We start from the raw sequence: 72,089 nt of genomic DNA, 5'->3' as shown, positions 1-72,089 counted from the left end.
ACAACACTACCACACCTGGTTCCCAAATCCCGGCCACCCCAACAGGGGCGTGTCTAGGGGGAGGCTGGGGGAGGCAGTGCCTCCCCTAGGACAAGCTCTGCATCCCCTGAGAATTTGAGAAATAATCTGTCCATCTGATGATAAATTACAATTTAAAAGTGGATTGTTTTGTGCATATTTTTCCATCGCTAGCAGATGAGTGAGGTCTGACACAACAAAAATCCAGTTTGGCGCTGTTTCACAGTGCGCGCGAGCTCGGCGTACGTGCTCAGAAAAAGTGCATTATGTCAGAACAGAATGCCAATGAAATGTTTACCTGGCAGAGCTTTAAAGCACGAGCAAACAATGAACTTTTGTGATTGCGAATAAGTGCAGTGTCCTGTGAGTGTAACTCTACCGCTGCATTAACATATGATGTGAATGTACGTCGAGTTTTCGGGGACTGATCGAGGTGCCAGAACTGCAGCTGATAGAATGTGCGGCGATGAGAAAGCAGTGTGCAGTGCACTGTATGCGGTGCACGAGCAGCACGAGATGCTTTCACATATGCTGCGTTACTTTGTAGGCTAACTGATCCGCGGCTGTACTGTACCAGAAACACATAGGCATACTCACAATTTTGTTTATTTCAAATCCAGAAGTTATCAGCAACTTTTATTTAAAAAAAAAAGTTTTGTCAGCATTGCGATTCTCTTTGTACACATAGGCCTACTCTATACACTCTTTAATAGACATATTTACGTTAAAACCCAATTTAATCAACGTATTCAATGCATTACTTCTATACAGATGTATATATTAATTTGCTCGAACAATTACGTGGAAAAATATTTAACCATGTATTTATATTAAAATCGCAAACATTTTAAATTAAAACTTAAAATTGACAAAAACAGCAGACTCATACCTTTTCTTTTGCATTTAAATTTTAATACAATAAATCTTGCATTTCACAAAGAACTTGTTTTTCCACCTCCACAAATGAGACTAGAGTCGTTCATTATCCCGCCTTGTTGAGATAAATTTTAGTTTTCCTTGCTTTACCCTGGTCTTAAAGTAAAAATGAGACTGTGAAAAATAGTAGTATTTAATTAAATACATTTATCTAAGTCTATTTTGACTATAGATCTCAAAACTCAAAAAAAAAGTAGCCCCTTAAATAAAAAACGATCAGTCCTAACTAGAACGTTCATTAAAAAAAATGTAGCCTATTGCTATTGCTATAGTTCTTTTTCTACCTTGAGCCGCATTCTCACCCCTCTCCGAAGATCAATGCTGCATTCAAGGAAGAGAGATTTGGTAATTTTGGCACACGAAAAGAAAATCACAAAATGTCTGGACATGAATCAGTTTGTTTCTGAATTTGCCAAGACTAGCCGCAGACTGGTCCTGTAGATAGGATACACTGGATGTACTACAATAGTTCACAAAAAGGGTAAAATAATAATAAAAAAATAAATAAAAAAAGTTATGTTGCCTCTGCTAATCATATCATAATTTCAATTCTAATAGTTTAACAAAAATAGCTTTTATTTCAACTCTCTAGGTCTCCTGACCCCCTGTAGCCTAATATGTTATGTTTTCTTTTATATAGGCCTACTGTTTACATTTACATTTATTCATTTAGCAGACACTTTTATCCAAAGCCACTTACAACCAGAGAATAACATTAAAATACTGTTCTCATATCGTTCAAATGAGCATATCAAAATGTTTTACCTGGGGCCGCATTCACAAAGAATCTTATAAGAGGCTACAAGTAGCTTCATAACTTTAGACTCCTAATGTGTTTTACTAAGAGTAATTCACGAAGCATTTTAGCCCTAAAAGTAGCACCTAAGTCTGGAACAGCTTAGAAGAAACAAATTAATTTACCTCTTGTCTATACAAACGTGACTTCAGATTCATTTAAAAAAACTCTCTCGTCTCGGTTGCCTACTCGTGTAGCACGTCTTCTCACAAGCAAACACCTGTCACTCATCACCAGGCAATCACCGTGATCTGATATATGAATCTGTCAATAATAATAATAAATAATAATAATATCATCATCATCATATTATTAATGTTGACCTGGTTTAACTAACTTTTATGTGATAGCCCTATAGTCTAATAGGGGCCCTGCTTAGAAAAAGATATGCACTAAAACAGATTGTGTGTAGTATAGCTTAATTTTGCGCCGATTTTTTCAATTGTTTATGTTGCCCCCCCCCCCAAACAAGCCAAATGCCCGCCCAAACATGATATCCTGGTAACCCCTCTGCACCCCAAATTCCCTCTTCTATCTGTCACCTTGAGCTTTACTGTCATGCTTCTGTGATCACTCTATAAAGGTCAGCGCGTGTAGCCACTGTCATTACCTGTCACTCTCACTGCTGCGCTCGTTCTCTCTCTCCTCTGTCATGCATTTATTTCCTAAGCTCTGGAAGACAGATCAAAGTGCCATCCTTAGTTGGGCTTTGAAGGTTACAAGCGGATTGGGGTGATCTCCCAGCAGAGTCGCATGAGAGACAGAGAAACACTGGGTGGAACAGGCGGTGGCTAAATGTTCTAGTGTAAGTGACAGTCATTCTGTGGCTACGAATTAACAGGGCTATCCATCAGTGTGTCATTAAGCGTTAGGCTCCTATTTGCATCCAGGACACTATTTTAGTGTGAGCTGACAGGTTAGTAACAGTAGGGGAACCAGCTGGAGTTAACCAGTGGGGTAGATGTACTTGTCCATTTAAATCTGAATAATAAGCACTAACTGTGATAGAAATCATATGTTGCTTAGTTGGAACCTAATTGTGATCAACTGGAATTAAATTTTCTTTAATATCATGGGTTTTGTTTTTGTTTTTTTTCCCCATTAAAAAAGTTTTACTCCTACAGAAATTAATTGTAATTTTGAAACATTTGTTAAAATCATGAGCACTTACCAGTTGAGAACTCTTATCATATCAATAACCTTATAAAAGCTGTTTTATTCAACATGGGAGAGGGCTCTCATGGGGGCTGCCATTTTAGAATCACATGACCAGCTGAATACTACTCACATTGTTTAATCTCAGTAACCATCTTTTTATTGGATAATTTCACTTTTGGATTAAATGAATCATGGCTGACTGTGAATAGTACTGTACATTTCTACAATGGCATCTGTAACTGAAAATTATTGATTTTGAATGATGCTGCATCCACTGCACAAGGTGTCATTGTAAGTTCAAGATGACACAAACAAAAAGTTACTGAGTGCACCTTTAAAGGGATAGTATACCCAAAATTGAGATTTCTGTCATAATTTTCTGGGGAAATAAACTGAATGGTTTAGTTGAAGTTGTCTATCCAAATAAATTGGACAGTTCACCCAAAAATGAAAATTCTGTCATTATTTACTTATCCTAATGTTGTTCCAAACCTGTTTGACTTTCTTTCTTCAGTGGAATGCAAAACGATATTTGTGTCTGAAGTGAAAGGATGCAATGAAAGTGAATGGCAACATTCTGCCTAATATCTTCTTTTGTGTTCCATGGAAGAAAGAGAACAATATTTTTGCAACATTATTGAGGACACATCTGCAAAAGTATGGCTCAAATAAAAGTCTGCAGACCTTGAATGGGAAACCTTCATCTCTCTTGGTGTCTTCATTCAGACAGGGGTACTCAGAGTTTAGGAAAAGATAGATAGCATATATTTTTAGTTCAGATTAGATATACATTATTCTTGTATTTTCTTGTTTTATATACACAGTGTAGGCATTGGTTAATCATGGGTACACTGAGATCTGCATTTGAGACTAAAATGAAAGCAAAATAAATCCAATAATGATTTGTAATTCAATAATTCATTTCAAGTTCTCTGCTTTTTCAATTAGCTGAAGTCGTGCTCTTACTGTAATACCTGTTCTCTTGATTTTTAAGCTATTTTAATATTTTTATTTTATTTTTATATAATTTTTTCTCAATGTGTGTATTACATTTTATTTCATTTCATGTTCTTAATTGTTTTTGTTTTTTTTTATCTTGTATTTTCTTAAAAATGTATATGTAAAGCACTTTGAATTGCCATTTTGTGTGAAAGGTGCTATGCCTTTTAAATTCCGTTTGGTGAAATTTCGCACAACTTTTTCCTGATTGGGTCACATAAAGAAAGGTGTGAACAGGACTATATGTAGTAGTGGCATGGACATATATTTTTTTTTGTGATGCTTTACAAATTCATTAACAAATGTTGTATGCTAATGGAAGATTTAATCAATTTGATAACAGCAGAAAATGTCAAAATTCCTTGCTGTTTTCAAATTGCAAGGTGATGGCGGAAAAGAGTCGCTAAAGCAAAAGGAAAGCAAACACAGGTGTGTCTTTATCAACTCGAAGGTAAGGACTAATCAATGGCAAACTTTAATCAGATATGATCAATTATTCATGGCCTGAGGCCTAGCCATCCCATCTCTCAACCATTCTCACAGTGACGGCACAGGATGAATAATTCAGACACCATTTACACAAAACCAAGCACTATTCTGATGCCAGATTACTGATCTAGAAATATTATGCAACAAGGAATGTTAATTAGACCAGAGCAATTCACCATCCCTACACTGAAAACACTGATGAACTAACACATTGTACCATTCAACAAGTGTTTTTAGGTCTGCTGCGCTAATCAATTTGCCGTTACAATTTTTGGGATATATCATTCTGAAAAACATGAACACGCAAACTTGCAACCATTCTGAATAATTTTTCCGACCACATATAAGAGTTTAGATTCATCATTCCTTTCCTTTGCATGTTTTTGGATCTACACGCCTGGATAATTGGATTATATCTTTGTATACTTGGACTGGTGTTTGCCGAAACTTTGTTTGCCACATTGCTCTTACCACATCTAACATCTAGGATTATTATGTGAATAGAATAATGGTGGGATTTTCTTCACATAAATCTCTAAAAATAAGAGGTCACTAGAGACAAGCAAACTTAAACAAATCAACAGACAAATACACCAAGATATTCACGACACTGTGGTTTGAAAGCGGCCATGAATTAAAAGTGAATCACAAGCTAGTGAATCATATAACTTTGCAAGAGCAGACAGGGAAAGAGAGAGAGAGAGAGAGAGAGAGAGAGAGAGAGAGAGAGAGAGAGAGAGAGAGAGAGAGAGAGAGAGAGAGAGAGAGAGAGAGAGAGAGAGAGAGAGAGAGAGAGAGAGAGAGAGAGTGTGTGTGTGTGTGTGTGTGAGAGAGAGAGAGAGAGAGAGAAGGAGGGGTAGATGGATGAAGGGTAAGGGAGAAAGTGTAATTCTTGTTTGCTTCAATTTATCCTCAAATCTCTGACAGCAAGCAACCATAAGTCACCAAATAATCTCTCTCCGTAATTTAAAAAGATCACTCATGTCTCCTTCACCTTCCTTTGCCTTGTTCTCTTTATCTAACCGAGATATTAGCATAGGGAGGTCAGAATCCGCTTCATTCATAGTCCATTTTTATCCTTCTCCTAAAACCTTCTTTATAACTTGTTTCTTTCACTAAACCATGATGCATCCAGTTGCCAAATGTATACAGAATAAACAGTGGGGTCCAAAAGTCTGAGGCCACTAGTGACAGTCATTCTATTTGTATTCAGCCATGTTTTTTTTTTGTGTTTTTTTGCACAAAATGAATTATCAGGAAAACAAGAGAACATTTTTATTGAAATCTTATTTGCTTTAATGACAGCATGCACTCAAGCTGCCATGGATTCAACAAGTTTCAAAACCTGCTTATCCATATTAAACCAGCATGATTTGAGAACGTTCCAAAGAGCATCTTGTATGCTTCAAAGGAAATAAGGAAATCTGACCTTTTGTACAAAGGAGTTAACACGATCAATGTCACAAATTTGCTGATTTAGTGCCCTATAGCTATAGAGATAAAAGTGCAGAAACTAAAATAATGTTCCTCAAAATAAAAAAATAAAAAAATGCAACCAAGATCTTCAAAATTGTTTCAGACATTTGGGCCCCAGTGTAACATCTACGGACTAAAATAATGTCATTGAATTTGTGGCAGAATTAAGGGAAATTATCAGATTGTGAAAGTGAAAATCTCTGCTGTTAGGTGTTTATGTTTGTGTTATGTATTATGTCAAAATTTATGTAAAAAAAATTCACACTGTTAAAGCAGGTGTGAAGACTGCAGGGTTACGGTGAAGCTGCAGAATTGAGGGTATTGGTGTGAAAACGAAGAAAGGATTTTTCAGCCGGCAAAACGATGCATTTAAGGAAAGAGATCTAATGAGGCTGATTGTATTGATACCTCCATGGGAACATCCCGGGGCATAGCAAACAAACCATACTCTGGTATTTTGTTACATTTTCTTGAATAAACAAATGAACAAACACACTCTGACACACAAACACATACTATTATGGTGGAGAATATGAATGTAATGTGCATAATGATCAACAATGAAAAGGCAAAAATATAATCTGATCGTGTCTCAGGATAGAAGATAATAATTGGCATACATCTATTTATTCATCTAATGTTTAGATGGATACATAAGTAGACAGACAGATAGACAGACAGACAGACAGATATATATAGATAGATAGATAGATAGATAGATAGATAGATAGATAGATAGATAGATAGATAGATAGATAGATAGATAGATAGATAGATGATATGATATGATTTCAGCTGAGAGTGATCAATTTATCAATTTACATAAAATTTGCTCATCTTACAAAGTGATCATTTGCCTTCAGAAGACTTGGAATATGATGCACGAGTCGCATGGACTACATTTACAACACTTTTGGTGCTTTATTAAGTGTTCAAGTTAGTCCCTATTGTACATGTACATGTAACAACATGAGGGTTAGTAAATGATGACAGAGTTTTCTTATTTGTGTGCACTATTCCTTTAAGAAATACATTATTATTGTAAGGAAGGTTTATCAGGTGTCAGCATTTCACTGGAAGTGTGTGTAGTTGGGTTTGGGTGGTTTATGAGAACTTTTCTTTAGGGTTAGGTTTAGGGGTAGGGTTAGGGGATATAAACTATTTTTTGTACAGTATGAAAATCATTATGTCTAAGGAGAGTTCTCATAAGGATAGCTGCACCAACATGTGTGTGTGTGTGTGTGTGTGTGTGTGTGTCATGCACCCTTGTCATGTTGCTGTCACATCTGGAGTTGAGAAGAAAGATGAGTCCTCAAGCAGAATGACACAATGTCTCAATATGACTGATAGAAAGGTGAAGATAGAACGTGTTTGCTGCACTGGAGAATTCAATCCTTCCCTTCGTCTAATCCTCTACCTCTCTTTTCTCTATATGCCCTCTGCTCTTATTCTTCCTAAACCCTACCCACCAGGGTTGTATAAAACCTTTTTTATATGCTCTTTTTATTATTTTAAAGCAAAGATCCATTGCCAAAAAAATCTATTTTGTTCTGTGAAGAGGTGAGCTTGTGTCTCCGTCCAGTTACTGCGTGTTTATGTGTGTGTGTGTGTGTGTGTGAATCACAGACAGACATGCACTGGCCTCCAGAGGGGTTCTTTGTGAAAATGTTGTTGCGTATTTATTTTTTTTATGTTTTATGACACTGTTTGGACTGCACGGCTGATTTCCATCCCCCGTGAGGCTTTGTGGCTTTGTCTGTCTGGAATCAGGGGCGGTAAATAAGTGGTAATGGAAGTGAATGGGAGGAACTTGGGGAGCGCTCTCTGTCATCACTTTAGAAGGTTGTGACCCCTGAGCGCAGTGACACCGGGCTGCTAAATTATTCAGCTGCCGTTTCACGAGGCCTCTGGAGGAGTTGAAGCTGTGATTGCTGGGAGCTGACTGACTGACATTTGCACATGAAAATCGGCTTGGTTTTCCCCCTGAACACTGGTGCTGCTTAAGAAAAACAGTGCAGGCCCTCTGTGGGGAGACGAAGGGCGAGGCACTGTAATGACAGCACCCCCATCTGAATAACACAATGTGTGAGGCTTGCCAATGAGATTGGCCTCCCGAGATCAGTGGCAAAAATATTTCTTATGGATAGGACTCACCATAGGCAGTAACATCATGAACAGCTATTAAACATGCAAATAACGGCTTTTAATAATGATCATTCTGGTAAAACATGTTCATATGCATGCAGGTAATCTGTTGGTCCTGCCACACTCGGCTCAAAATTTGAGTATTAATATAATTTTTTAATATGACGTAGGTACAATATGATGAAAAATGCTGAAAAAATTGTCAAGGTAGTGAGTTAAGCATTTCTCATTTGACAGTATTACACGAAAAAAAAAACATTACAAACCTTCGTTTAGAACTACCTTAAATGTTTTTAATAAGGGATTAAACATATTAAAGTCAAGTTTTAACGGTGAACTAGCCTCACTAAACTAACAAAATAATAACTTTTTTCAAACAGGTTTCCTGAACACACCTCCATCTACCAAACAGATAGCCCCGCCTCAAGCACTTGCTATTGGTTGAGCCCATATTGTTTTTTTCAGGCTGGTTTTATGCTCAAACATTTTTGGATAGCACCACAGTTTTTACACTTTTCAGGGTATAAACCTATGAATGACTTATAGATGTATCTACAAATTTAGCTGTGATTGGCGAAAGTATTTTAAAGCGATAGTTCACCCAAAAATGAAAATTCTCTCATCATTTGCTCACCCTCATGCCATCTCAGATGTGTATGACTTTCTTCAGCAGAACACAAATAAAGATTTTTAGAAAAATATCTCAGCTCTGTAGGTCCATACAATGCAAGTGAATGGTGATCAGACCTTTGTAGCTCCAAACATCAAATAAAGCAATCATAAAAGTAATCCATATGACTGGACCTACAGGCCCGAAAATGGGAAAATGCCTGGTATGCCAGATAACCAGTCCAGCCCTCCATATGACACCAGTGTTTAAATCTATGTCTTTAGAAGCAATATAATAGATGTGGGTGAGAAAAAGAACAATATTAATGTCAATTTTTTCCTCTAAACCTCTACTTTAACTTTCACATGCAGATGTGAAAGTAAAACTAAACTAAATGGTTTTCAGATGTGAAAGTGAAAGTGGAGATTTATAGTAAAAAATAGGACAGAAATTTTGATCTGTTTCTCACACACATCTATTATATTGCTTCTAAAGATATTGATTTAAACACAGTAGTCTTATGAATTACTTATGTGTTTCCTACATAGAAACATAGAAGTGATCCATATCTGAGCTACAAATGTCTGATCACCATTCACTTGCATTGTATGGACAGAGCTGAAATATTCCTTCTAAAAATACAATTTGTGTTCAGCAGAAGAAAGAAAGTCATACACATCTGGGATGGTATGAGGGTGAGTAAATTATGGCCACGTACACAAGGCAACTAAATAGGGTTGTCAGTTCACCTTTTAGTGATTAATCCTGTTCTGTACACACACAGTTTGATCAAATACGAGTGACAACCGCATTCTACAACTGAATTAACTCCTGAAAAATTCAGGTAGTGACAACCATATTTAAAAAAAATGCCATGCAGTGTGTTCGGAACCGAACTGAACAACTAGTTGTTATTGACATGATTAATGGCATGTGTGAGATGTGTCTGTCTTTTCCTGGTCTAAATTACACTTGCAGATGTATGTCATTCATATATTCCAGTCTTTCTCTCTCATCTGTAGTTTCTCTCATTAGCCCTGCAGTCTCAGGATAACATTGAAGTCCACAGCATGTGCACAGTTAAACAACAGCCTTTTATATGCGCTTAAACAAAACACAGGGATTCTGTCAATGGCGGCTAACTAAACATTGTCAGATGATAAAACATCTGTAGTGGACAATCTATTTTCTCAAAAACAGCTAACAAAAAACAAGTTAAACTGGTGGCATTTGTGTTCCACAGGGGCGAGACACTGCAGCATTGTTATGGCTAGCTACACTTGTCAGTCATCGCAATTGCGGGATTCAGTCTTGTATTCTGTACACACATGGAACAATGATTTAGGGATTCATTTAAATGCGGTTGTCACTCACTAAACTTTGTAGTGTGTATGTGACCTATGGTGTACACATCACCTTTTACGTTATAGATATGCTGATATTTTACTACTCCTTCAGGGTTGGGTTAATACTGCCTGACAGATATTTGCCCATGTATGGATTGATTACCTTTGAGGAAGTTCTTTGAATCCAGGCTGTCAAAGTAATGAGACCAATGACGCTTGTTTGTTTGTTGACTATGTTGTATTTTGTATTTAAATTGTAACTGGTGTGCCGTCTTGGCCAGGTCTCCCTCGAAAAAGAGACTTCAGTCTCAAGGGACTTCCTGGTTAAATAAAGGTTAAATAAAAATAAAATAAAAGTCCAATTAGTTAATACTCTGAGCCAATAAAACCGATAGACCGGGTTATATGTAAGTAAAATGCTTGTTAATTGTGTTTCAGTTGCAGTTTAGTGTAGTAGAGGGACCGGACAAATGATGTAAAACTGCTTAAGGTAAATAGACCAATGACCATAGACGGATGCCAGCTAGAATCTTTCTACGCTACTGCAAAGATTTGGGAATATTCTTGCCCTTTAGACTAGAGATTCAAATGATGACTTTTGCAATTAAATAACAAGCGTGGCTAACATTTGAGTGAAATTGCTTTGGATTAATCTATAGAGTCATCAGAAAGATGAATGTGGACTTAAAGTGAGAGCAAGTTGTGGCGCTGTAGACTTTCAGCATGCCTGACCATGTCTCTCTGTTTGAGAGAAGGGATAAGTGGACAGAGAGAGGGAGAGAGAGAGAGGAAGAGAGAGAAGGGGAAAGAAAGACAGAAGGGGTGGAGCGCAAGGCAGATGACAAATTGTGATTAATAAAGGGACGGCAGTGTGGAACGATGCTTATTAATGGAGAGAATTAGAGTGGCTGTGCAACTCAATCTGCGCACTGTCACTCTGCATCATGCACAATGATCAGAGTCCAATGAAACAGCACAGCGGCAACACACACAAATACCTACTGTATATAGGCTCACCGGCCTTGACTTATGTTACACAACTTAAACACACCCTCACTCACCTCTAACCTCTCCTTCCTTATATTTTTCTCACACTCACAAAAAAGATAAATACCTGATATGTATTTGTCATCATCTTTCTTTGTACACTTGCATACACAAAACAAAATTTCAGGTGCACACAGTGTGCTATATGAATTCCAAATACACAGCAAAAAAGGTAAAGATATTCGGATTATTACATTATAAGTATTTTCGTCTGGTTTTCCAGTAAAAACATCTCAATTTCCTTTCCTGTGAAATGCTTTAAGTAATGACTTATTTTCAGAGAATATTCTGTATCTTGAATTTAGTTGCCCTTTGGCAAATTATAGATTTTTTCTTGTTTAACAACTAGAGCAATTTTGTTTAAGGTTTTGCTTGAAAAAAGAAAAATTATTTGCCAGTGGGTTAAAAAAAAAAAATTCATTCAAGGTGTTATTGTTTGTTTTTTCAAATAAATCTATCTTGTTTTAAGGATGTTTAGATATTTTACTGCAAATAAATACTGACTTAGAACTAATTAAAGGTATTTTTCCACACAAACTGGGAAACCATCACTGAGATGGTTGGCAGAATGACTACACTTTCATTGTATGGAGAAAAAATGGTGCAATGAAAATGAATGGTGACTGAGGCTAACAAATTGCCTTGCATTTGTCATAAATGTTTGTATATATGTGGGTAAGTAAATTATGAGAGATTTTTCATTTTTGGATGAACTATCCCTTTAAATACTTATTGAGAAAATATTTTTTTACAGAGCATAACCTTACAGTTGAAACACAGTAAACGTCCAAAAAAGCCTTGTAATATTTTAGTTCTGGACCCATTCTTTTCCTCCAGGGCAAAGATCAGATCAGCTCTCCTTTGATCAATTCTGAAACTCTGTCAATATTTTCAGTTTAACTGAGTGTTAATTTATGTCCTCATTTCTTTTTACTGCCCACTGGTAATCTAATTATCCAAACTTTTCCATATATTAATGGCTTTTAAATCATTCTGACACAGTGACAAAGGTAGATATACGCATAAACATGTTTCAGTAAGTGTCGCAGCAACTCTCGTGAGATCTTCTGTCTGGTAATGATTAGTGAGCCTGTATTATGCAACCCCAACTCCAAAAAAGAGTTTTAAAATGATGATAAAAACTAAATTTGATTTGTAAATTCGATTCACCTTGTGCTATACTGAAAGCACTACAACAGGACATTATTTTATGTTTTACCTTGTATATTTAATAGTTGTTGTTTTTTGAAAATATAAACTTATTTCAAATTAAACGATTGCAAAACAGGGCCTTGGTTGCCATATTTTCTGGTTCATAATAATAAGAACCACACATTCTCAATTGGAGACAGGTCAGGACCGCAGGCAGGCCAATCTAGCACCCGCAATCTCTGTTTACGCAGCTATGCACTTGTAATCCAGGCAGCATGTTGTTCGGTGTTGTCCTGCTGGAAAATGCAGGGATGCCCCATAAAGCTAAAATATGCTGATCTGGCTGCCGAGTGCAGGGAAAATTGATAGAGGGCTGCTACTTACCCTGTGGAGGTTGGTGTTGAGGATTTATTGGAACATCAATGCAGCAACTATTGTAAAACATTGGTATCTTTGGATCAGCATTGAAGAAGTCTCAAAAATGTCAGAGAAAGCAGAAAGAGGGAGCTTCTGGCTATGGTTAAGAAGGAAAGACGAAAAGTGGGGTTTGCAGAAGTAAGAATGTTGGATTATGAAACAGTTGCTATATGTGGTGAGGTTACAAGTAGAAGGGGAAAAGGTGGGGAGGAACTATTTTTGCTGACCCACTCGGTCCTTTTTCTGGCTTTGGAGGGGCAGCTGACGCATTCTTGCGGCTTGCCTCTCACGTCGCTCTCCTAATTAATCTTTTGGAGGATTGGTTTAAGGACAAGCACTGGATGGGTGGTAGGCAGAGTTTGATAGCTTGTGTTTTTTCTAACAGAAAAGAGGCCATGAACATATGGTATTATTTGTTGTATGGTATTATTGTTGTATGGTATTATTGTCGGGAAAAGAGGAATATCTTAAAGCAATATTTCTTCATCAAAAGAGAATTTAAGATTCTCCTCCTTTAGGTTGCCCAGTCAACCTTTATCCCTCAGAGGCTTGATTAGCCTAATACGGGACCGAGTGTGTAGGATCATGACCCGGCCCCGCCCTCCGCCCTGCCACATTCCTCCCTCGTTCTCTCAGGCTGGGGAGCCCCGTCTGCCGGCAGGTCATCCCCATCTACCTGGATGAGGGAGGGGACAAGGGGAGGGAAACAGAAATAATTAAACTGGGGGGATACTTCCTGTAACAGTGTAGTACCCCCCCCAAAAAACACTGTTTTTTAACATTTAAAAGAGGGAAAAGGCCACCGCAGAGTGGCAGTGAGAGAGAGAGAGAGGAGAGAGAGATGAAAAAAAAACTCTTACTCGCCGGTTCTCCGATACACCGTCGCATGGTCCTCGAGCGCTCCTCCACCCTCTCAGGCGGACGACAGCCGCTTCTCCCCGGGCGGACCGGAGTCAGGCTCATGACCCCCGGCGGTCAGAACACCCCACCGCATTCTCGGCGACTCGTGGGGACACTACTCCGCCCTAGCAGCAGCCCTACCGCTCCAGGCGGTCGGGGAACACTTCCCTCCTCCCCTCGCGGACGGTGGTCTTGCTCTGACCCCTCCACGTTTCTGGGGATGGCAGGGCTCTCCTCCGCCCCTGGCAGCGGCTCCATCAATCCAGGCGGTCGGGAAGTCCAGTCCCCACTCACCTCACAGACGGTGGCCGTTCACCGCGTACGGGCGGTCGGTCTACTCCCTCCCCCGGTGGATGGCAGCAGCGCTCCCCTGGGTGGACGGCAGTGTCGAGGACTCCGCGACGGGCACCCCTCCTCCTTCCCGGGCTTCGGCACCAGTGTAAAGGTGATCCATGGAAAGGAGGAGGCGAGAACCGGCTTGACAATATAAATAATGGTTTAATGATAAACTTAAAAGAAGACACAAACACACACGTGACGGACATGCCGTTAACGATCTTTCTCTCCCGCACGATCCTCTGCAGTCGACCTTTATCTCTCAGATGCTTGATTAGCCTAATACGGGACCGGGTGTGTAGGATCACAGCCCGGCCCCGCCCTCCGCCCTGCCACAGATGCCCTTACAGATGTGAATGTTATCCATGCCATAAGCACTGACACAACCCTATACCATGACAGACACTGGCATTTTGACCTGACGCTGATAACAGGATGGTCTTTTTCTTTTTAGCCCAGAGAATGTGACGGCTGTTTTTGTTTAAATTGTAGACTGCAAAACACAATTCCATTGTTTTACTTTTAATCTCTGATCAGACCAATTCCAAAGAAGTCAGCAGTGGTTCTGGACAGTGTTGATGTATGTATGGCTCCTGCTTTTTATAGTAAAGCCTTAACTTGCTCAACCCATCTTTGCTCTCATCTGTGTTGCAATCATCTGATTTGAAATGAGTGTATATTAAAAAAATATAATTTCACAAGGTAAAATATCAAATAATGTGTTGTTGTTGTGCTTTCAATATAGCAGAGGTTTAATGGAATTTACAAATCAGTCCTTTTTGTGTTGATAAACATTTTCCATACTCTCCCAACTTTTTCAGGATTGGGGTTGTACATGTGTAGCAGGCTTGTGTTTTTCTTATGTTTTCCTCAGTTTAGTGTTTGAGATCTAGTGCAAATTGTACTCACTACTCTACTACTAATACATACATAATACAAAAACATACTTCTCTTACTATTTCTACAGTATATAGTATGTACAGTAGAGTATGCTGTAAATTATTGTCTCTGTATGCATTAAATACCCAGATGACCTACTACATTTGCCAAAATATGCAGTATATATCGGAGTAAACTGTGTTGAAAACAGTATTATAAGTCAAAGCAATGCACATGACTTTATGATTTTATGATACCATTTTTAGTTTGACAACCAAAAGTAAATACAGCTGCAATTTTGACTTATTATTTGATCAGATTACAAAAAATTACAACTTTTTATGCAAAATTAAATAAAAATGTAAAATAATTGTATTTATATCCTAGATGATAACTGAGCACATTCTGATGTCATGTGACAGCAATCTAGCATACTTGTGCTAAATGTATATCGTTGCATAACCTCTACATTTTTATTGACTACTTTTAAAAATAGTAAGAAATATACATTGTATACTGTGCAGTAGTAAGCAAGTAGTAAGTTGTAAGCTAGAAAGCTAGTAAACTGTGAAGTAATCAGCTAATATTTGATTCAGAGTGTAGCCTCCATTTCAAAAACATATTTGTGTGCAAAAAAAAGTCATGGATCTTGGTTTATTTCACTAGATGGTAGACTGATGATTACTTTGGTGTCAAATCAGAGACCCTTGGAGGAGAACAACCACTGTGTTCACTCTTCTCCTCCTCCTCATCCCAAAGCTCCATACTAGCCTGTATTCTGTGACACATACCCAAATAGCACAAAGTTTTTGTTCTAAGAAAACAGTGTGGATATTGGTTTACCAATGTCATTTATTCCAACTGTTGTCAGATGCATGTACAGTAAAACAACAGTAGTTGAGAACAAACAGAGGTCTATAGACACAATACCATGCAGCTAACGACAGTTTGCTTGAGTCATTATCAGTAGCAGAATAAGGGTATATCACCTAGAGGCTAAACATGAGTCAGTTTCAACAGTGCTCAAGCTTATAGCTCAGTACAATATATGACACAAAGAGGTCCCATAACTTAGACAGAGAAATATAAGGGTAGGCAGAAAATGTTATAAATTCACTAAGCATCAGTTACTGTAAAAATGTACACAATTCTTTAACAACATTATACATGGCTTAAATCGAATTGTAAGAATGTTGCATATGTGGATACGTTCCTGCACAAAGCCACCAAATTGGAAATATAATAAACAAAACCATGATGTGTCTTCTCGTTTTTGTGAGACATGTAGCTTCGATGAGACAAGCTCATCTTGTATATGGTTCTAAGAGTGACCCATTGACCTGTGCTGTTTGACACAAATATGCATGAAAACAGTTACTGTAAATAATCCAATTGTAATACAGTATATATAATAAAAATAATACAAAACACAATAATTGAAACACCCTTATTTATTGCATGAAATGCATTTGCATACTCAAACTAATCCCTTTTTTTTTTTGCAGTGACTAAAATAGGGTACAAGACAGATAAAGTGAACTATAAAAGAGGAAGACAGAACAGTGAAAGAGATATATGAAAAGAAGGAAAAAGAAGAGAGAGACAGCTCAGAGACATGGGCATTTTTCAATATTAATCATCTCAGTAATATTTTATCAGCCACTAAAAATCCAATTCTCAGCATATTGCCTATGACTCTTGGTGATGATTATACATCCATTGTGGCTAAAGCCACACTGGAACCGAGTGTGTGTGTGTGTGTGTTTCTAATGGAGTGGACTGACTGACACGCTAAAGTGGAGGTGACATAATGTTTAACTCAACCCTCTAACACACATACACTTCTCCAGTCATTATTTGGGGAGCATCCTCCACGACTTTGTCTCCTGTCCATTCTTCTGTTCGTCTCGCCCCTGATACTGGTCATATTGAGAGAGAGGTGTTGAGACGAACGGCTGGTATAAAAAAAAGCAGTCAATATGCCCCCCCCACTACTGCCTCCACCATTCAACTTAAAAATGCAGATGTGTGATTAAGCCTGACAGGGAGGAAAATAGCATGAGTTAGTCTGAATTCTCAATGGATCTGCTACCAGACCCAACATATAACACTAACTGCATTAGCCTTTAAACAGGCTGCAAGAGAATGCTGTGTAAAACAAAGTGTAAAGCTTCCCCCCTCTCTCCACAATTTATCCTTATTCAGAAACATGGGTTTTAATAAAACACCAGTTTTATAAATGTATTTACATTTATGACATGGTAAAATGACATATCTATCAAAAAGACAGATGGACGGACAGATAGATAGATAGATAGATAGATAGATAGATAGATAGATAGATAGATAGATAGATAGATAGATAGATAGATAGATAGATAGATAGATAGATGGGAAACAGAGGCAGAGAGAGAGAGAGAGACAGAGAGAAAGAGAGAGAGAGCACACAATGGTTTCTGTGTCCTTCACTAATGAGCTCTGAAAGCTAGAGAAACTGAGCCACACACACAGTGGCCTCGAAAAGTCACAGTACTCCATCCCTAACCCAAACAAACAGATACATGCCTAGTCATTTTTCTATGCCGCCCACATGACTTTTCTGTTAATAAAATGCTTATTTTTAAAGGCATAATTCAGGACAGGCTGCTGATATGATAAATGATTAACATTTACACCACTTTCCCCACTTAAATGATGATTAAGCTGGAAAGAAGGACGGCTGTGTCTCAAAACCCAGTGTGCTGCTTTGCCTGAGGGCATTTTTGGGCACCTGCAGGCGCGATCTAAGTAGGTAGTTCACTAGGGATTGAGACAGCGCCAGTTTTAGAGGAGAGAGGATGAGATGGGATGGGAGTGAGGGAGGAGTCGACCAGATAGAAAGAAGAATGAGTGAAGTGTGTGTGTAGTGTGGAAATCTCACAGGTGTCGGAGTCAGAAGTCCAGTCTTGTTGGTTGTCTTGGCGTTGTGAATTCTCGCGACAATATTAGAACGAAAACAAATCGGAGAAAATAAAATCGAAAATGTTATATGTACGCACACTTTAGTTCGCGGTCTAGAAAATTACCGTCTGTTTAGTTAACAAGGTTAGAAGTGATCATCGCAACTTAATTAAGTTAACTTACCTTAAATGACTGGTTTAAGAATTTAGGACTGGTATTTCTTGTGTCAGAGTGAAGAGAAGAGTTTTTTTATCTTTTGAGGATGCTCTCCTGATGAAATACACTGATATTCACATTTACCTCAGAACTCACAGACACCAGAGGAAGATTTGTATCCTCAAGCAAAAGGTTTTAAAATCACGCCGAAGTGCGGGTAAGTGTTTTTTTTTATGTATTTTTTTTAACGCTTTTTTGTGCTTGAATTGCGCAGTTGTCGCAATACTTTCACAGGTGTCATGCTGCCAACCTTTCCGTAGGCTATAACGCAATAACGGGGGTTTAAGTGTTATTGTTTGTGTATATTCATTTATTTAATTTAATTTTGTATATGTAGGCCTAATCATATTTTGCTTTTTCAAACTGGTCTTTTACGATTAGCCTCTCCAGACACTTTACTGACATGAAATTAAAGTTATGTTTGAATAATAGCATTTTTGACTGCATTCTTGTTCCTTTTATTACCCTGTTACTTTTATTATATGTTATTGTGTTAAAATGACATATAGTACAGCCTAAAGTCTAATTTCCATCATCATCTTTTCATCTCTTCCCTTGTTTAGTTCTGTTTCTGTGGAATTTTCCCAGTCTCACCAGAACAACTATAGACCTGGATAATACTGTTACTAAAACAAAAAATAATACTAATATTCTGAAGGATCAAAACACTGTGGCTCATCTGGTTTTGGGGCAGGACACTGGACAAACACAGGTGGTCAAATTTCATTCTGCAGAAACATTTTAGTGCATCAGTACTACAGGAAGATTGGATGGAAGAAATCTCACTCTTTAAATTGAGCTTCAGTGCTTTGTGTCATCATCAGACCTCATCATAATTTTCATTTTTAGTTGTTCAAGCAGATAACTGTGATTTCTCAAAACCCTTAACAAACTGATATTTGCTGTTGTTTATTTGCCAGCTTGCATGCTTAAGAAACTATTTTAGCTTTTAGGTGGAGGGAACTTGAAGTGGAAAAGAAAAGGGTAATTTGCTGATCACTTATGCAAACAAGCGCCTCAAAGAGTCTCCTGTGTATTGGAGAATTCCCTACACCTCAAGTGATAACAGACACCCGCACATAAACGGGGATGAATGAAAAAAATATTCTTGTTATTAACCAAAATATTATAACACTTTAAAAACACGTATTGTTCTACGACTAATACTGTTGTTTTTGGTCATATTATTATAACGTAGAAGGTGGCCAGGAGCCTCCTTGTGATCTCGCATCCACTGACTCCATCGTTAGTTTTCCCAGCCACACCTTTCTGTTGCAACCGCCACTTTTCCTTTCCACTCCCAGATCTTCCTACCACTAGTCCCTTTGCACCTTGTCCATTCTGTATGCTCCACACTCTTCTTGGTCTCCTTGTCTCATCCATAAATTCATCTGTTATCCTTCTCTCCACTGGCCTCATACTTCCGTAGACATTTGTGGTGTGTTTTTACTTTGTGTCGACAAACGCACAATCCCACACTCGTTTTTACATTTTAGCAAGTGTTTCTCAAACTTAACCATTCAAGCTGGCGGGCAGCATTCCCCCTAAAAGAGAGGAGGACTATTTAACGCTTGCCGCCTCCCGGCTCAGCCGCCGCAAGCGTGTCATAGGAGCGGCCGTGGGTGTGGCCATGGTTCTGATTCTCCTGGTCGCCATCCCTTTACTGGTCCACAGCACTAAAGGAGGAGGAGCCGGAAATACAGGAAGCCATTATGAAATGCTAGGAAGTTGCCGGATGGTTTGTGACCCCTACACCACTTCTCATGGCCAGGAGCTAACGGCGGTTTCACCACCAACTCCTGATTTCCCAAACCGGAGGGGGAAATCTGGTTATCGGGGACCTCCAGGGATCCCAGGACCACCTGGTCCTCGAGGACCACCAGGAGAGCCTGGAAAGCCAGGACCACAAGGGCCGCCAGGTCCGGGCCCTGGTGGCTACGTACCATCATTCTACAGCCCTAAGATTGCCTTTTATGCAGGCTTGCGCAAGCAACACGAAGGCACTGATGTGCTCAAGTTTGATGATGTGGTGACCAATGTTGGCAACTACTATGAGCCCAGCACTGGCAAGTTCACATGCCCTCTACCTGGTATCTACTTCTTCACATACCATGTCTTAATGAGAGGAGGAGATGGGACAAGCATGTGGGCAGACCTCAGGAAGAATGGACAGGTAAGAATTTATCATTCCTTGTGCTCCATAATGAGCTCCATTGCTCCACTTATTGAGTTGTTGTGTTCTTTAAGTATTTTTGGGGAGAAAACTTCAAGTTTTCCAACTGGAAGTTGAACTTAGTTAGTGCTCTTGTGTGAGTGCAGTCAAAAGTAGGTAGTAGTTTAAAGCCCGAAGTATACTTCGGTTTTGGCATCTGCATAGAGTGAGATTACTATAAAGCAGTGGCAGCCCGTGCATTTTAAGTCTTGGCCTTCAACGCGATTCATGGCATTGAGGAAACACTGTTTCACAATTAATAAGACACCCTATGCCTATGGACATCATTTTTAAAATACGTTCACGCACGAAAGCCAAAACCAAGAAGGTCTAATACCAGGAAAAATCTAATAATATTTGCGATCTAAATGTTGTTTGCAATAAAAACATTTTCGTAAAGGTACACGGTTACTTTTCAAAAGTTAAACTGATGCTGAATGCTCCAGCCAGCCTAATTTACACTTAGAAAACTCCTGATGTTGCTATAACAATGCAAAAAACAATTACCAATATACTTGAAGTGAAAATCAGCCCTCCTTTCCTGTTTACATCTCAGGTTTTTAAATCCATAAGGATCTCTTTCTCAATGACGATAGCGGCAGTGACAGCCAACTCATCAGCTAGATCTCGTGGTCTTCGCTTTCAAATTATGTACTTCACTTAAAGTGTGATTGTGTCACTCAAGGCCAGCTAGAAGGCGACTGGGACATATCCTAAAGACCACACCCACCAAGAACAAATAAAACAATCTGATTGGCTGATGAATCTGACAATCTGACTTTAGATGCCTGTTTACTCAAACTGTTGAGGGATTCTGCAGGAATTATGAAGGCTTAACAGGGTGGAGCTCAAACTCACATGCTGCTTCAGATGCGCTCGGCTTTGGGCATGCGATTTGTGAACCAGTCGTCGTTGTGAATGCTTCGTTTGTAAGGATCAAGGAATAAATTCTGATTGGATAAACTATTCATTGTTTGCTATTTGTTTTTTGACGAATTAGGTGTTGAAAGCAATTTAAAATAAATAGGCAAAAAGGTGAATGAGATTGAAATGATGACTCGAGTTATACAAATCCAGGTATGACCTCCTGACCTCCTCACAATTGCGCTGTTGATGTGCACACCCATCTTCTTCAAGCACTGCTTTGTGACCGCAAAGGCTCAATTGTGAGTGATTCCACCTTGTCGACTGCACGTGTTGAGTACTCGAGCACTGCTGATAACGAAATTTGTGTCAGGCATCCTGTACGTAGATGTCTAGTGTTCACGTCTGACTGAAGTATAGTTTGGGCTGAAGGTGAGGTTTGTCATTTTTGCACCAGTAGCAACAAACGGAATTACAAAATAATTACTGTTTTCAAAAAGGTTTCCTGAACATTCCCCTTGTCTTCAGTGGATTGACAAACAGATAGTCCCTCCCAAAACTCATGTGATTGGTTGAGCCAATGTTGCTGTGTTAGTCTGGTTGGTATGCTCACATATTCAGTGTAATACTTTTTTGGGAAATGCTGCATATTAAGCAGGAGAAAGTCCTTTTTCTTAAAACACACAATTCACCTTAATTAAAAAATAATTACCCTTTTTTTGTCACAAAACATGTTAGGGTTAAGGTCAACTTCACCTAATTGAGTCATCTAGTCATCTGAATATGGACCCACTATACTTTGTTTCCTATTAAAAGCTCATCACAATCAGATTATTTTAATTAATTTACATTATATTAAGTAACATCTATTTTAAGCTAATTTGCATTTGGAACTAAATGCAAATTGTTTGAGGTTGTATTGTTTTCACAAAAGCATGACTGATAAATGCAAAAGGTGACTAGGAAAATACAAAAGGGAAAATCATGACAATAAAGTTTGCATGCCCAAGCTACTGTATCACAGCTGATGCATCATGTTATGTTGTGACAATTTAATAACTAAAATAAACACCATATTTACATATCACTATTAACCTAAAGATGTATCATACGACTCAGCAGACAGAGCTGGCGTGGTGTGGTCTAGTGCCAGTTTGCACATCAAATAATTAATGAATGCATGAAAAATTGACAGTTTCTACATTCAGACATTCTCTCCCCCAACACTAATTAAATTCCGAAGGCAGGAAAGGGGCAAGACATGAAAAAATGAATCTTTAGTGGTTTTAACAGACTGAATGACCTTTGTAGATCAAACTCTTGCAGCGTTTTATTTGACAGTCGTATACTTTTATGAACAGTTTTTCACAAACACACTATAACATTTTTATTTGTATTTCACTGCACAATAGTGGGCGAGTGTTATGTTGTTATGTTTGAAAAAAAAAAAAATATCTGGCTTAATGCAAAGAACCACTTGTAAATGTAATTAGAATGAAAGCAGATTAAATTGGTCCTCTGATTGGTCCTGTCCGCCATGTACAGTTTTATATTGTCATGCAAGTCTGCTTCCTCTGTTAAATCATTCATAAGTCTTAGATTGAATCCCCCTGCACGCCTTACATGCCCCCCTCTATTGCATGCTCATTGATTGCTCATTAATTAACTTTCTGGTCCACTCAATTACGTCCATTTCGAGCACATCAGGTGGCCCTGCTTCACCGTTCTGCGGGGCCTGAAATGTAATAGAGAAATGTGCAGGTTAACTGCACTGGAGTGATGCACCATATAAGATGCAGAGGATTTAATACTTCCCCAAGCACCTGAAATACAATTTACGACAGTCTCCACTTGTGATACTAATCTATATTTGTGCATTTTGCAGATGCTTTTATCCAAATTGACTTGCAGTGCATTTATACATAATTTTTTTCAGTGTGCGTGTTCCCTGGGAATCTAACCCATGGGTTGTTCTTGCTCATAACTTTGGGTTTGCAGCAACATGTCCTACCAGTAACTGATACCTGATATAAATTGTTTACATACAGTATAAGATGTTATATATGTGCTCATATGATGTTGATATATACTGAAAATGAAAGAGCATGCAAAATTATGCAACTTTTTTTTGACAAACGCTGAGTGACTGGAATTCTCAGAAGTGTCATATAAAAGCAAACAATGGTCCATTGGGATTGGGGGTGGGTGGTTTATGTTAATTTGTTAAAGCTTATTTTTGAATCTTGACAAAATGATGCTCAAACAGCCATTTAGACATATTAGACAATATAAAATATTATAAGATGGTTTCCCAGGCATAGTGTTCCCAGTAATTAAAATGCTTTGGATTGGAGAATCACTATCGTGCAATTTAAGCCAAGGCTATTCTGCATACCTCAAGCTATCCACAGTTTTCCTGAATACCATTGGGTGTCACCATGATGATGCTGATTGAATGGTTTTCTGGTTCTGGTCTCAGTAAGTAGCAATGTAAATACTACCAGAACGAGTGATCCAAATGGAGAACAACAACCATTTTAAGTGTTATTCAGAGTAAAAATGTGTCAACCTCTGCAGGTTGTGGCTGTCCTTACAACTCAAAATAGTTAATGATATCAGCGTAACTAACCTCAGGCCTTCATGTCATCTACCCACTCCTTATATTTTGACGGCTGAGGCCAGATGGTCATTACGACTCTATTTATTTATTAACATTAAGACGTTAGGTTAAAAATGTTTAAAAATGCATAAGGGAAAGTACATTTTGTTACATGTCCGTAAACGATCTCTCTCTCCCGCACGACACCCTGCAGTCGACCTTTATACCTCGGAAGCTTGATTAGCCTAATACGGGACCGGGTCCGTAGGATCACGACCTGGCCCCGCCCTTCGCCCTGTCACAATTCCATCTTGTCTCTCACTTATGAGTTAATTAAAAAGCTGAATGCATAATAATTATAATAGAATTAGCAACATGCTGTTTAGAATAGTTTTAGATTTTAGAGTATATCAACTTTCTGAAAGTATAAACAGCTCAAAAGTTTTTCATTGAATCAAATGTAGTTTCACTGGGGAAACTGTAATGGAACAAACAAGAAAATACAAAATAAACACTCAAATGTATCATAATTCTATTTTTATCACCTCACTTCTTCTTGAAAATAAGTTTTGACAATCTCATCTTGTATCTTCATTGTAGAGGCCATGTTCAATATGGCACCCCTGTGGGCGGTGCAAAGGCTCAAGTGAATTGAGACTAAGAGAAGGACGCAGACGTGCAGTAGTAGCCATGACAGTTAAGAGGATGGCAGAATCGCCCAAGCTGGTTGACAGAAAGATCAGGGGAGGAAAGGAAGATAGATGGCTTAATAGAAAGCTGCAGACAGTGGGTAGAGAGAGACGAGGCTTCTGGGAGGCTTCCGCACAGTCCAGAGTGAATCGTGAATATAGAGCTATAGACAGATGGAGAGCCACCGAACATGTCATGTCTTGACAGGTTAACAAGGCATCTTAAAGATAAAAAAGACTGGATTCTGATATTAGAATTTGTTTGCTAATTATAACTGCCTGTGAATTTAGGGTGCTCATTAAGAAAAACTAAATGTATTTTAGGTATCTTCTTGAGTGTGGCATGCGTGGTGTCATACCTGATTCTGGGCTTGTGTGACCATCTGGTAGATTATTGTCTGTGCTGTGGTTTTGACAGCTAGTGAAAGCTGGTGTCTTGATACTGATTGGTACAGTTGTTATGGCCTGCTTATTCTCAGACCTCAGATAAGTCAGTGCCCCAAGAGTGTGGTGAGATGGTCACTGTTGTTGAATGCTCTGTGAATTAGTTCACTTTGGCTAAAATAACATAGAGGGAAAATAATAGAAAAGTCAAAATTAAGCATGACCTAAAATGAAAGAATCTGATGCCTTTTGAATCTTCCACATATCTCAATGTACATTTTAGTGCAGGATCTGTTTATTTGTCTTTAAACCTTGCTAAAAAAGACCAGCTTAGACCAGCATGAATGTCCTTATGGATTAGGCTGGGATTTGTTAGTTAGTGTTGGTTTGGTGCTGGCCAAGCTGGTAGACCAGCATAGTCATGCTGCTCACTAGCAGAGCTATGAATATTCTGTCATCATTTAAATTTGTATTGCTTTTTTTATTCTGTGGAACACAAAACAAGATGTTAACTTTATCCTAAGTCACTATTCTCTTTCACTGAATGGGACAAAGATGCAATCAAAGTGAATGGGGACTAAGGCTAACATTCTGCCTAACATCTTCTTTTGTGTTCCACGGAACACATGAGAGAAATTTCATTTTTAGATAAACTATCCCCTTAAAAGACTGGGATACCAGCACAACAGCATCCAAAACACAACTTAAGTTGGAGACCTGCACTCACTATTTTAAGGGGCACCAATATATTGCAGTAGATGGAATTTTGAGGAATGCTAGATCAAGTTACATCAATTTGTTCAGTTACAGAATGGATGGATTAGTGATGTGATCATAATAGTGCCCTCTTCAATATTTCATGTGGTCATCTTCAGATTTCTTGTAATTACTTTGGTATATTGCACATTCAGGGAGACTCACATTGAAATGTGATCACTGTGCATTTAGCCACTGCATCGCAGCACCTGCTACAACTGAAGTGAATTACTATGCAGCAAAAGCACACATTGGATAATGCCGTAATATGGTGTATTATGGCATTATCAACTCTGCACTTTTCACTTTTCAACTGTCCAATTTCGCCCTCAAAAAATGGCCAGGGTCATTAAGGTCAGAATTGCACATCATTTAATAGCAATTTCTAATTATTATGCTGTAGAAGTCAGGCAAGCTCTGGTGTCTAATAAGTCAACTGCATAAAGATCTATAAACATATGGAGAGATTTGTTAAAAGGATATGATGCTGATAACATTAATGGTGGAGCTTTTATTGTGGCTTTTGAATAATGTGTTGTTTGCCTTAATGCTAATGTGAGCTCGAGTCAAAATGTGCCACCAGGGTTGTGTGTCATCTCTGATTTAATGGCTGCATATCGTCTTACTCATCATTAACTTGCCATGTGCTGTTAATCTCTTAATTTATGGTCCCTTTGCTCCAATGTAGTTTTCCAAAACCCCAAGTCCTCTGTTCAAAGTAGACTAATCTACACTCCGTTCTCTCTGTTGGTTAATCGTTCCATTTTTTCCACCCGTTTTTTCACCTGTCACACTCTCTTTTAATAGACCTCCAAAAGGTCGAGCTCTTTCACACGGTAGTGTTAAAAATGCCATCGCCTCTCTGTTAATGACCAGTACCCGCTCTAATAAATGTCTCCCAGTGCACTGACATGTACATAGTCCAGTAGAACTATAATGAGTGTCTTTGGTAGTCCCTAATTGTATTAATCCCTAATTATAGCAGTCTCTAATAGCCAAATAGTCATAAGGGAAATTTTACAGACAGATTCAGAATGAGTGAAGTGGAAAATTTTGAGGTATCATCCTGTTCTCTTTAAAGCAGCCTGATCTCATGAAATTTACATGAACATGGCAACATTTTTACAACTAAAAATGTACATGCTGTATAACACGTTTGGCTGCAGTTTGCCAGTGAAATGTTCAGCTGGGGGTGCCAAAAGCGAGTAAAATGTTGTTTTCAGATGAGATTTTACAGCATTGTGGCAAGAGGGACGCAACGTCTTGTTAACCAAGATGTTCCCCTTCTGTCACTCACTCAACGTTGTGTCGATGTAGTGACACTAGGATTCCCTAAACGAAACGCCACAACAGCCTCCCCCAGTGCCCCCCAAAATTTATTTATTTATTTATTTATTTTTTTATGCATTTGGCAGACGCTTTTATCCAAAGCAACTTACAGTGCACTTATTACAGGGACAATCCCCCCGGAGCAACCTGGAGTTAAGGCTTGCTCAAGGGCCCAACAGTGTCATCTTGGTGGTGCTGGGGCTTGAACCCCCGACCTTCTGGTCAGTAACCCTGAGCCTCAACCACTGAGCCACCACTGCCTCCTAACATTTTGTGTTGTTCCCCACAACCCTGGGTGGGTGGGAGGGGGGTGGAAGAGATATATCTAGTATGGGAGCAGTCCGTGCCAGCTGCTGCCTTTTCTCTCTAAGTTTTTCTCTCTACAGAATATTAGATTCGGCTGGGGCCTTTTAATGCTCATTAAATGTGCCAGAGAAGGTATTCTTTTCCTTTCCTATTCTTTCAGGGGGAAAAGAGACCATGGAGAACACTTCCTGCCCCGAAGGGGGGGTTAACATGTGGTAAATACCTCACATGAGCTCAGGGACACACATGGAAGGGGGGTGCGGCGATAGGTCCTGCCATTCGAAGGGGAGGAGCTCTATAAACAAAGCGACTGGGGCCTAGAGGGCTCTGCCCAAGGGAGACGCGGGTCTACCGAAGGGAGACTGTGCCTCGGAAGATACATCAAAGGAGGTTACCGGGGTAACCGACACCTGTGGAGCACTTACCCCAGAACAGGGCACATTAGCACATGTACTGGCCTGACTATGAATTCCTCCACTCAATTTGCGAGCCAGAGGGCTAGGGAGGAATGACATCCAGGGTTCACGGTTTGTGAACTCACATGGGAGAGAAGAATGCACGGTTTCATCTCCTGGAGGAGAAATGCCATATACTCAAGCGGTACATCCGGCTAGCTTCCCCGCATTACGAAACTGACCTGTTTGTACATGAAAGAACACGGGACTAAACCGGCTCAACCTGGAGATTGTAAAATCTTGCGAAATTATTGGCTGTTGCCCAGAACGCTGCTCTGCAGATGTCCGCTAAAGAGGTGCCATTGGCCAGTGCCCACGAGGATGCCAGACTTCTTGTAGAGTGTGCTCGTATTACACAAAGGGGTGGGCATGGCCTGGGCCTGGTAAGCTAGCACGATGCCGTTCATGACCCTGTGGGCAAGCCTCTGTTTGGGGACAGTGTTCCCTTTCCACTGTCCGTCAAAGCAGGCAAAGAGCTGCTCAGAGCATCTAGAGCTCTGCGTGTGATCCAAATATATGTGCAAAGCACACACTGGACACAGCAACGATATGGCTAGGTCTGCCTCCTCCCAGGGCAGCTTAGCTTGCAGGCTCACCATGTTACCACTAAAGGGCAGATAACTCGGTCAAGGTCTCAAGATCACGTGAGAGTCTGCCAGACCGCAAGATTCCAGAGGTCTGGGTGTGGGTGACAGATGGTGCCCCATCCCTGAGAAAGAAGATCCTTCCTCAGGGGAATTTGCCAGGGAGGTGCTGTCACGAGGAGCATGAGGTCTGTGAACCAAGTATGGGTGAGCCAATACGGCGCTAAGAGAGAGAGACTTGTTCCTCGTTCTCCCAGACATTGCACAAGGTCTGTGCAATTAGGCTCACTGGGGGGAACGTGTATTTGCGCAGCCCCCGGGGCTGGCTGTGTGCCAGCATGTCTGTTCCAAGGGGAGCTCCCATCAGGGCATACCAGAGCGGGCAGTGGGAGGATTCTCGGGAAGCTAACAGGTCTACCAGTGCTTTGCCAAACTGACTCCAAATCAGTGGGACCACCTGGGGGTGGAGACTCCACTCTCCCCTGAGTGTCACCTATCGCGATAATGCGTCCACTGTGATGTTGAGGTTGCTGGGGATGTGATTGTCCGTCCAAACCAACACGTGCTTGCCCTGGATCTATGGCAATAGCCTCCGCAGGGCGAGCTGTACTGCCAGTAACTCAAGGCATTTGATGTGCAAACACAGGCGTGGGCCTGTCCAGGAACCTGCGGCTGCATGCCTGTTGCACACAGTGCCCCAGCCTGACTTGGAGGCGTCTGTCGTAACCACGACACACCTGGACACTTGCTGTAGAGGGAATACAGCCAGCAGAAACGCAAGGTCTGTCCAAGGGCTGAAGAGGCGGTAGCAGACCGGCGTGATAGCCACACGATGTGTGCCGCAGCGCCATGCGTACCTCAGGACTCGAATCTGAAGCCAGTGCTGTAGCAGTCTCATATGCATATGAAAGTATTTCAGTGGGACTGCCGTTCTCTGCCTGGATAATTTCAGGCAGTTCAACACTGACTGCGCGTGCTTGCTTGAGAGGCACGCTAACATTGAGACTAACTCCATGCCGAGAAAACAGATGCTCTGAACCAGGGGAAGCTTGCTCTTTTCCCAGTTGACCCGAAGCCCTAAACGGCTGAGGTGCGTGAGCACCAGGTCCCTGTGTGCAGACAGTAACTCTTGAGAGTGCGCTATAATCAGCAAGTCATTGAGGAAATTGAGTATGCAAATGCCCACTTCCCATAAAGGGGCAATGTTTGCCTCTGTGACCTTCGTGAAGACAGGAGCAGGGAATGCCGCATTGGGGAGTGATGCTCGGAATCGAGGCTGCCGTGCTGAGGGAACCCTCAAAGCACTTACCTTGCTCTGCATGCCAGGCATAAGGCGGGCCGGGGACTGAGGAGGAGGACCTCTTGGGTCTCTTGACTCGTCACCACCGGCTGGCCAGGGGTGTGGTTTATGTGGTGCAGTGGGGCACATAAAGGCAGGGAGCCATGTTTGTGAAGCCCCGGTGCTGGGCGAAGGCTGGGCGAAGTCCTCCACGGTGTCACCGAAAAGGCCGACCTGGGAGATGGCCACGTTTAGGAAGCCAGGTGCCGAGATCGCCTTTTCCACCTGAGGTATCATGGTATAACCCTTCTGCTGCTCTGCTTTCGAGGGTAGTGAGTGCGGACGAGCTGAATGATGGGGTTCGGGCAGTGAAAGGTGCCTTCCACGTACTCGTCAGCTCGTCATGCACCTCCAGGAAGAAGAAAACTGGAGAGGGGGTTTGGCTGCTAGCAGCAAGCTCAAGAACCAGTCGTCAAGCCACGAGTGCTCAGGGGTGGGTGGATGGTTCCACTCGCGGCAGCCCGGGAAAGCATGGCGGTCAGCTCCGCGTCGGCCTCAGACTGGGCCGGCACACCTGAAGGCGCCAGCCCGGTCGAGTAGAAGGACCAGAGGAGGAGACAGCTGAAGTGGCTTTTCCCCAGAAGAAGGAAAGCCGCGGCCGCAACTTGGTCTCGCAGTGAGAACATGAATCATTCACGAATGCTTCCTCAACGTGATTACGGCCCAGACATGTAAGGCAGTGATCGTGGCCATCAGAGGTGGAGAAGTAACGACTGCACCCAGTAACTACACAAAGACGAAAAGGCATCATGAAAAAGATACATCTTTAAAAAGACATTCACATCAATGTGTTTGCTCTAATAGCATAATTATACTCTTTATAATAATAATTGATCTATTGTCACACATTATACATACATTTCTGCATATGTACAGTGAAATATTTTTTTTCACATATCCCAGCTAAGCTGGGGTCAGAGTGCAGGATCAGCCATGATACAGCACCCCTGGAGCAGATAGGGTCAAGGGCCCAACAGTGGTGTCTTGGCAGTGTTGGAGCTTGAACCCCTAAGCCACCACTGCCCCTGTGTGTATTTAGAGGAGGAATACACACTAAGTGTGCAGATGGAGAGAAAGCCGCTGGAATGCGCCGTATATCCAACACCAAATGCTTCTTTAGATGTGAATTGGAACAGCAGTGGATTCAGCTCGCTGATACACAACCACTCGGCTCCAAAGAAAAAAGCTGAATGAATCCTGCATTCCAGCTCCATTTTATACCTCTATGTCCGAGGGAGTGGCATGCAAATTCCACTCGCCAATTTTCATTGGCCTTTTCTCAAAGATTTGAAGGTGTTTTGGGGCTCCCAAGAGTGACCCCTAGTATCACTACATCGACACAACGTCGAGTGAGTGAGTGACAGAAGGGGAACTAACCATTAATGTTTTAAAATATAAATGAGACATATAAAAATACTTATCAATGCCTCAACCTAACCATTAGTGTTTTAAAATGGAGAAGCAAAATTAAAAAGCAAATTTTCTGAACCAACCACATAATTTTAAACCACAGTCCTCTGACTCTAAGTTCAACACTCTATCAGGTGAGCTGCCACACAAGCTAATTATGTTGGAATAAGTGTATACATGTAGGTGGGTGTGTAATACAAGCATTAAAATGTATCGTTTTTCAAATGATGCGATAGAGCAAAAGTGTGTCGATATCATAAAATTGCAGAGTCTGAATAATATTGAGAAAACGTTTTTTATTAAGTCATAATAAGCCATTACAGTTATGATTTGAGTGAAAGTGACTAAAACATACAGTTGTTGTAGCTAATGTTAATTTAATCTGGAAACTGTAGGAAATTGTACCTGGAGACACGTATAACAAGTTTTGCAAAAATTTATATAGAGTCACGTTTTCACTATGAGACCAGGTTGCATTAAAGGGATAGTTCACCAATAATGGAAATTCTGTCATTAATCACTCACCCTTATGTCGTTCCAAACCTGTATGATTTTCTTTTCATCCATGGAAAAAAAAGAAGAAGTTAGGCATAATCTGTGCCCCAGTCACCATTCACTTTCATTGCATCATTTTCACATACAATGAAAGTGAATGGTGACTGAGACAAAAATTCTGCCTAACATTGCGTTAGGAAAAATTGTTGCATTTGGCAGACGCTTTTATCCAAAGCGACTTACAGAGCCCTTATTACAGGGACAATCCCCCTGGAGCAACCTGGAGTTAAGTGCCTTGCTCAAGGACACAATGGTGGTGGCTGTGGGGCTCGAACCAGCATCCTTCTGATTACCAGATTACCAGTTATGTGCTTAGACCACTACACCACCACCACTCATTCATGGAATAACATGAATGTGAGTAAATGATGCAGTTTTCATTTTTGGGTGTACTATTCCTTTAAAAACCTAAGCTTTTAAAGGATTTTTGTCATACAAGGGTCGAAGGCATGATCGTCATTACACGTATTACCGCCAAACACAGAGCTTGTAACAGGTGTCCCGGTGTGCTCTTGGGCTATTTGTATAAAAATGCCAAGCTCATCCAGTATGCCTATTATGCATAACTCTCAGAAGCATAGAAACTAATTTTATTCTCCCTTTGTGGAAGAACGGAGCTATTCAATAAATGTTCAAATTTCTTTCTTCGCCTTTCCCTCCCCTCCTATGCGCCAGGTCCCTTAGGTAAGTTTAAGTTCTAGTTTTCCATTGTCTCCACTCTAAGAGGCCTGTATATCACAGAGAATGAATCCTGTCAGTTTTATTACCACTGGAGCACAGCACCACTGATAAAAACAAGATTTCATATACCCCTTACATCTCCACGTTCTCATAAAATAGCCTTGCTTGATCAGTCTGTTATCCTAACCCCCCCTCCCCCCTCATTTCTCCATATACCCTTGTCTTTCTCCTAGTATGAGCCTCTGCTTACAGTATGTATAAAATGCTACTGCAGCTGTGTTCCCCCCCTCCATCCTTCCTCTCCATTTATTGGTGCCCCTATAATGAAAAGGCCTGGCAGAACAAGCCCCCGGCAGGCCCAAGGGTCCTTTCATGCAGCCAGCGCTGAGATCAAGCCAGCGTGCCGTTTCGCAAGTAGTCGACTCCCATGTCAATATCCATCTCAACTGCAGTTAACAGTAATCCTTAAATGTCTCTCCCTCCAAGAATTTCTTTCATATCACTTATATTTGATAAATGTCGGGAAACATTTAACAAGCACTCTTTGCGGGACATCAGCAAACCCTGGGTTTTCTTCAGGCTGTTTGGATACAATGTAACTGACATCCAAAATACAAGACCAGAATCGATGGTAGGGAGGAGAGGTCTTAAATGCTCAGTGCTGAATGTCTGCTAATTAAAGTGACTGCTCATATTTTCGTATTGAATCTAGGAGTATGCCTGAGGGATTGACTGCCCCTTTGACCAGTTAGCCAAAATAATGAGGAGAATGACATACGCTCTGCGTCAATAGGGAGAGGAGGCCAGATCATCAATGTCAGACAAGGACTGATGAACACTTTATATTGATCACCTCAGTTGAACTCATTGTATTTTGTTTAATTCGCTCGAATATGCTGAATATATAATATCTCATAAGTCATTGCAGTGAGAAAATGACTTGGCCTTCTGTAAATAATATTGTAATCATCATTACAAGGATTGGCGTTCAATAATGCATTACTAAATGGCAGTGCTCACCCACTCAATATACAGATTACTGACCGGGCCATTCTTGTGAATGACTGTATGTGATAACAGTGTGTGGCTATTATATCTGGAAGTGAGGGATAGTGTAGCTATTTGCAGAGTTGTTTTTTTGTGTGAGATAGCTGCGAAAGGGGTTTCTCAGGGGACTGGCAACCCAACACAATTTTTAACTCTTTGATTCTGACTGCACAGGGACAAGCTAAAATGCTTCTCACATCATGCCTAAAGACAACAAATATATATGTTCAGGTGCATTGATACAGTAGCTTTGTTTAGTCATTACCATTTTTTATACTCAATATAAGAGTTCCCATGCCATGGCTATGCATACACAGTACATACAAATGGATAAATATAATTTATTTTGATTGTTCATTTTACACATGAAAAATATATGGCAGAGCTGTGCTAAATCAGTTTAAAACGTATTTTTCCTCTGTATTAGCATATTGGAAACCTGTCAATGTTGATACAGATCGGTATTCAGTAATGCATAATGAACATGCAGTTCTACACAATATAGAGATAAATAACTGTGCCATTCTTCAGATGACTGTATCATAATAGAGTGTGGCGATTTAGATCTGGATGTGAAAGATTGTGTAGCTATTCAGGAGTCTGTTTTTTATGTTGCATGCTATATTTTAGGGTTTCTCAAGGACTGGTAACCTAACTTAATTTTTTGGAATAAGGTTAATTAGCACAAAAATCATTTGTACTCATCCCTCATTCATCAAAAAGAACAGTAAGACACATGCAAAGGAAGTGAATAGGGCAGTTTATAAATATTAATGTACACTCTGTTTCAAAGGATAGCCATGAGATGTAAACATTCACATACATCTTATCATGAATTTATTGTCATAAATTCAGGGATTTATAGTGATTTTTCATATTACCTACAGTATGACAAATATGTAACACTGCTAAGCAAAATAAATTTAGAACAGATATTTTTTCTTCAATACTACTGCATTTGAAACCTACCTAACATCATTATACAGAGCGATATTCAATAACTCATATCTCAATGACGGTATTCACCACTCAGGATGTTATGCGGATGTTGACAGTATCATGATGGTAATAGAGTGGGGTTATTAGATTATGGCTATGGGTGGCAGTCTGTCTTTGTCTGAGGTCAGTGTGTTTTATGTGGGCTGTGGCTGGGGTGTTTTTCAAGGGAATATCACGCCCAATAAAACATGAGGCATTTTAGGTAGTGCATAATAAGGAAGTTTACTATGCATATCCTTTTCCCCCTTTTTGATTGTAGAATAGACTGTGTTAGCATGAATTGCTCCATATGTCTAGCCAACCTGACAGAGATTGAGTGGCTATAACATGGCTGAGCAAAATGCCAGACAATCAATGTCTCTGTCACCTGACACCTGTCTGCCAGAAGACTACTTTCTTTTTTTTCTTTTTTTTATACTTGAGCATAGAACAGATAAAATACTTTATCATGATAATAAAATACAAAATAGCTAATGTATTACTCTGTCAAATCTGTGATGGTAAACTGCATACTATTTGAGAGGATGTATGAAACTAAAGTGCACTATAGGGATGATGGGGAACTTGTTTTCCCCAGTAACTGTTAGCTATTAGGTATTAAGTCAAATTTCCAACTACAAAAATGCTTGTTTTCTCAATAGCAGTGCTTTTGTAAATGGGTTTCAGATTTAAAAAAAATTTACATTTATAAATGTATTTTTTTGGCCAAAACAATTGATGAAACTTTTTCTAAATTGCATTTAAAATTTTTGCTGTTGTTTACTGTTAAAACTTGGCTGAAAGTCAATTGTTTAATGGCAGGGTCCATTGTGACGACTTACTCCATTTAGTGTCACAGTATGCCCCGCTGGTCAACGTACAGTATATTCAGATAAATAATGTTTTTTATTTTTTTATTTTGTTCTGGGCAGTAACAGTGAACATGTTCAATAGCTTTTGGTGCAAGACGTCAAGGTATGTTCATTTACAAATTGCCTAAAAAATAAACCTACCTAGAATAATACTCACTGGCACAAAATGTGTGACAACCATCCCCAGTCTGTTCTATTTGTTCATTAATTGCATCTCTATTCAGGAATGTTTGTCTGCATGACCACATGACTAAGCTCAATTTAAAATGTTAACAAACAAGTTTAAGATCCACTGCTGGGAGTCAATACTGCTGACCTCTTCGGCAGAATTTAAATGAGTTTGGTAAACAGTCTCATCGCAGTTTGCATGACATGTGCGCTTGTGATTAAACTCTACAGGTCAATATCGAGAAGGGATGTAGTGTAAACTGTTAGCATTCCCAATATCGAGCTTTTGAGTACAGGTTTGAGGAAAATAGTGGTACGGGAGAGAGTATGACTTTTTTCTCAATTGCGGTGGAGGTCATAGGTTAACTGCAGCATCATCTATTTAACCTGACCATTCTTTGTCAGAGCCTCACTCAATTATAACACTACTCAGTTGCTATAGAGATGATGTCTTTATACTCAAAAACATCAGGATGGTTTCTGATTCCAAATACATAAAAATGCAATTGTATTCTTTTGTATTTTCATATATGGTCATAGAAACGGCATAGAACCCAGTTTCTGTTATTTATAAAAAAAAAGGTTAATTTCTGAAGTCCAGTTTTGCCATGGTGTATTTTGGTTACTATAATTTTAACTTACTGCAATATATAATTGTTTAACATTTAAGTAACTATTTAAGAGCTTTGAGTATTGTAATTCATGTTAATGTTGTATTTGATTCATTTTTGCAATGTTGTCTAATGATTATTAGATTTAATTATTGTAAAAATAAAAAAACAGTACTAACAGTACTTCAAGTGTTATTTATAAAACCTGTCAAGAACATGTCCTGGTCATATTTCACCCTTAAATTATTGTCATGATAATATTATCACAATGTTAAAAAAATGCCTAATAAAATGTGTATATTCTTAATAAAATATATTCCTATTTTTGGACCAATACTTGAAACTTTTTTTTACATTGTAGTATTAAGTTGTCATGAAAATAATTACACAAATAAAATAAACCTCCAAATATTTTTTTTCTTTCTTATTTGGGTGCAAGTTTTTGTGAGACCCTAGTACTCCTTACAATATACCGTAATTTTGTGAACACACAGTGTTTCCCAATACAGCGTTGACCCTTGTGAGGGACAATTGAGGTGAAAGGCTCTCAGTCCTTCCTCTAACCGTGGCTTCATTTCTCTTTTGTGTGACAGGTGAGGGCCAGCGCCATCGCCCAGGATGCCGATCAGAATTATGATTATGCATCCAACAGTGTGATCCTGCATTTAGATGTGGGAGACGAGGTGTGTGTGCAGCTGGATGGAGGGAAAGTCCATGGAGGGAACACCAACAAATACAGCACATTCTCTGGCTTCCTCATCTATGCTGACTGACCTGCTCAGTTGCTACTTGATGCTGCTCTACACACACATACACTGAGATGTACTGTGTATAAACATACTCACACACACACACACACACACACACACACACACACACACACACACACACACACACACACACAGAGACTTACAAGTACATATGCACACTGAACAGGATTGAAAGAAATGGACATGGTTTAATACTGAGAAGAAGGGCTCCACTGACATGATGGCACCAAGACAACTATACCTTCATAAAGCAAGCGGATTTCTGAACTCATGTTCGTATGTGCGTAAATGATCTTCAACGTTATACCCTTATCCAAACTTAAATTAAAATGCATATACATATATGTCTGTATCTATTCTGGACAGTGAGAAGCTCATATTTTCACAAATTATGTGTACTTGTTAATGTATTTGTTGCATATTGTGTGCCATTCACAAAAAAAAAACAACAAACAAAAAAACGAATCACAATGAAATTGCATTTACACATGGCTGGGCTTGGGACAAAATCGTTTTTTTAAATAAAGACAGTCAAATAATGTAACGGACGTAGCTCATTACAGCTACATACTGTATATGTGTGCACACAGTGCATGGCTAGTGATTAATCTCTTAAGCCCTCTTGTTCAATTCATTTGACTTGAAGTGACTGTTTTGGCAGTCTGTGGAATTGGAAGTATGGCCTGTGCATTTGGATACACAGTAGTGTTATCGAATACACAATCGCTTGCCACAACAGCCACAAATTGATTTTCAATTGCGCTAAAGCACATGGACCAGACTGAAACATTAATATATTGATTTAGACTAATAAGACTCTTCAATTCAAACCAATGCAACTACTCAATAATGTGAGACTTCTGTTTAACGAACCAAATATATTTTCATCCACAAAATTAAATAGGACCTTTTAGTACTTTTTAAGTAGGAAAATGTAATACCTCTCTTTGGAGAAGTTATTGAGAAATGTATTAAAGCATATTTATGCTGCATTATTAATATATTAATTAATATACACTCATTAGAGTGTAAACAATCTCTCCCTTGGTTTGAAATCAAAATGTGTATTTTTAAAACTGAAATATGCATTTAACATTACAGTCTCAAAATAACATTAGTATATTGCACTTGTTGTAATATGCTAATATGTGTATGTTAATGCACCAATATAGTAATTTACAATAATGTACCTGCTCTATTTATTAATTCTAATGTCAGCATATTGCAGAATATCATTATATAAGTTGATCAATTTGCACTTTAATAGAAATAAGGTCAGTACTATCGAAATTGTAAGAAATGAATTGGCCTTTTAATTTAATTGAAAGAGAATATATTTTAAGTGTAGCATTAATACAGCAATCATTGCAATTTAAGAGAAGGAACATGGAGGTCAATATACTGACCTATCAAATATAAAATGTACAAATTATATCAAGATTAAATATCTATATTCTATAACTAGAGTCGGTTGCAATTTTTATAGAAATATGAAAATCCTTGTAAACATACATTATCACGGGGTTGTTGGCACAAGTAAAGCCATGTGCAAATACATTGAGAGACAGATAATATGTCAAACATTAAAAACATACTTTATTCATACAAAAAACAATAAATATTCAAATATATTTGTATTGTTTTTGTTGATTTTCCTGACAAACTGATTTTACCCACATTATAATGCAACATGAAGTAGGTGATGTGATATATATATATATATATATATATATATATATATATATATATATATATATACATATATATAAATAAGGGCTGTCAATCGCTAAAACGTTTTAATCAAATTAATTACATGGTGTCCCAATTAATTAATCGCAATTAACCGCATTTACAAATATTTGCTGATAAAGCCCCTCATATAACAATAATTCTATATATATTGATGAAATAATTACACATATCTTTAAATATTTAAAAATGTATATATAAATAACATTTTATAAAATGTAAATATATAATAACATTCCATATAATAAAAAATATTCAGATAATTAAAATGCATTACATGCTTGTGGCAGAAGAGTTAATCATTGATAAGACAATACAAAAAGCAGCCTTAGAATACAATGTATTGTTTACTACCATATTATTGAACATAAGCCAATCATTGGCATACAGTTCACAACAATCCATTTCGCAAGTGAATTTTGTCAATCAGTTCGAAATGTATTACTCCAAGTGTTTTCCACGCAAGAACGTAACGCATGTTTGTGTTGTCTGCTGCATGGTTGTTTTCTTCACTGTATTGCGCATTGCCACACAGCTAAAATTTCACTTACTGCCCTCTGGAGTAAACGGGTGGTACTACAAGCTTCCATTTCTCAGGAATTGCGATTCATTGCGTAAATTTTTTAACGCGTTATTTTTTATAAAAATTAATCGCACTGAATTAACGCGTTAAATCGACAGCCCTAATATATATATAGGCCTAAAAATCCACATTTATTAAAGACAAGATTTATATCACAAAAACATGTTTTCCGTTTATCCAAAAATAAAAGTTACAGTATCAGTTACAAAACAGTTTGATAAACTATAAACATTTCGTGTTTACAAGGCACGACACCATTATGAATGACAGGCAAAACAGGCAAAACAAGAACAACAGCATAAAGGATATTTGGGTGCTACCTGTGCATGTCAGAGCAAAAACGAGGGGAGAAACCTTTAATTAAAAGTGAGAGGTAATGACATTCCGGCCTTAAGGCGTTGATGAATCTGTAGCCTGTGGGAATATATGGGGGATTGCAGCGTGTCCGTGTGGCCAGCCTCCTCTCACTCTCCTGCCAGATTCCAGTTGAAAGTTAATTGGACGGGGAGAGGTCTGAGGCGGCCTGCGCTGAGCCCCATTAGTGATTCCCCTGTCGAATGCAGAGCCACGAGGATCACAGACTCACAAATAGGCAGATTAAAATAATCAATACACTTCACTTGCCTCCAGCACATTCACACAAGTGGAACACAGGAACCAAACCTGCATGCACATACATACCCAAGTACACACATCCACACAAATTGTATTCAGTAATTAGTGGAGGACCTATTCACCATTGGTGCGTGATACTTGGCTCTCTGGCTCTCACCCAGAGTGTATGTGCTGTCTAATGAGGGGGGAATAGGTCTGACTGGTGGTGAGCAGAGAGAGAAAAGGTCAGTGAGCTGTTGATGGCCTCCTCTTGGCACACAATACATCATGGGGTATTTCAGTGCAGCCACACACCCAAATATACCTTACTTTCTCAAAAGGTCTTCTTTTACATGTATATAATTTTTTTTAAAGTAGAGATATACAGTATGGTCAGATTTAGAGCTGTGTAACAAAACGTAAAACAGCCGAACTAGAACTCTTGCAAAACGTGTCACAAATAACATTTACAAATAAATAGCTCTAGAGTCATTAGATGATAATGTTTATAACAGCTCAATATTCAAAGAGAATAGAAAAGAGATTTCCCCTTAATAGCAACTGAGACAAATTATTTCACACCACACTGAAAAATCTTAGTGCCAACAATGTTTATAATTAATTTAAAAGATAAATTCAAGTTTAAAGTTGCTGACCTAAATCCATTAGCAATCATTAGAATAACTGCAAAAGAATTTCAGCAGTTTGCTCCAATTTCACTTCAGACAGATTGTGGGAAATTATGAAACCAATCAATTAAAGAACAGGGGCGGTTTGCAGCTTTCAACAAGTGTTGGTGCATGAACAAGGGAACAGTGCCATCTATCTGCATAAATGCGTCCTGCAAAAAGAGACGCAAGTTCAACTTGCTAGGAAAAGGACTGACTAATGGTAGATAGAAAATATGAGCAACTAGGCTATATATCAAAATTTCACACAGTAAAACAGCAATTAGTTATAATTAAGCAATATATGGGTTTTTCTTGAATTTCAGGCTTTTTTTTTTTTAGACTTAAGTCTTAAACATTTCTCAAACTATTTCTGCAAATTGTCTACCAACCATGTTAAACAGTTTATGTACAAGTATGCAGGGGATTTATGTAATTTTGTATTTTTCTTTTTATGTCCCACCACATCTCAAATACTGTATTGTGTTAAAGGAATTTCATATAGCTAACATTTGACATGTCTCAAATACACAGAATTCAAATTTACCGCTTGATTCTGCTCACAAGTGATCGTTTTCTTCTAAAATCATGTCTCATTTTTCATCCAAGCAAGCTCTTCATGGACACTTTTGACAAATTAGTTAAACAATTACACTTAAAATGAATACTTCACCCTAGAATGAAAATTCTCTCATCACTTAGTCACCCTTATACCATCCCAGACGTGACATTACTTCATTTACTGAACTGAAATGAAAGATTTGTTTTCAGCTCTTTTGGTCCATACAGTGCAAGTGAATGGGTGGCAAAATTTTGAAGCTCCAAAAATCACATAAAACAGCATAAAAGTAATCCATAAGACTGCAGTTGTTTAATCCATGTCTTTAGAAACAATATGATAAATGTGGGTGAGAAACTGATCAATATTTAATTTGTTTTTTTAATAATAATTTCTCCTCCCTGCTCTGTCAGTCTCCAATTTAACTTCCACTTTCTTCTTGTGCTTTTGGGGATTCACATTCTTGATGCATATCAACCCCTTCTAGGCAAGGAGGACAATTTCTAGCAAAAAAAAAAAAGGAATTAAATCTTGATCTGACAAGCATAGGTCAGTCATTATTTTTTAAAAGAATGACAGAGATAATTCACACAATAAATATTGAAATGGATCACGTTGTTTAGATCAACAGTTTTAAACATGTAATAGGCTAATTTGGATTTTTCCAATTTAATATGGAAAGTCTTGGTCTGGAACAAGGCTAAAACAATGCAAATCTCAACATTGAGCAATTCAAAATAAATGAAGGCATGGTAAAAAGTCAAGTCTGTCTTAATAGGAGCTTGCACCAAAAATACAATTCCTGGGAGTCTAGGACATGAAATTGTCCAAAGTTAAAGAAACACCAGTATAGAAATGGACTTTGAAAGGCGACAGACAAAGGCATTATCTGTTTAAAAAGTACTTTATTGGACAGCGAGAACATTCCAAGATAATTAAAACAGTAAATGTTATTGCATTTCTAATTCATAATTTCTCAATATGAAAAAGGTAATTTCTCGTACTGAAAAGGCCAAAAATAAAACTCTGGCCATACACAATGTTTCTACTACAGCATTGTCCACCAGAGATGCCTGAGGATACACTGGATATTGCATACACACTGCTAATGTGCTGCATCATGAGCTTTTATTGCAGAGATCTTTTCCATATCGCTATGTGGTTTGAATACCACAGGATAGGATGCATGTCTCTTGGGGACAATCATATGGGAACTTAAAGAAGATAAAAGGCACTTCTAATAATAATACCCAAATGAGTGCAAATCCAAGAGGAGGACAGTGGAAAGTAAGCAAATGAACGGGATGGAATGAATAGGGAAAAATATACATATGAAATTACATAGAAATTAAGACAAACAAATGGGTTGCGTTCTTTATCTTCAACCGCTCATGACCATGCGGACGAGTTCTGTGAAAAGAAGAAATAAGACAAAAGTTAGGCTCCCTTTAGCATCAAAAAGGGGACTCAACCACAACTACAGCATGCAGCTTAACATGAGCTGCAGTGTATGCAGAGGAAAAATAAATGCAAATCGCTACGCGCTGCTGTTCTAGATTCCCTAATCTTCCTTTCCGAAGTCCAAATTCCTTTAATCCATAGAACTGCAAACAGCTGGCGTTACGATCTTGAAAACCAAAATTAGCTCCACATTTTCTTAATCCTTCCAAAAGTGGACATAAAACTTGCTGTAGTTTGAAGCCATTCCCCATTTGCACTCATTCTTAAGTGGTGAGAGACAGGGTAAGATCATGGCTAGCTCCTACTAAACCACAGCTCAAAGACAACCAGGTCTAGGATTAAAGAAGCTCCATTTACTTTTCCTCTACAGGGCAAGAGTGGAAACAGTTTTATAGCACATCTACAGTAATGAGAAACAGTAGGATTGAGCTATGGATCAGCCTCCATCAGAAAAAGGAGAGAAAGATCAGCCAATCATTGCAATTTGATTGGTTAGTTCAAAATAAAAGCAACTGCACTTCTCTGAGAGCACAGGGAGGGTGTGTGCCTATTGTGTTTTTAGAAGCTATAGCTTAAGACAAAAAACATATTGATGCAATACACCCAAAAGACATTGAAAGTGAGGTATTCTGGGTGGAGCACGGCAGGGAGTATATTTACATGGCAAATATAATTGAACTACTGCGGTTTTTACATGGTTGAGCTACAGACTTAAACTATGTCCAAGTTTACATGACACCATGTGTAGTTGTATCACTGAAGGATGTCAGCTGAGGGGGTGACAGATGTTTTCTGGTTGATCTTTCACGTCAAACTACGTTTCCATCCAAGGATTTTTTGCGGAAAAAGTTTTAGCGCAGCAAAATAAAGCTGATGGAAACGCACATTATCCGTTTAACTCAAGTGCATATATAGTATATCTCGATACATCAAATGTTGCGGAAAAAATATTTGGAAACACTTTGTCGATAAAATTGTCATTAACGCAAAAATGTAGTCACATGACAGAGTTTGCCCCAATCGTTAGCCTGTGTTAATCATGACGACAGTATTGAAAGCCAATTTATGTTATGTAATTATGGATTGATCTTTATGGCATATAGATCCGATCTGCAAACGTGACACTTCCAGTAGTGCCAACACAAATATCTCGTGCACGTTGAACAAATGAATGGCCACTGTTTGCGATTAATTTAATCACAGTATCCATCCGTTAATTTAATAAAAGTTTCTTTTCCACACCATTCAAAACAATAGACGACAGTCACGGAATTAGCCCACAGTACAAAAAACATAATTTCTGTGCATAAAGATGTTTTAAATTAAGAACAAATACACAATACTAGGTGAAAAGCTTCAGTGTGCTGTTTTGAAAACTTAATGAAAAAATCCTTGGATGGAAACGTAGTTATTGACAACTTTCCAGCCATGAGCACTTCTTACATTGTTTACATATTGATTTTGGTGCAGATCAGATGAACATAATCCGAACGTTATAGAAGACGACGCTATTTCCTCCTGGATTCTTCTATCTATACAAGATGTGCTTTGCTTCACTTGGACTTCATCCTTATAAACTCTGTGTAAAGCATAATAATAACAACCTTTAGACTGAGGAGAGATGACCAAGTAGACGATTAAGTAGATACACGGTTTGGCTGGTATTACTTGTCTGAATACTTCAACAGTTCTTCATCTGTATCGGTCATTTGGTTCAGGCTGGATATTCAATAACATCATGCTTTCTACCTTATTCTATGAAAGGAATCCACATGAGATCAGTAAAAGCTGCGATAACCATTTGATGATAATTGAATGTAAATTATGTGCAGTAAATAATGTGCAATTTGTAGTGTTTACATCCTGAATTCATAGCACTAAAGCTAGCATGCTACCTTGGCCATTTTATGCATCTCTAATTATATTTTATGCTGGAATGTGTGAAAATAGTCCACTTGAGACCATGACATTTTTTTTTATATACACTTGTTTTATTAAAGAAAACATTTATTGCTACTGCAAAGATTGGTGTTGGGTGATTTAAGTGTTACCATAGCAGACAGAATAGTAATGAACATTTCTAGCATTCACCGTGTGTCCCTGCCTTACAAATTAGATGAATTAGCCTCCGAAGGGCACTTGGAAGGGTGAAAAATCCTAGCAGTCATGCTTAAAGATCACTTCAAACAGAATTTCCAATAAAAATTCAAAGGTGGGGCCTGGGTAGCTCAGCAAGTAAAGATGTTTGAATCCAAGGTGTGCTAAGTGGCTCCAGCCAGGTCTCCTACACAACCAAATTGCCTCGGTTGCTAGGTAGGGTAGAGTCACATGTGGTAACCTCCTCGTGGTCGTTATAATGTGGTTCTTGCTCTCGGTGGGTGTGCGCTCAACAAGCCACGTGATAAGATGCGCAGATTGAGTCTCAGACACACGCGGAGGCAACTGAGATTCGCCCTCCGCCACCTGGATTGAGGCAAGTCACTAAGCCACCACGAGGACTTAGAGCGCATTGGGATTTGGGCTTTCCAAATTGGGGAGAAAAAATAAATAAAAATCACAAACAACGAAAAAAAAATAAACAACAATGAAAAGGTGAGTTCAGAATAAACATTATTTTTGAGCCCCACACTTTTCAGTCCTCCAAAGCTCTCACAGTTGATGATAAAGTCTCTGAAGGGAATAGGACATAGGGATGATAACTTCTGAATGAAACACACCAAATGTGGTGTTGTTGTTGATCTTTGTGTTGTGATCAATACACGTAGCACCTCACCTCTGTTTTTCAGAGCATATGCATAACGGCGAGGCCTATTGCGGACTGATTGAATCACTCATTTTACCATGTTCAAATTGGTCAGACTAACGAGCTAACATGTCATTATAGAGAGATTTTTTTTAGTCTGACTTAAATTTTTGAAATACAGTTTTTGAAGTCCATGTAAACTTACTCCGTGTAATTAGATTGTTTAATAACATCTCTTGACCTGTGCTCAAGTATGAAGGAGTGAAGTCGCCTTTTCACCTCCGAGAGTGGTCATAAAGATGGCCACATGCAGAGAGCATGCTGCAGCCAGGGGTCAGGAAAAAAAAAGAAAAAAAGACTGCAACAGAGATAGAGTAGAGTCCATCAAAACCTCCAAACTAATTCCAACCAGGCCCTCTAAGCTCTAGACATCACATGATGCACAGCAACCCTGTGACCATATGTAATATGTTGAATGTGGCAAATAGACAAGGTGTGAACTAGGCAAGCATGTGTGTCTCCGAGAGCATTAAAGAAAAAGCCCAGCTGGAATGTTGCTTCACGTGTTATAAATGTTGAGGGCAGGAGGTAGACGTACACCCAAGACATCTCTCAGCCAGACATGATGTGGCGAACGAAGGCTGTGGAAGTCAATTTCACTTGTGAACAGTTTCATTCTCCATTAGAATACAGTTATTGTCAGTCTTGTATAGCCAGGCCAGCACAGTTATGGCTTGTATTGAAATACAGTAATTACCTTGCACCCCATTAGCTTATATGGTAAAAATACACTTTGAAGCACTGTGACTGATGTGCGGTTCTCTTTGTTTACATGTATAGACATCGGACACTCATTATGACTAATTCATTTACCTTCATAATTGATGCAACCGTTAGCATCTTCATGTCCAGCTAGAAGTGTTTCTACCTCCTCCTCGGTCATCTTCTCACCTAAAATAAAAATGATGTCAATGGTTTTTTTTTTTATTACAAATTGTATTTTACTGTACAACAAATAGTGCACTACAATAGGATGGCCTGGGACTAGAGTGACTGAATTTGGGCCAGTTGACAGAAGTGTCACTTGCCCCATCGTGTCAGAGCTTGTACGTACAGATGCTTCAAAGTTAAATTCAAGGACTTTTCAAGCACATTTTTATTCGTTTTCAAGGACTATGCTCAAGATGTCATTAAAACAAATTATTTGTTTATTTTAAATACAAATATTGTAACCATTCAGTTAATTTACTTTTTAAAAACACCACTTATTACAAGTACAATAATGAACATCTTTAACTACATATTCTTACAGTAACAATTCTTGGTTCATTCATGACGAAATTGATGTGCAATTGTAGTGTGCCCCCTTAAAACGCACTTCGCTTTCCAACAAAAGCAAATAACATTAAAACAGTAGTCCATATGACTCATGTGTTCCTGTTTTCTGAAGTCACATAACAGATTTATGTGAGGAACGGACTGAAATTGCAAATCATTTTTTACTTTCCAACTTTCAAAATATTGAAATTTTCCATTTCCAGTTAAGTTTTTGCATATAAACGCAAAGGGTAAACATTTTGTAACATGTTGACATTAATTTTTATTCATAAAGGACAACTTGGCTGTTCTTTTATTATTAAATTTTGTTTCACGAACAAAGCAAGTTAACACCAACAAGGGTTAAACCACCACATTTTGAGGGTTGAATGGGGTACAACGGCAAATATTTGTGTGAGAAAATATTCAAAAAAGTTTGAATAACTTTTTTACATGCTGGGGAAAATCACTATATGTATATGTATGTATGTATATATATATATTAAAAAAAAAATAATGTAAATCAGAGTCAAGCCATTTCAGCCATTGTTGTCAGAAAGAACTTATTTTGTGAGACAAAGCTTTCTTTACACAAGAGGGCACTAGACGGCTCCCAAAAGTGAATCCTCCGTTAATCTGAATTCAAATCATACAAAATGTTTTACATCTCATAATTTTTCCACTCGAGTATAATTTTTAATTAAAACTGATAGTTGCAAGAATACTTGTTAAATCCGCCACAGCAGTATCTATAAAATATATTTTCCTCTGCAATGTTTTGCAAATCTGCTGATGTAAATGTTACCATGGTAACATTATCTAGCTGACCGGTATTGATGAGTTTGTTGAAATTGAGTGTGACTTGTGATAGTCTTGAAACATCAGTTTGATCCGAGTAAATTATGTAATCGGTGTTGTGCACTGTATATTTTCCAGCAAAAGTGTTCATGACATTGCAGATTTCACAGTTACAACACAGCTGTACAATTTTCGCCTTTTTTGGAATGTAAATATTAAAATCAAATATATTATTCAAACCATTATAAGTTGCGGCAGTAAAAACGTTGGCAGGACAAGTACAAATCTGAACTAAAAACCCTTGCTGAGCCCCGCATACCATTCCACAATGAAGAAAACCAAGACTTATTGCTTGTTTTTGTGAAATGGTGATCAATTAAACCATGTCTACAATCCGTTTTTTCATTCAATTGGCTAGATGTGGAAAAGTAGGCTATAAATATCTCCCCTGGAGACCAGGCCAACTTACCCAGTGTGGTGAGAACATGGCGGAGCTCAGCACCCATGACTGTGCCGTTGCCTTCCTTGTCAAATACTCTTAGCCCCTCTACAAAATCCTCAAACGTGCCCTGGTCTTTGTTCTTAGCGATGGCCTGGAGCATGGGCAGGAACTGTTCAAAGTCCAACAATTTATGGTTCATCTCTTAAAAACAAATACAGAAGCCTTCAATCAGACAAGATAGCATTTATTTCCGCATAATGCAGCAAGTACATTTACATTTATTCATTTGACATATGTTTTTATCCAAAGTGACTTACAAGAGGAATAATACATAAGCAATTCATCTTAAGGAGACATTGGCTCGAAAAGTGGTGCATTACAGTAAGAACAACAATACTTGCCTTCAGTGAAAGCTACTTTAACCAAAACTTACTTTGCCAAGCAACTCATAATTAAAAAAATGTAAGCCAGTTAAGCTATCCTTTTAAGAAAGTAGCTACACTTCAAATTACTAGCAAAAATTAGTTAGCAGGGCAATTTATTTTAAAATATATGACCATATTAAATATATAATCTCAAACGATTACAATTTATTTTTAGAGTAGCATTACCTGACACAAAAACAACCATCATTTGAGTGACAGCATCAAACATGAAAAAATTAATTTGCAGTAAATAAAAACACCCTAATTTATATACACGTTATTAAAAAACACAAGACCTAAAATGCAGTGTAGTTTCTCTGCTCAACAGACAGCCATACTATAAAAATTAAAATTGTTTATTTAACTCTTTGTTTAGATTATAACAGCATTAAACCTGTACTAATTTGATTATATTTTGATAGTTTAACATTGAAAGTCTGGGTTTGGGACAATGCTGAAACAAAAACTCTTCATAAATCAACACGGTTTTAAAAACATCAGAACTACTGTCAAACTACTTTAAGTTAGTAGCATCAATAATTTTAGTTAGTAATTTTCCAATACTGATTACCAGATACAGAGAACAGAACAAACAATGCAGTCAATGACAACACAGGGCAGTCAATATTCATGTAGCATTATACTGAATGGCCAACAAATATGTGATCCTACCCTCTGCCTTTGGGTTTCCCAGGACCTTGAGCACCTCAGCATTGACAGGATTCTGGCCCAGAGCACGCATCACATCCCCACACTGACTGTAGGTGATCTTTCCATCTCCCGTGCGGTCAAACAGAAGGAAGGCTTCTTTGAATTCTGCAGAGATCATTCAACACATTATTGAAAAAGACACTAAGAAATGTGGAGAGCCTAGAAGAGAATATTCATGCATGACGGAATGACAAACAAGGAAAGCTGATGATAGCCTGCATGAAAAACAGGACAAAAGATAATATGCCTTTCAATGTAACAATATCAAGCCATTCCTTTAAAGAGGTCAGCCTAATTTAAGGAGCCCAATGGATCAGCACACAGAGAAACATTGCACCAGCAATCAATCTTGATGTTACACAAGGCTATTTTCTGCAGTCTCCATTCTGGCTAGTTTGGACAGACTAAATGACTACAGAAATTGTATCTACCGTAACCACCTTAGGTCATAGTCCTCACAGTGGAGAGCTTTTGTTCACGTTAAAAAGCGACTAAATTATTTAGACACGTCAAGTTGCTTTTTAAGACTTGGGACTAACTTGGCACCAAACTAATTTCTTCCAGCCCACTATTATCATTGTATATCATATGGCAACCCTGATATTCAAATTGATCATAGAATATTAAAGTACATAATAAACTGAATATGAAAATGCATAGAAGGCACTCTTATAAACTATTATTTTGTCCTGGGCCAAAGTTTGCTGGTACAACAGAATGTTATCTGTTGGGGCAAGACCCTTTCCAAAATGCTCCCATTTCCGTAATGCTTTTCCTGCTCACTGGAATGTGGCTATTCCCTTGCTCGCCTGGAAATTTAGCCATTAACCATATATGGTATGAGAGGAATACAGGAGGGTGAGCAGTATTGTCAACCACTCTAAATACTTATGCAACTGGTAGAAAACACACTTTACAGCTCTAAACATTCTAGTTATAAAGCTAATATTTAGGTGGAGATGTTTTAAACAACAAAGCTAAGAGCACACTCTTTTGTTAGCTGAATTTCAACACTTCCTGAATCAGACACACCCTCATCAGACATGACGGTTCATGACACAGAGGAACCACATTAGCTAATCAGCCTACACTTTGGACTATAATTTATTTGGCAAAAAAAGCATTCATCAGCCAACTAACAAAGGATGAAGGATCTATGTGAACTTCTGAAGTTAATCCAGGATGGACTTCAAAGACATTAGTCATTAATCTTGAAGTTCTTAAAAAAAAAATCCTTTCTTTTTACAACACTGGCCCTTAACACTTAGTTTAATCATTTTAAACCATGACTTGCACTGCACATAAATAACTAATATTGGTATTGGGCTATATTCATGCTGTTTAGCCAAAGGAATATGGAGCCTGGTTTCTCCCAAGGTTACTTTTCTCCATTTACCAACATTTTATGGAGTTATGTGTTCCCTGCCACAGTCGCATTCGGCTAGCTCAATGTGGTTCTAAATACAATAATTATTTAACCATTTAATTTCTATACACATTTTACAATCATATTTAATCAAACTACACCATAATCTCTCTAAAACTTTATAGATTTTTTTTAACTACTGTCAATTGTTTGGATTAATTAATGAATGCACTTCAAATAAAGTACATATGCGAGGTGCAATCAGACACACAAACAGCACTGTGCTGTCCATAACACCATGCAAACTAAATTACATAAGAACAGAAAGGTTTTCTGTACACTTACCATGTATTTGCTCCAAGTTAAACTCAATCTGGAGATGACATACAACAGTGGCAAAGGGAAAACAATACAAAAGGTAAGGAAGGAAAGCAGGAGGAATGCAGGGGAGAAAAGTAACAAGAGCAGAATAACCGGGCAGGGATGTAGAATGCAAGCTGCATAGTATCAAGTGGAGGGAAATAATACATAAAGAAGGTGGAAAACACTTTGAGACAGAATAACATGCACCTGCACAGGAGACAAACTCACCAAGAATCTGGTCCTCGGAGAATTCAGACTGTTTGAACACAGAGCGACACTTAATGAATTTGAAATGAGACACAATAGCAAAGCTGTAAATCAAATGGCATTTCTAATAACGCATTTCGGGCTCTATAAAATTCGTAACGAGTAAACAGTTACTCAAGTTTTACTTTACCGGCTAAAGCTGACCTGCTAACACTGTCCGCTAACGCACAACCGCTCTACCAAGTGATTATTTAACTACAAAACACACCGTTTTAACTAATTCAAGTGAGCCTTTTAAAGTCGTCGATTAAGGTGAAGGAAATCCATTAACCATTTCAAAAATATCTGGACACTTTCTAACCTTGAAAAGCAAAGACTTGGTTAGCTAGCATCTTAGAAGCTAACGACAGACTTTGGTTGGCGACTGTTCAACGCTAACCGTGGATATAGCTATAAAAAAAAAAAAAACTTCGATTTAGTTAAGTATATATAAAGCTATGCTACTATTGACTGTTTATATTATATATTCATAATTATGCGTACCATATTCGCAGAAGTGGCTTGTTTTCCGGGTGTGTACGTCGCGACAGGAGCGTGAGAAGAAGATTCGCGTTAGCGCTGTGTTGAGTTATGAAGGGTGGAGACGAGCAGTCTTCTCATTACACACAAAGAGTGACATCACTACACAGAGACACGCCCAGCTCTGATCCCTAAAGCATAACGATTGGCCGCACAGACAAATACAAAGCAATTGTATTTGTCAATGCAAATCGTTTGTATATTTGTGACGCCATGCATTTGAAAGGATAGTTCACCCAAAATGAAAATTCTCTCACCATTTACCCCCGCTCATGTCATCCTAGATGTGTATGACTTTTTTGTCCTCTGCAGAACACCAACGAAGATTTTTAGAGGAATATCTCAGTTCTGCAGGTCCTTCATCGCAAGTGAATGTTGACGTAAACTTTGAAGCTCCAAAAAGTACATAAAGGGCAGCACAAATGTAATCCACTAGACTCCAGCAGTTAAATACATGTCTTCTGAAGCGATATAATTGGTTTTGGGTGAGAACAGACTATGAATCTTGACATCTGCAATGCAGATTCTGCATTCTCCTTATTGATCATGATTTCAAGCTTGGTTGCACTTCCGAGCGCCATCTAGCGCCTGCACTTCAGTCAAGCACTAGGAAGTGTAAATTAGCTTGAAATCAGTATCGTGCCTAGAGACTGCATTGGCAAGGCGTACAGTGGGAAAATAGTTATATCTGGGTCAATTTTCATCCAAAATCGAATAGATCGCATAAAGAGATAATTTCAAAAAAGTCTCTCATCATTTACTCACCCTCATGCCCTCCCAGATGTATGTAACTTTCTTTCTTCACCAGAACACATTTGAAGAAAAATAGAAAACAATATCTCAGCTAAGGTCCTTAAAATGCAAGTGGATGTTGATCAGCGCTGCTCTTCCAGGTGTGTCGCATGTGTGTCAGTTCTCGCATGAACATGCCAACACAATTACGACACATGCATATACTGATGCTGATGGTACTACTGAAGCAATGGTTTAAAGTTAAAAAGTACTTAAATATTTACCTTTTTCACACCAAAAGCAAGTAAATTGCTTTAGAAGACAATGATTAAACCATTGGAGTTGTATGGATGATGTTTATGCTGACTGTCTGTGATTTTTGGAGCTTCAAAGGTCTGATCAACATCCACTTGCATTGTGAGGACCAACAGAGCTGAGATATTCTTCTAAAAATCTATGTTTTTTTCTGCTGAAGAGAGAAAGTCATTCATACTGTATCTGGTATGGCATGAGGGTAAATAATTGATGTGAGAATTTTCATTTTTGGGTGAACCATCCCTTTAAATCTCAGAAAATTGGCAGAGCATGTGAAATTATATAAATGTGATAGCCTTTATGTAGACACAGAGTGCATTACTCTAATGCCATCAGTATTGGTTTATTTGTAAGTTTCAGGTGAGAGCAAATGTTTTTTACGGTGATTTTTCAATATTGTTTGTTTTCCATTTTATTAATGCATATTGTTAATTTAATTTTGTTTTTCAAAAGAAAAGCATAGTTTGTTGAAGTTATCTTATTTTGAAACCGTTCTCATTTATGAAAAAACAAAATGTAAACATGTATGTGTCAAACGAGTTATTTTTAACATGCTTTTTAATTAATGAGTAATTGAGTACTCATTTTTGTGAGTTAGAGTATTTGACTAAAATATAACTCTAAAATGCCATTGCTAGATTAAACTGCTGGAGTCATATGGATAACATTTGTGCTGCCTTTGTGTGCTTTTTGGAGCTTCAACATTTTGGTCACCATTCACTTGCATTATATGTAGTGAGATATTCTTCTAAAAATATTTATTTGTGTTCTACAGAAGAAAAAAATGTCATACACATCTGGGATGGCACGAGGGGCAGTAAATGATGAGAGAATTATAATTTTATGTGAACTAGGCCTGTTCCTTTAACAATTTGTAATGTTGAATTCAGTGGTTATGCTTATAGGGCAATCTGGGAATCATCTTGAATATCTGGGATAACATGGAATTTTACTATGGAAATGTATTGATACGTTTTTAAATTCCTACACAAAACAATGTCATTATGCTTGGTGTGCTGGTTGTAACCTAAACATGAGAGTCATATAACAATAAAGATGACAAACAGTGTAGTGCACACATCTGGGATGACATGAGGGTGAGTAAATGATGAGAGAATTTTCATTTTTGGTTGAACTATTCCTTAAAATAAAATTCAAGGTGACATTAATGCAGCTCAGGGACCATGTGCTTTGGACAAGCTACATCTGTGCCCCATTTCGCAATCTTGATATAGCTCTAGTATTCTCTTTAGATTTGGAGGCTGGGTTGACACAGTTTTCCGTTTGCCCTGCTGAGGTAATCAAGAGCTGCATCAAAAGAGATTACTTTGATGTTTATTCAGATCAAATTAAGATCTACTGTTGCAAACAATGTGACAAATACAGTGCTGTAAAGATAATACCAAGGAATACATACTTAAATTCTTCATGGGTTTGCAGCCTTTTTGATCTACTTGACATTTAGAATCAGATTCTTTTTCTGATAGATATTCTTGGTTTAGGATCTGGATTTGGATTTAAGAAGGCTGAGATGCACTGTGATTATAATAAATTAAAATTCTAAAAGCTATGTAGCAGGACTATCACTTACCTCTAATGTGCTGGGGTCAAAGGGGGAGTCAGAGGGACGCAGCAGCCGCGGTTTCAACTCAGGTGCTGGTTTGGGGGGCGAAGGTGTCGTGGTTGGGCAAGGAAACGGTGGTCCATGTCTTGGTAATGTTCCGCCCGATGGAGACTTCTTGATTGATGGTTCTCTTTTTGGTGCCATCTCACACCTCGCAATGTGTTTTTCCTCCCAGTCCACTGCTTTGCTAAAAATCAGAAGAAAGCCTTAGTCAGATGAATTGCACGTGTGTCATCTGATAGTAGAAAGATAGAGAAAAAAGAAAGGAAATGAGAGAAGGGAGAAAATGCGAGAGGCAAGCTGGTAGGTGGAATAATCTAGGAGGAATACATGCAGCGATGAATGCCCTGCATTTGTGAGATGTGGGAGAGAGTGTGTGTAGGAGTGCTGTCTCAGAGTCTGTTTTAGTTTCTCCGCTTGTATTTATATGTAGGTCAGAATTGTGAACATATGTGGGTGTTGGGGTGTTTGTGTCACCGTTAGAGTGCAGCCCCAATATAAAAGACTATATTTTTACATTTGCATCAAGATGTAAACCTCTCTCTCCCCCTATCTCCCCCTCTCCCTGTGAGTGTGTGTGTGTGTGTGTGTGTGTGTGTGTGTGTGTGTGTGTGTGTGTGTGTGTGTGTGTGTGCGTGCGTGTGTGTCTTTGGAAGATGGAAATGTTGTTAGTTAAAGATATAGATATTTATATATTTTATACTCCTTTTTCCTATCTGGAAATACTATTTCTCTGACCCTCCATCTCCTTATCATTGTTCTCTCTCAATGCTTCTTTGCGCTGTTTCCGACATATAACAGTATTATTATTTTCTTTTTTACATTAAAATCTCTTAGTTTTGCTAGAGTAGCCTAATAATAGGATAAATTACAAAGTGACTAGTAGTCTGAAATCACGAATACAGTCCATGCTTTATAATCTAAACTTTCTATTGACAAACATTAGAATGTAAACAGAAAACATAAAGGTATGTAAACATACCTTTTGAGAATTATGCAGGCTAGGTGCTTTGAATGTAACATCGGCTTGAGTGTTATTTTAAATATTATTGTATTCCAAATGTTAATATTGATTACCATGTTCGGAATGTCTGAGTGATGGGTTTATAAATGAAACAACAAAAGGCAAAGATTGCATCTCAATGCATAGTAATCGCCTGTTCATTTATCCTATCAGCACTGGGTTTGGGCGTGACAGCACGGATGCAAAGTAGGGAAAAAACCACTAGATGTCAGCATTGCCCAAAATACAACCTTAATGTACCAGACTAACGTCTAATCACTGCCACTAATAAAATGACTACAGTAGGCTAAATAAATGAAGAAATCTTATCATGATAATTTTGGCTCAACCTAACGTCGAATTACCTAAAACTAATATCACAGAACTATTCTGAAACTGAACTTATTTAAATTTCAACTGAAGTGAGTTCAAATCGTTCTAAAGTGGTTTCAAATGTAGCCTCCCTCCGAATGCCAAGACAAGTTGCCTGGCTAAACATTTTTGAATCCTAGTCTTAAATAGGCTAAAGCCAATATATTATTGTCCAAATTTAAGCACACGACACTAAAATGTGCAAACATATTTTTTAAATACACTTTGACTGGTAACCCTGACAAGTTTCAAATATTGTATATTGCACTTTTTTCACAACTAATAAGAATTCACCTCTCAAAGTGTTGTAAAATGTATACCTAAGCGAAAATTTCAGATATAACTTAAGTATTTGTTAACTGACAACACAACACCTCTACCACGTTCAAAATAGTCCAGATAAATGTATTTAGTGCACTTTGTATTTTTACTGAAGACGTCTAATAATCGATGTTCTCCGCCCCTTAATAGATTTTCCGTACAATTTATCGCGCGCTCAATGGGCCTTGAAATCAGCGTTTATCCGTCTCGAACGCCAGAACAATGGTGACACAGGACCCCCACCGCGCGACCAACGGCACACACAGTAATTAATTAACGTTAAATTTGGCCATCATTACAAATGGTCGTCAGACTTGTTTAATTCCACGCACATTTTTTGACACATAGTCAATGGCTCAAATGTCTCAACCTCAAAAAATATTTGTGTAACCACTGAAACCTCACGTGCCTGCTCAGAGAGGACGGTAGTTCTTCTTCAAATCGAGTCTGCCGAGCGAACATCAAGTCTTAGACACGATTAAAGAGAATTTCTGTGCCTCACGTTTCTCTAAATCTCTAAGGACTATTTTGCAGCAACCAATCAATGTTAAAAATGACAAAAAATCTGTATTTTTTATACCCTCTGCTTCTTGATTGTTGATGATTCTACATTGTATTATTACTTAGGCCTAACAATAGGTCTCTAAAAGTTTTGCAGCATGACACCAAAGTCAAACTATCAATCTTTGGGTGAAAGGTCTTCAAAACACCTGCTTTTACCCAACAAACCCGGAATTGATCAATGGTGTCTGATTTTCCAATTGGAAAAGTAAACTTCTCTCTATTTTGCCTTGCTCTTTTCAGGCCTTTGGTGAAAAGAAATTGAATTATTGTGAATTAGGCTAAATGAATCAATTGTTCCTCAGAGGTTCCCCCAGAATGTGTAATAGAATTATAGCAACTGCCCCACCTAGCATCTCACAAAATCCCCGGACCATGCCAAATCATCAAACCACCTGATTTATTTTTAATGGTATTACACCCCTCTCTCGGTAGTGTCATGGTAATAACTGTGGCTCCTCCAGCTGCCTCAATATCACATTAGCCAAGCTTAATATTGACTGTGTTGGGCGCACGAAACAATAAACCTAGAAGACTGGAAGCTTAGAGCCACCCAGCCAATCGGAAAGCCCTGCAGTTGGCTGGGGGGGTGTTAACTAAAGCTCTGAAGTTGCTTTTGCCCCAGAGGAGCAGTTCAATCAATGGGATGCTTAATGCCGGGGTACCCGCACAGACCCGCACCTTTCAGATCCAGGCATCCATCAACAAGCCCAAGCTGACGAGAAACCATGAAACCTGATGCAACTTGATTCCTTTTATTTTGTCTCTCTGTCTTTCATGCAGCAAACAAACAATAATTTCTCGTCTCATTTAATCAGAAGCCTTAATATTTTCCAGCTGGTTTCTGTTTCTGCACGAAAAAATATGTATAAAAGTTGAGAAATACTTAAAAAAACAAAACAAAACAACAACAATAAATTAGACTAATTTAAATGTGTATAATTGGCATCTCGCAAATGCAAATTATCTTGAATCTGTGGAAAAATAAGATAAATAGCTACATTTTTAGCCCCTTTAGGAAACTCATATTGGATTACATTTTCAAGGAAAACTGAATATTAAATTTCTGCATGGGAGTGTGTTGAACAAAATAGATTGAAGTTAAATTATTTTATGTACAACTAAATTTACAAAAAATGTAAATCAATCCACTTATCACCTTTGTGTGTAATATTGCTGCAAACCGCAGTGGGAAACAGACTATACCACTTGTGGGCAACATGCACCTGATCACACCCAAGTCATGGCCTCCTGCCAAACACACAAAAATGTTTTAATTTGTTGAAATTAAACCTTGCGAATCTGCTCATTAATTACAGAATGCCAGTTTCAGGTGTCATGATACTTATGAATCTTCTAATGATTGAGTTTGTTGGAGAGGGTAGAATAAGGAATGGGCACAATTTTCCTATTGTGTTTGGGCATACTGATTATGGCCTTTAATTAGTATATGGGTGCAATCTATTCAACTCCCTCCCATCCTCCCTCCCTCCATCCTTCCCAGTAACAGCCCCTAGGGGTATGCCCATATCCCAAAGGAAAGCCAGCAAAGCAGATGGATCCCCCCTTCCCCTCTCAACAGGGTTGGGGTTCAGGAAGAGGGTGGACTATGATTGGGTGAGCTCTTCATTTTGTAAAATGTAGTTTGAGATGAATTCTCTAACCACCATAATTGGAAATATAAGTGATTGTTGTGACCTCCATCAAATTGTTCACTTTTAGCTTTAATAGCCAGTATGATCCACAAATTCCCCAACAGGATGACTGCATTAGGAATTTGCTCTACTTCCAAGGGAGTGCTAGAAAAATTACAAGAGGTGTTGCATGGACACTTTCCAGCCATCATATCTATAGCAGAGCAGTTGAACAGACAAGAGAGGGGTTGCAGGTGGCATATTGTGTAAATGGGTAATTTTATGCTTCCAATTATGCAGTGGGCACTTGATATAATGTGGGGTTGATTTACACAAACTGGTAGACTGGCTTTTATTGCCAGCCCTATCTCTGAGGTCACTGCATTCTCCCCCCATTCACTCCTCATTAGCACTGATATCAGAGATCTTTGTGAAGAAAATAAATGGTCAATGGTCTTATTCTCTGCTGATGAAGGGAGTAATGCTAAGGTTAAATGTGCATACCCATAAAACTCAGCTGCTCTGTTCCCCAGTGCCGGAGAGCAGGACTCAGTTCATCTGTCCCTCAGGATTCAGCCCAGAGAACTTATGTATTCAGCTCCAGTAAGCAGCAAATAAAGTCAGAGCTTTGGGATTACCTTTAAAACACATATCTCTTAAAACACACTCTTTCTTTATCTCCCTCTGACTCTCTCTCTATTTTTTTTCTAAAGGGGATACAAATCAGTTTTCAGTGAATTTTTTGACAAGTTTGGAATGTCATTGAATGGTTCATTCTGTCATCATTTACTCAAACTCATGTTGTTTCACACACGTTATAATAGAGACATTAAGCAACATCTCCATCACCAGACCAATGGTTTTTAACTGTAACTCCTCCAAGAGCTTTCAAGCTACAAACTCCAAACTTGGCACAGACCTCTTATTTTTTTAACTTATTGGAATTATTGGAATAACTCTCAAATTCTAACAGACAAAAATTCAAACATAAACAAACCCACAAAAGTTTAAGGCCTTTAGGTTTATTTGAAAATGCATGGATTTCGCTATACATTTACGCCTCTCATCTACACTACAAAAATGTTTTCCTCCTCTGAAAACACAGATTTTCATATAAACGCATCTATCTATCTATCTATCTATCTATCTATCTATCTATCTATCTATCTATCTATCTATCTATCTATCTATCTATCTATCTATCTATCTATCTATCTATCTATCTATCTATCTATCTATCTATCTATCTATCTATCTATCTATCTATCTATCTATCTATCTATCTTCAGGCTTAATCAAGCCACCATCAAAGGTTGTCTTGACAAACCTTACCTCTCTAGATATTAATTAATAATCTTCTTTCTTTTCTTTTCGTTCTTCATTCAAAGTCTATTCTGCCAGCTGTGCATTATTCATTGCACAGTTTTGTGGAGGATGTTTAGGCTACTTAATGTGCTTACTTTGCTTCATCTTTTGTAAAACATAACATTGACTTTCCTAATCTGTCATGTAGCATCAAATATGGCATAGTAGACTGTTACAACATTGGGGTTACGGTTACGGCTGTTTCTCTGTTGTGTGGAACATAAAGAGAGATGTCAGGAAGAATGTTAGCCTTAGTCACCATTTACTTTCATTGCAACTTTTTTTCCAAGAAAATAAACAGTGACTGAGGTAAACAGTCTGCATAAATTCTCCCTTTGTGTTCCACTTAAGAAAGATTGTCCAAGGGAATTTGAAAAACATGAGGATGAGTAAGTGATCACAGAATTTTCATTTCTGGGAGAAATATAGCTTTAAATCAAGGAGGAAATATTAAACATGTACACAAAGAAGTAAATATAAGCACGACTACTTTTAAAAGTTTATATGGTTGTTTGTTTGTTACAACAGGCAAAAAAGCCATTATGTCCAAATTTTCATCAAAGTTTTCCCCAACAACCCAGCCCCTGTCACCCAAACACACTCCTGCTTTTATAATTATTACAAGGGGCTCAGCTTTCAGGAGACATGGAGTGAGCATGTGTGCATGGCTTTAATTCCTATTGTATTCGTTCAATCTCAGTCTAAGCGAGTGTGTCTGTGTCTGAGCTCAGGAGAGAGGGAGTAAGGGAGAGAAAGACAGAAACAAGGACCCATCTGTCAGAGAGGTGGACGAATCCCCCCTTCCCACTCCAAACAGGTCCCTTGGGACTGCAGAAAAGGATAACTCACTTGTGGCAATAGTTGTGGGTGTGTGGGGTTTTTTGGCACAGAGAAGAACTCTCAACCAGGAACTACAAAAGCATCACAACAAGCCAGAGTAAACAACTGGAAAGAAATTGTTGGTGTGTTGCAGGATGGCGAGAATGCATCGTACTAACTTGTGTTGATGTATTGACAGGGGCCGGATGTGCTAGATTAGGGTCTGTTTTTTAATTACCCATCAGTTTCATTATAAAGATTTGCTGGCGTTTTTGCATATCTGACTAAATGTGAAACTCAGTAGGCCTCTTGGTAATTTATCTGGGATCTATATATTGAAAAAAGGTCCAGTTAGTGAATAGTTGTTCTTTAATCTAATTCCTTGGGACTGTAGAGGGGGTGGAGTGGAGTTGCCGCTCCTAACAATGAAATGGGTCATGGGAGTTCTGTGTGCTGTTCCAATTGATATAATTTGAACTCTAAACTGTCTCAACAGGAGGTTGTCTACAGAGTACTACTGGTCTCATGTTTTCATAGATTTTCCATAATGGCCTTTAAGGCCGACTGCATGAATGCTTTAAAATGCACTCATGAAAACATCAGCATTGAGATCAGATGGCAAAAAAGAAAATGGTCTTTTGTTATTATTGTGTTGACTTCTGGTTGAGGTGGACTAGAAACTGCAGCAGTCCGCATTTCTAAGTTAGCTGTCCATTATTACAGGCACAAGGGAGGAGAATTTGGGCTCAGCACAGGAATTCCCAATGCAGGTTGCAGGTGTGACACAGCATTGTGAAACATTCCTGGGATGTAAGGTTAAGGGAAGCAGGGTTTCCTTGAGATCTTTGGAGAAGCATGACACATTTACTAGGTGCAGGGGCATATATTCAGGGGGGATGGGGAGATATATTTTATATTATCAATGAAAAGGTGTAAATGCTTCACGCTGCAACCGGCAAAACTACGCCCTTGACTAGGTGCACGTAATGTTCATGCACATGTGATCCATGGTTGATAGGGGACAGCACCATTTCTGATGCATATGCCTGAACACTTGAGCATGTATTTTACCCTGTCTAGGAGTCACACAGCATGTCTGAAGGCCACTTTTTTTAGAAACATAGAAGTTACAGCAATAAAAAGCCAATACATTTAATCTGTGACTGGAAAATGAACCTGTGCTTCATTTAGAGCCATTCAGAAAGTGTTAAAAGTGAATTCTCAAGCTTTTGATATAACTTAATTATGTTTCTCTCTTAAATCATAACCTAACCTTTTTCAATCAAGTTAATAATGATTGATTGGACATTCATTGTTGACTGTCACCATAGCTAAGGCTTTCTGTCTTCATCAGAGAGTAGGTTTGCTATCTTCACATCACTTTGTGAGTTCTATGCATCCAAGCAGAAGCCTTACTCCCTTTGTTTGAGAGGAAAGAAGCATCGTCCGAGCGAACTAGCGGGATGGATATTGTCCTATTATACTAATTGTGTTGTCACACGAGAGATTATGTTGGGCAGGCGACTGGCGCGTGAGCTCCGGTGCAGCAGACACTTCACTTAAGCCCATTTGTTCATTTATCAATCACCAGTGATTTAAAAGTTCTTTAAACTTTGGCAAGTAAATCCCTGTACCAATTTGCCGGAAATGTGTAAATTGGTGGCCCACTGTTGAAAAAGCAAAGGTCTATCACACAGAAATATAACAATTATGCTTATTAAATTTGAAGGAGTAACACAACATCAGATTTTAAGAATGGCTAGTTAAAAAAATATGTGTTTTTTATGTAAAATCTGAATTGGGAACATCAGGGCTAAAGGCCCTTGGCATAAAATACCCTTTTTGATTTTGATAAATAACAACAAAAACTAACACATCACTTTCCTAAGCACCTTTTTGTCCCTATGCACTGCAAAATGTTCCTGGTTCCCGAGGTCATTGCACTCAATGTCTAAAGATAATTTGTGGGTCATTTGATCTTACATTTCTTTTTTTTTTCTTTAATGCTGCAAATTAATGTAGCAAATGAAAATACCTCAAATTTACTTATTTTCAGTTTTGTTCAAATCAACGTTTTTCAATAATTGTCCAAGAAGTGAAAGTTGTTGTTGCAGAGGGAGGCTAAAGACCCATATAAATGTTTATCTTGAGTGGGAGGAATTTATTTATTATGAAGAATGTTCAAATTGGGATCACATTAACTGATATAATCATTGTGGAGATTCATTTGTTTGTAGAGATGCCAAGTTATGAAATGCAAAATGTGACTGAAATGAACAAAATGCTTATTTATTCAAAAATATTCAGTAAAAAGAAATGCATTTTTGATCAACCTTGATACACATTGTGACCAGTTAAAAGCACATTTTCCTAAAATGGTGCCTTTTGCCCTGCTGTACCCTATCAGTGTTTCAGTTTACAGTAACAATTTGTATCACTTTACAATGTTTAAATAACATAAGAAACATCATATAATTCTTATAGTGTTTCTCAATTGCTTTGGCTCATTTTTCGAAACAGACTAAACATTCTCTAAACTGTAAGTGCAATTGCCACAACTGTTTAATGGGACATCACAACACTATTGCATGTCTGTAAAATGCTTTAACATTTAATTCATGCTTCAAAAGTGTTTGTGCTAGTAAAATGGCCAGTGCCACCAAAATGTTTTATTTTTCCCTCTTCATCATGTGAGTCATATGTTCAAAATGTTTAGATGTTTTTTCACCATGGCAGATATGTTTGTTTTATACAAATTTCATTTTTGTTGACACTGACTGCTTACTGTACTATACAAGAATGTCAGTTTTGTCTAGCTGAATACTATTGTGTATCACACTGAGCTTTTTAGATTTCAACAGTAGGTAAAAGTTTACTGGGAAAAGTCAATACTGTAATACTGTAGTACACTGAAAAAGGATATGCACATTTGTATGTATACAGTAAATTTATTTTTGAAGCAATGTGTTACATGTAAAGAGAAAATTCACATTTGCATGTCAATTTTTTATATATTTCTTACATGTAAATGAATATATAGAGAACAGAAAATTGCCACAAAATGAGATCCATGCAATAAACAAATTAGTAATAAATAAATAATAACGAAAAAACATTCCATGTCATAGATTTTTATGGAATATATATGTATGATTTTGATAACTGAACTCATTTTGTATGTGATGGCACATACAATGAAAGAATGTTTAGAAGTTGTGAAGAGTATACAATTTCACTGAGAATCAACTCATCAGTTTTGATCAGCAAGCCATGTGCATTTAGTCATTGTTCAAATTGTAGACAATTGTACTTACTCTTTTGCACACATGTGACAAAACACATGCAATTTGCTTAAATTAGAAATAAATTAATATATGGTGAGGACAAGAAACTTATTGTTCAGAGATTTGAACTTATTGTTTTGAAAAAAATCTAATTCGAGAATGCACCAAAGCGATTAAGAAAAATTTTGATGTAAAAAATGTTTTAAGGCCTCTAGATTAAAGTTTCATTATATTTCTAACTAATTTCTAGTGAATTATATGCTATATGCTATCCTAATGAGAGTAATCATAAAGTGTTACCCAAACTTTTTGTAGAAAGAGCGTGAGCTCACTGTCTAGGGCACAGATGTGCACACTTGGCGTGTACAATGGGATCAGTGTGAGGACACGTGTGACCTGAAGCCCCGCAATCAATAGCGCACAACTACAATAGAGCCCCTACTACCAACACATCTTATGAAGCCCCATTCCGCTAAATAAAGTCAAACTTCGTTTGTCAATAAAACAGGGCAAAATGTCATAAATATAGTTAAAATATGTGTAGAAAATAAGTGCTCTTTGATGAGATCATATACTGTGGCTTCATTTATTTAACTTTTGTTTTATCTGAGCAGTTACTAATAATCTACAATTACTAAAGTTGCTTCATAAATAGATATATTATATATTATTTAATTATTACAGGAATAAATATCCTTATAGACCAAAAACAGAGGGAGCAAGCTTCTTTTGCATTCTTATTAATTTGTAAATAAAAAGATTGTCAGTAATTTGCAGTAGTAACTATAATAGGACTACTTTTTTTTTTTTTTTTTAAGAGTAGTTTCATAAGGCAAATTTAGACACCCTCGGGCACAGCATGCATGGTTGAGCAACTTATCTCGGCGAAACAAAACCGTTCTGGCTCGATTAATCCAGCAGTTATTGAGCGTTATGTTTTGGTAGGCTGAGGGGCGCTAATGAGCGGATGAAGCGAATGAATGAAACGGGTGAACAACACACACACCTGCTCACACTGCACCAAGCTGTCACAATCATTTACTGGGACGCGCGCGCGTCTTTGTAGACTAGACTACTGTAATAAGAGTTAAGACCAACGTTTGACCTCGCCATAAACCAAATAGGGCTCAGGGGTATTAATCCAGCACTTAGCGGGCTGAATTGGGGCAGAAAAGTAGGCTATGTTAGGTCATAGAGAGGGATATTTGTATAGCTTCCCAATGATAGGCTAGTTTTCAACTTGGAATTGTGCACGAACAGATCTCAACTGGTGCATTACAGTAGTAGCCTACGTTACATAAGACAATGAACGAAAGTAATAGGCTATGTATGTTGACCATACATTTATGTGGAGATAAGTCTTCATTTATGACTAACAATTTAAAAAGTAGTTTATGTATTCAGGACAACTTCTGTCTTTTTCGACCTTATTCAGAGTAGCACCATATTTAACTATGACGGGAATGAAAGCGAGGTTGTGAGGGATTGATTGATGGTGTCTGCAATGTTATTGTCCTTTAAACGGACGCTAAACGTTCAGCTGAGGAAACATTGAAGAAAAAAAAAACACCCTTCCCCCAAAATCAGTAGAACCCCTGGGGTAAAAAATTATATATATATATATATATATATATATATATATATATATATATATATATATATATATATATATATATATATATATATATATATATATATATATATATATATATATATATATATATATATATATATATATATATATATATATATATATATATATATATATATAAAGAACAGTAAATAAATAAATATAATTAATTATTTATTAATTATAAAATTAATAAAACCTCAAGAAAACAAGAATGGTAGCCAAAACATTAGATGTAATTTAAGATTTACGCATTTCAAAATTTCATCATACTGAAATGAGTAATCTTTTATAAAAGAAAATCAAAATATTTTTTTTAAAAGATGTATTTTACGTTTTTTTGATGGATGAAATTGAAATGTGTAGGATAAATCTTATTTATTTATTTTATTTTATGTGTAGCCTACAGCGCATGCCATTGAAGAGACTGACTGTCCCTCACAGCCTCGTTTACATTCCCGCAGTAGGGGTTCAATCTTCAGCTGGCTGGCAGGAGCCGCCACTGGCAGGTCACATGACCTGCCAGTGGCTGGCTGGCAGCTGCCAGTCTGAGCCTGGCATGTCACGTGACCGCTCTGGCAGGTCACGTGACCTGTCAGTGGCTGGCTGGCAGCTGCCAGTCTGAGCCTGGCATGTCACGTGACCTGTCAGTGGCTGGCTGGCAGCTGCCAGTCTGAGCCTGGCATGTCACGTGACCTGTCAGTGGCTGGCTAGTTGTCTGGCAGTCTGCCTTTGGCAAGTTTCAGAAACCATTGATTTTTGACAGTTTTTGTGTTTTGTGTTCCTCCCTTTCTAGCTCATTTATTATGCATCTGTTGATATGATTATGTTCTTTAGTATGATTGATGTTTTGGGGACTGTTATCCCAATATAACCAGTCAAATGGCCGTGATCAGACTGGCAGCTTACAGACGCTTGCTGGACGCTCATCCAGTCAGTCGCGGCTGATCAGCGAGTATAACGCGTTGCCTGACACTCTCACTGCAAGGAAATAAATTGTTTTCTTATTATGAATATAATGTCATGCATCTTTTCTTGTGTATAATTGATGTTTTGGGGACTGTAATACCAATATAACCAGTCAAATGGCCGTGATCAGACTGGCAGCTTACAGACGCTTGCTGGACGCTCATCCAGTCAGTCGCGCTGATCAGCGAGTATAACGCGTTGCCTGACACTCTCACTGCAAGGAAATAAATTGTTTTCTTATTATGAATATAATGTCATGCATCTTTTCTTGTGTATAATTGATGTTTTGGGGACTGTAATACCAATATAACCAGTCAAATGGCCGTGATCAGACTGGCAGCTTACAGACGCTTGCTGGACGCTGTATCCATCTATTCACAGAGTAGGCCTAACAGTGAGTGAATCTTTCTCTATTGTTCCCTAATGGTTAAACACTTTCACTAAATATATAATTATATTCAATAACTATATTGTGAACTACATACATATATATATATATTTTAATAATGAATTTAACTAAATATTTAGATAAACTTGTTTGTAACGTCACGTGTGTGCCGGGATCTGACTGTTTGAATCGCCTACCCACCCGACCCCACTAAACGGTGGTATCTTATGACGAAAGAAAGAATTGTGAGGTGTATGGCATGTTGCCACTTCAGTAAACGGGATTAAAATAATTTAGCCTATAATTGACGTATGCTACGTAAACAATTGTAAACTATATCAGAATTTGACAGTTTCGAATAAACTACCCAGGGCAATAAAAATGGGATCTTACGAAGTGGGAGGTAGGCTAAGTTTCGTCTTAATTGTAGCCTTGTATGTTGCCACTTCAAAAATAATGTATCGCAGACTTCCAGAACTTTACCGGAAACCTTAATTATAAATGATAACAATTATGATGACTTAAGATTATGTATTCATATTAATGATGTCGCTTGTTTCAGATTGTTATAAGTATATGGAATGTATTTTTTGTATCCTTATTTACTTTTGTTCAGTAGGTCTCTGAATTTACACATGATAATCCACAATCATGGCAGGCAAGTAAAGTACTTTTACATTTACATATTTTTTCTCCTGACTGCAACCCCTTTTGCCCTATGACCTAACCTCTGCGTTTCAGGGGTCGGGTTAGGTGCTTTAAAACATCTGCACAATGTAATGTTTACATATTAACCTTAAGACAAAACATTACATTATAATGTAACTAAATTATGGTGGCAGTTAAAAATGTATTATTTGTTGTGACCTTAACATTCTCATTCTCGTTTCGTCCGCAAATTAGGTTTATATCCTTAGAATGAGAGGCAGGCAACAGTAACAGTAAGCAACCAGTCATGATCAGGGCCATTTGATTGGTTTAATTGGGATAAAATTCTCTAAAACATCAATCATACAAATAAATAAATGCATATTATGTTCATAATAAGAAAACAATTTATTTCCTTGCAGCGAGAGTGTCAGGCAACGCGTTATACTCGCTGATCAGCCGCGACTGACTGGATGAGCGTCCAGCAAGCGTCTGTAAACTGCCAGTCTGATCACGGCCATTTGACTGGTTATATTGGGATAACAGTCCCCAAAACATCAATCATACTAAAGAATAGATGCATGACATTATATTCATAATAAGAAAACAATTTATTTCCTTGCAGTGAGAGTGTCAGGCAACGCGTAATACTCGCTGATCAGCCGCGACTGACTGGATGAGCGTCCAGCAAGCGTCTGTAAGCTGCCAGTCTGATCACGGCCATTTGACTGGTTATATTGGGATAACAGTCCCCAAAACATCAATCATACTAAAGAACATAATCATATCAACAGATGCATAATAAATGAGCTAGAAAGGGAGGAACACAAAACACAAACACTGTCAAAAATCAATGGTTTCTGAAACTTGCCAAAGGCAGACTGCCAGACAACTAGCCAGCCACTGACAGGTCACGTGACATGCCAGGCTCAGACTGGCAGCTACCAGCCATCCACTGACAGGTCACGTGACCTGCCAGTGGCGGCTCCTGCCAGCCAGCTGAAGATTGAACCCCCACTCCATTCCCGTCAAAAATTAATACAGCTCTACTCTGAATAAGGTCTATACAGGCTACTAATAGAACATTTGCAGTCTTCTTCCTTCTGACACATGACAAATGAACGGAAGAGCCTCTCCTCTGTTCACCTTGCAATATTTATAAGGTTAACATAAATGGGAAGTTGCATCGTTCCCTCCACTCAAATGCGAGCACGTTCACACACAAAGCCTGGAGGATAAATGCATGCACTTAAAGTCGTGAAACTTTTGACCACGAGCGCGACACGCGTGTTCGGATCAGCTGGAGGGGTGGGGTGTGCGTGGGCGGAGCTTGCTAGCATCGATAGAAAGTCAAAACCGGGAATCAGTGCGCTTCAGAGAGACACGAGACGCGCTCTGATGCATCAATGGAGAGTTAAAGAAACCGCATGAGCGCACGATCAGAGGGGAGTCTGGAACTTATTTTTCCTGTTTCTTTTTACAGCATTACTTTTGAACATTTGGACGGTGCGTGCAGAAATTCAGAACACTTATTTCAAGTTTTATTGAAGTTACAAGGTGCTAGGTTAACAGGTAGGTAGGTCACTGTTGTTGACATCTTCAATGCTTATTTATTTTGGCTATATATCTGTTTTGATGGTTATTTCCAATGCACCAGCTTTAAAAGCAATTTAGCTTACTCCAAGTTCAAATTGTTGTGAATATAGTAAAATCTACTTTTAAAATCATTTTAAAAGAATGCTTTGTATATGGAATTCTTATTTATTTAGGCTTATTCTACGAAATTTAAATAAAAAAAATTATATATAATAATAATAATAATAAAAATATATTTGTGCTATTTAGTTAAAACACTTCTTTGCTATTCATATTGTGGTTATTTTTTTTTTTTTTTTATCAAAGATTGTTAACGATAAATTTAATTCGATATTGTATAATATAATATAATATGCATGTGCATGCTTTATAAAAATAATATTAGGCTATATCAAACAGCCATAATGAAAAGCATTGTCTCTAAGCCTTAGACAATGCATGCCGGGTCATATAGGGCTACAAATAATTTAATTCAGTCGAAATGTGGTAGTGCATTGCATTCATTACTACTACTACAAACTTTTATGTTCCGCTTCTAAATGAATGACACTACAGATCGGTTTTAAATTGGACAAAAGCATGTGACTTTGAAGACAATTAGAAGCATTTTGCTTAAAGACGCGTTCTAAATATGTTTAAGAAAGTAAATAGAAGAATAACGGAAGAGTGTTCGCTAATGGAAGATTAGAGGCAGTCAGGCAGACAATTTAAAATGTTACAAACATTAATTTTTGGAGACAAAGCTGATGTCTTTAGATCAAATCAAATCAAATACAAAACTGTTCAAGGAGTATTAGTGTGGCTTGGTCCAGTGTTTGTTGATTCCGGTTTACAGGCTCCCCTCAAATTAAATCCGAGCGTTTTATCTGTGGACTAAATCCAGCCGTGTCCCAGATTGACAGCGTCTCCAAAATAACATGATATGTGCACTGGTCGAAAATCAAAGGGGCTTAGATAGAAAGTATTTGCCGTTAGATCGCGCAATAAAACTGAGAGAAGAAAATGTATTTTAGAGCTGTAAGCTATATAATAATCATCATCACAATAATCGTTCTTTCTGTCAATATATGATGAGAGTTTAAACTCATGCTGCTATTGCTTTCAAAAGCGTATCAGTCAGAGGAGCACTATTCAAGCATGCTCTGAGCTGTCCAGTCTCTAGTGCTGAAATATTAAAAGTGTGAACATCCAAACACTGTTTGTAATGTTTTATTTTAATTGTAGAGGAAAGTGAAATATTATGATAACACATATTTATAACAGGCTGGACCAGGCTTACCACATAATCCCCTTTTTTATGTGAATTAACCCCTCATCTCCTGTTCCTTCAGATCACAATGATGACCAAACCTTATGGAAAGCCAGGAGATGTGACTGAGCTGGTCAGCTCCCTTGGATGGATGGAGGAGGACCTCAGCTCACAGGATGGTGACGGGACACCTGAGATAGGAGGTCACTATGCACTGAATAGGAGCAATCATGGACCTGTGGAACTGGGCAGTGAGGATATGGAGGAAGAGGATGATGAGGACGAAGAAGAGGTTGGTCTTGATGGAGAAAATGCACCCAAGCGGAGAGGTCCTAAAAAGAAGAAAATGACCAAAGCCAGACAGGAACGATTCCGCACGCGCCGCGTCAAGGCCAATGCCAGGGAACGTTCACGCATGCACGGGCTGAATGATGCATTGGACAACTTGCGGCGCGTAATGCCTTGTTACTCAAAGACCCAGAAGCTTTCCAAAATTGAGACTCTGAGGCTGGCTCGCAACTACATCTGGGCACTCTCCGAGGTTCTGGAGAATGGCCAGTCACCTGAGAGCCATGGCTTTGTGGAGATGTTATGCAAGGGGCTTTCACAACCTACCAGCAATTTAGTGGCTGGCTGCCTACAATTGGGACATTCAACCATGCTGCTCAACAACCTAGATGACAAGTGTGGAGTACCAGGAGGTCAGCAGGGTCACCCCATTAGCTATCCCTCACCAGGACTGCCCAGTCCACCCTACGGCTCACTGGAGGCCTCACACTTGCTACATCTGAAGGGCTTCAAGGGGGCTGCGTATGAGAACTCTTCAACCAACGAATGTAGCAATGGCACACCACCTTATGATGGCCCTCTTACACCACCTCTTAGTGTCAGTGGCAACTTTGCCCTGAAGCAGGAGCCTTCACCTCACAAGACAGAGAGAAACTTTACGCCTCACCCAACCCATGCCGTCCATTATCTATCCTCACACCCCTACCCACCCTCTTCCTTGGCGGGTCTTTCAGCTCTTCAGGGTCACACACTATTCCCAGGCTCCCGGTACGAGCTTCCTTTAGACATAGCATTTGAGCCGTTTGCCCCTTCACACATGGTGACATCACAGATGAACACCATTTACAGTGAATGAACAAATATGTCTTCCTGACCGCAAGTCTGCCTCCTACTCCTCAGTGTGCCTCCAAGGGCCCAGCATATTCAAGGGGACACTTTGCATGTTTCCTGTCTGATCCCTGAAGAGACCACAGTAATTGCTGAGAGATACATAGAGTATCTGAAACATAACCTACCTGTGGCAATGTAAGAGAAAGAGATGCATATTTTTGTTAATTTATTCTTGTTTTATGTCATGACTGAGTTTGTTACTATTTTAAATGTTATTTTTATTTGTTCTGGAATTTGAATTCTCTGTACATTTGATGTTCTCTTCTTCAAAGAAAATGTTTTGTGCACTTGCCATTAACATGCAGCAAACAGACACAAAGACAAATGGGAACTCTTGGCAGGTTGTTGTTTCCTCTGAACAAAACAAAGAAAAGACAATGAAGGAAATGGAACATACATTTAGCACAATACATTTGCCATAACAAAAGCTTTTATTTATGACTGTATTTAATATTTATTTTGACGACAGTTGTTTTGAAGCAATTTGTCAGCACTGTTTTTATTGGTTCTTTGGTACACTGCCAGTCACTGCTACCAGTTCTCATAAAGTATCTAATTTATTTATTTTGAATTTTCTCAGTTTAATGTATTTTTCTCACTCTCTACTATATTTGGAATTTTGCTCAAACATTTGTAAATATTTACCTGTTTCGCACTTATAAGAAAATAAATATTCTTATACAATATGATACCCTTTTGTTTCTTTTTTAGTGTTGTTTTGATTTAATGCCAAGTTTAATAGTGAAGCACCTCAACCAAAAACAATTCTCCAAATAAATAAATACTCCATATGAAAAAAAGCATTGCATTAGGCAAAGCTACTTTGCACTTTTTGAACTTGAATTACAGTGCAAAAAAGTTGTTGTAGATGAAAAGGGCAATTAAGAAAATGTATAATAGCAAATGGCAGGTGACTACAGGCCATGGATAAAAAATGTTTTAGTCATTAATATTAGTGTTATGATTGGAGCCTTGCAGTCAGTGGAGCATGTGGAGCCATGGGAACATATAGCTGTGGAACAGGTGACTGTGTCATGGGATCCCCTTTCACTCTCACTTGCGTTTTCCCAGCCTTTTCACTGCCAAAATGCTTGGGAAAACAACAAATCAGACACAAAGAAAGGCTTCATAAAAGGGAACTATAAGCCCAAGTGTAGGAAAAATATTTTTAATAGTTTTTACATCTCTGTCACATAGCTCCACTAAAATCCTGTGAGTGCACATATTCTCAGCCTTTTTCACACACATTTTTCTATCACTGCTGTTGAGTATATTGGGTCATCATTGACTTTAGCTCTGTGTTGATATTGGACAATGTAATGCCTCTTCAAATGGACAAACAGGACGATGATGAGATGCAAAGCCA

The 72,089-nt window shown here is 38.3% G+C and overlaps 3 protein-coding genes across 5 annotated transcripts; 2 read left to right on the top strand and 1 right to left on the bottom strand.

The window, feature by feature from the left end:
- Positions 1-19,484: 19,484 nt before the first annotated feature.
- Positions 19,485-36,823, top strand: c1ql4a (complement component 1, q subcomponent-like 4). Its single transcript, XM_052106212.1, has 2 exons — positions 19,485-20,033; positions 36,293-36,823. The coding sequence occupies exons 1-2, from the start codon at positions 19,491-19,493 to the stop codon at positions 36,470-36,472; spliced, it is 723 nt and encodes a 240-aa protein (XP_051962172.1). The 5' UTR covers positions 19,485-19,490; the 3' UTR covers positions 36,473-36,823.
- Positions 36,824-41,511: 4,688 nt separating this feature from the next.
- Positions 41,512-53,864, bottom strand: LOC127628762 (myosin light polypeptide 6-like). 3 transcript variants are annotated; one of them, XM_052105622.1, is made up of 6 exons: positions 53,673-53,864; positions 50,231-50,258; positions 48,481-48,624; positions 47,411-47,584; positions 45,700-45,777; positions 41,512-42,032 (listed from the first exon to the last, which is right to left on the bottom strand). In XM_052105622.1, exons 1-6 carry the CDS (start codon positions 53,847-53,849, stop codon positions 42,004-42,006), a joined length of 630 nt encoding a protein of 209 aa, XP_051961582.1. In that variant the 5' UTR covers positions 53,850-53,864; the 3' UTR covers positions 41,512-42,003. The 3 variants fall into 3 exon arrangements, with proteins under 3 accessions (XP_051961582.1, XP_051961583.1, XP_051961584.1); XM_052105623.1 differs by lacking the exons at positions 50,231-50,258; positions 53,673-53,864 and adding exons at positions 50,477-50,504; positions 50,999-51,132; XM_052105624.1 differs by lacking the exons at positions 41,512-42,032; positions 50,231-50,258; positions 53,673-53,864 and adding exons at positions 45,424-45,467; positions 50,477-50,504; positions 50,999-51,132.
- A 14,286-nt stretch (positions 53,865-68,150) lies between these two features.
- Positions 68,151-71,333, top strand: LOC127629150 (neurogenic differentiation factor 4-like). Its single transcript, XM_052106237.1, has 2 exons — positions 68,151-68,271; positions 69,627-71,333. The coding sequence occupies exon 2, from the start codon at positions 69,633-69,635 to the stop codon at positions 70,686-70,688; it is 1,056 nt and encodes a 351-aa protein (XP_051962197.1). The 5' UTR covers positions 68,151-68,271; positions 69,627-69,632; the 3' UTR covers positions 70,689-71,333.
- The last annotated feature ends 756 nt before the right edge of the window (positions 71,334-72,089 follow it).

Source organism: Xyrauchen texanus, chromosome 35, assembly GCF_025860055.1.
Source record: "Xyrauchen texanus isolate HMW12.3.18 chromosome 35, RBS_HiC_50CHRs, whole genome shotgun sequence".
Classification (NCBI taxonomy): Eukaryota; Metazoa; Chordata; class Actinopteri; order Cypriniformes; family Catostomidae; genus Xyrauchen; species Xyrauchen texanus.
Note: the sequence above shows the minus strand (reverse complement) of the source record. Positions and strands in the feature narration are given on the sequence as shown.

Excerpts from the sequence above, each read along its gene's own strand:
- LOC127629150 (XM_052106237.1), top strand. The coding sequence starts at position 69,633 with ATGATGACCAAACCTTATGGAAAGCCAGGAGATGTGACTGAGCTGGTC.
- LOC127628762 (XM_052105622.1), bottom strand. The coding sequence starts at position 53,849 with ATGGCACCAAAAAGAGAACCATCAATCAAGAAGTCTCCATCGGGCGGA. Across the intron at positions 50,259-53,672 it reads TTGACCCCAGCACATTAGAG|ATTGAGTTTAACTTGGAGCA; the intron begins GTAAGTGATAGT and ends TGTCATCTCCAG. Across the intron at positions 42,033-45,699 it reads CGGTTGCATCAATTATGAAG|AACTCGTCCGCATGGTCATG; the intron begins GTAAATGAATTA and ends TTCTTTTCACAG.
- c1ql4a (XM_052106212.1), top strand. The coding sequence starts at position 19,491 with ATGGTTCTGATTCTCCTGGTCGCCATCCCTTTACTGGTCCACAGCACT. Across the intron at positions 20,034-36,292 it reads ACCTCAGGAAGAATGGACAG|GTGAGGGCCAGCGCCATCGC; the intron begins GTAAGAATTTAT and ends TTTGTGTGACAG.